The sequence below is a fragment of the Periophthalmus magnuspinnatus genome, chromosome 16 (genome assembly GCF_009829125.3).
Source record: "Periophthalmus magnuspinnatus isolate fPerMag1 chromosome 16, fPerMag1.2.pri, whole genome shotgun sequence".
Lineage (NCBI taxonomy): Eukaryota > Metazoa > Chordata > Actinopteri > Gobiiformes > Gobiidae > Periophthalmus > Periophthalmus magnuspinnatus.
The window spans coordinates 2877598-2949686 of NC_047141.1; the positions used below are offsets into that span (position 1 = coordinate 2877598).

General features: G+C 44.2%; 4 protein-coding genes across 4 annotated transcripts; 3 read left to right on the plus strand and 1 right to left on the minus strand.

Moving 5' to 3' along the window:
- Nucleotides 1-595: 595 nt before the first annotated feature.
- Nucleotides 596-4920, minus strand: rrp15 (ribosomal RNA processing 15 homolog). The gene is made up of 6 exons (XM_055228029.1): nucleotides 4873-4920; nucleotides 3924-4103; nucleotides 2858-3069; nucleotides 2236-2333; nucleotides 1837-2023; nucleotides 596-1283 (listed from the first exon to the last, which is right to left on the minus strand). The coding sequence occupies exons 1-6, from the start codon at nucleotides 4907-4909 to the stop codon at nucleotides 1116-1118; spliced, it is 882 nt and encodes a 293-aa protein (XP_055084004.1). The 5' UTR covers nucleotides 4910-4920; the 3' UTR covers nucleotides 596-1115.
- A 960-nt stretch (nucleotides 4921-5880) lies between these two features.
- LOC117383545 (uncharacterized) lies at nucleotides 5881-9084 on the plus strand. Its single transcript, XM_033980743.2, has 2 exons — nucleotides 5881-5947; nucleotides 7492-9084. Exons 1-2 carry the CDS (start codon nucleotides 5932-5934, stop codon nucleotides 8823-8825), a joined length of 1350 nt encoding a protein of 449 aa, XP_033836634.1. The 5' UTR covers nucleotides 5881-5931; the 3' UTR covers nucleotides 8826-9084.
- Nucleotides 9085-11312: 2228 nt separating this feature from the next.
- Nucleotides 11313-15409, plus strand: LOC129456925 (uncharacterized). The gene is made up of 2 exons (XM_055227981.1): nucleotides 11313-11375; nucleotides 12679-15409. The coding sequence occupies exons 1-2, from the start codon at nucleotides 11360-11362 to the stop codon at nucleotides 14169-14171; spliced, it is 1509 nt and encodes a 502-aa protein (XP_055083956.1). The 5' UTR covers nucleotides 11313-11359; the 3' UTR covers nucleotides 14172-15409.
- A 598-nt stretch (nucleotides 15410-16007) lies between these two features.
- On the plus strand, nucleotides 16008-25687 carry LOC117383546 (alpha-N-acetylgalactosaminidase-like). Its single transcript, XM_033980744.2, has 9 exons — nucleotides 16008-16101; nucleotides 18000-18177; nucleotides 18306-18446; nucleotides 19829-20040; nucleotides 20513-20607; nucleotides 22042-22203; nucleotides 22466-22663; nucleotides 24281-24421; nucleotides 24755-25687. Exons 2-9 carry the CDS (start codon nucleotides 18002-18004, stop codon nucleotides 24971-24973), a joined length of 1344 nt encoding a protein of 447 aa, XP_033836635.1. The 5' UTR covers nucleotides 16008-16101; nucleotides 18000-18001; the 3' UTR covers nucleotides 24974-25687.
- Nucleotides 25688-72089: the final 46402 nt, after the last annotated feature.

Below are 72089 nucleotides of genomic sequence, written 5' to 3' on the forward strand. Positions count from 1 at the left end.
TCATAAAGCTTGAAACACATTCATTTTAGGTCTGTATCACAATTGCAATGTGATGTTTGAGGTGATAGTGGCAGAAATAATTAAATTTGCTGTTAAAAGTACTGCTTATGATCAATTGGGCCAGTTCAGCAGGAGGCTTGAGGGCCAAGAAAAACTGGTCCAAGGGCCGCATTTGGCCCCCGGGCCTTAGTTTGGACACCCCTGATCTAGGGTTACCTTTACCGAGTCAGTGTTCGACCCTGATTGGCTCACTCCCAATTGGTTGACAAATAAATGACTGGAGCAGCTCTGTACCTGTCTGCTCCTCCGCCCATATGTTTTACTTTATTCCAATCTGTTCTGTGTGTCATTCAGCACAAGCTCCTGAGCAGCCTGTTCTTCTGTGTAAACAATAGCCCAACCAACTAAAATTACTATAGTGGTTACATTAACTAGGTCTAAACCAGGACCAAACCAGAGACAAGCGGGTGTCGGACCCTCCACCAGAAAAGTTACATAGTGCACCTTTAATAGATGATTAACACGTCATTCCCAAGGCGAGCCACACAGAAACACACGAGCCACAAGTGCATTTATAAAACTTTATAAACAGAGTGTTCCATAAACAAATCAAAATCACGTTCTGACAAGAGTCTTTAAAGTGTAAATTCCAGAGTGAAGTCCACATTCACTGGACTGTTCCACAGGGAGAGAGCGGCCCACGTTGACCCGCCTGTTCCACGGGGGAAGAGTGGCCCATATTCACCTGTTACGCAGGGAGAGAGCGGCCCACATTGTCCGTGTCCTGGTTTTGAATTTGATGAGGTCATAATTTCAGAAGGAGGAAGCGGCGGGATCCACAGACTGAGATTCAGAAACTCCTTCACATTTTTAATATTCTGGGTTTTGTTTCATGTGGGCCAGCCCAGATATTTTACACCATGAATTAAAAGAGAAAAGGCACATTCTGCTGTTGCCCATCCTCCAGCCCAATGTTACACTGGAGTTATTCTAGTCCCACTCTCTCTTGTCTCTGTCCAGTTTTCTCGCCTCTTCTTGGGTCCCCGTCACCTGTTTCCTCACCTCCATCTCTCCCTCACTTCCCCCTGCTCCCCCTCTCCTCCATCTCTCTCTCCTCAGTCTGAGTCGCTCTCCTCTTCTTGGGCTCCTCTCTCCTCCGTTTCTCCCTCTCTGTCACTCTCTTTGTCCCAGTCTTTCATTGAAGCTCCCATCATGAAGTCGTCTCTGAGCACGCTCCAGGACGGCGCCTCCTCCTCCTCCTCCTGCTTCACAGTCACTGTAGCCTGAGAACAGACATAATATAACATCATTTTAATCAGGCAACACTGACACCACGTGGACAAAAGGGAGAATTACACCTCAGTGAATAAGCAGCACAAATATGGAGATTGTGATTATTATTTGTGACTGAACTACGAACTGAAACAAATCCAACAATCTAAACTAGATATTTTGTTTTTTTGCAGAGGACATTCCAAAACTTCTCGTTCATTGCCATAGATTTTTTAATCTTTTTTTTGCATTATCTTCTATTTTAAACCACAAAAAAAACAAACAAAAAACACAAACACAAAAATAGACAGACTAACCAAAACAAACAGCACATGTAGAAAAAAAAGTTTATATTCAAATCCTCAAAGTAGCCACCCTTTGTTTTGTTATAATAATAATATTAATATTTTTTTATAAAAAAAAAATAAATAAATAAATAATAATAATAATATTACTACTACACCATGTTCTGGTGGTTCATTATTGCTGTATGTTGATATTCACAATAAAAAACTACGTTTATATTGAACCTAATCTTTCCTCTGACTCTGCGCCTCCTCTCACCTCCGGCTCCTTCTTGATGCTTCTCCTCGGCCCCTCCTCTGTCCTCCTCAAAACGTCGATGAAGTCTTTCTTTGACACAGATGACAGGATCTTGGCCTTTTTCCGCTCAGACCCGCCCACTTCTTTCACCTTCTCATCCATCGTTTTCTGATGTTTCTTTACAGCGTTAAACAGCTGCACCACCCCTCTGCAACAGAAACTGGAATTAGACAAGACTACAGCACAGGAAGTCGAACCCACAACCTCCAGTGAGAGAGGAGACAGGATAATCTCTCTGTCACAGAAAGAACATGTACACCCCACTCAGAGAGGAGGTTGTGGGTTAGACTCCTCATGTCTCAGTATAAGGAGGTTGTGGGTTAAACTCCTCATGTCTCAGAAGGTTGTGGGGATTTTTACCTGGTGGCGATCCTCTGCAGAGCCTTCTCAGCCTCGCGGTCCTTCACGACGTCGGGTTTGACACGACTCATCATCTCCCACGATCGCTTCTTTTCCAGCTGTTTCAGACACAAAAAAAGATCCGTGTTTGGCACATTTGACACTTTTTAAAGTTTCTTTTGGAAACAAAATTCACCTGCAGCTGAGTAATTGTGAGACAGAAGAAAAAGATCTCTCCATGAAAACAAAAAGTTACACAGTGCACCCATAAACTGTATATATAAATGGACCTAGTTAACATGCTATGCCCAGCTAGCTAGCATGTTAGCGTATGAACATGGGTGCGAAGTGGTTCCTTTGAACTCTGGCTCCAATTCACTATCTATTGCAGAACTGTGTCCCCTCTCTTTGTAACTGCTGCTGTCAGACTCGCCATTTTGGTCTTAAATGTTCGTATTAAACCACTCTACATGGTTCTGGGTTTTATGTAGCTATTTTTCACACCTAAATCAAGACATAAACATTAATAACAAACCAATCTGGTCCTTTCTTTCCCCGAGGTAGCTCCTGCTAGCGTTAGCAACACAGATTCTGTTTCAGCACAGACTCTATCACCCAAACCCGAGTCAGAGAAACACTGCACCTGTTTCCTCTTCTCCAGCTGCTCCTTGCGGTCCTTCTCTTTCACCTTCTGCAGATCTTTGTTCTTCTGGAGGATGGTGCTCTGGTTCTGGGTGGTGGGTTTGCTCAGGATTTTGGCCATAGCTTCAGCCCAGCCAGCATTAGCATTAGCCTCTTCATCCTCCTCAGGGTCGCCGGCCTCGTCCTCAGCCTCCTCTCCATCGCTGCCTCCATCTGCAACAAAGTATTATGATGAGTTTTATACTGGAGGAGCCACTTGCCTATTTTTGTTTATTCGAAGATCAGTTTGTTAATTTTGTTTATGAGAAATTAGTTCATCAGTTTATTTCTGGACTCATTGGCATTTTTCATATAAATATTGTCTTATGTGTTGCTCGTTGTGTTAGCTACTGTTTACATTAGCACCTTTTCCGTCTGGGACACACGTGGACGGGACACACGTGGACGGGACACACGTGGACGGGACACACGTGGACGGGACACACGTGGACGGGACACACGTGGACGGGACACACGTGGACGGGACACACGTGGACGGGACACACGTGCACTGGTTTAACGTTTTTCTGCGTAAACCCCATTTCCAAGGCACCAAAGTGATGATTTGAGTTCTGTTTAGTTTTACATTTGCTCAGTGCGTTGACAAATAGTCACTACATAAACTGTATCTCTTTCTGCACATGGGACAGATGGGCCATATTCACTAAAATTAATCTTGATATTTAGTTGGTTACCCCAAAATTTTACTTACTGCACCTGAAGATTTAAGATACATGTATGATAACAGCTGTTGTCTTCACATTTCTGTAGTTGTTTATCCAACATTTCATCCACAGATTGACAGATTAAGGGTCATTTATTTTTATTTTATTACTATTTACTTGGAGAGTCATCTCGACTAAATATACTGATTCATCGTTAAAGCTGCATAATGTGAATTTTTGGGCTCACCTACCGCCTTTTCTCTATGGAGACATTTTAGCTTTGCCTAGAATGTTCCACAATATAGTATTAATGTCTCTGCATTTATTCACATTTTGAATGACTTAAATATTGATAGGTCTTACCATCAGAGGCGTCTCCCTCCTCCGAGCCGCCGTCTCCCTCCTCCGAGCCGCCGTCTCCCTCCTCCGAGCCGCCGTCTCCCTCCTCCGAGCCGCCGTCTCCCTCCTCCGAGCCGCCGTCTCCCTCCTCCGAGCCGCCGTCTCCTTCCTCTTCAAACTCCTCATCGCTGTGGAGCTCTGTGTCTATAACAAACATGAGAATCACTTCAAACCAGCTCCACTGCCACAAAATCAACACAACATAAGAACCACAACAACTCATCAGATTCTGAGGATTCTATTATTACAACAATGTCATATAGCACATTTACATTTGTCTTTGATTAAGTCACTTTTCTGGTCGTGGGTTCATCACTTGCTTGTCTCTATGAAGATATTATTGTTTTGACTGGAATGTTAAACAGTATGGCATTAAAGCAGCAGACAGCACCAGGCCAAGGCACATGTCAGACCTTCACAGAAAGAATCACAGAAAACAAGAAAAAACACACGAGACGAGTTTAGTTTTTGTTAAGAAAATAAGTGATGAGATTGTAAAGTTATTGTGACACATTTCTTCCACAGTCACAGCCCAGTCCAGGCTGCTTCAGGCTCCACGGACACAACAGGGAATCTACATTTGGATTCGACCTGTTTAGATGGGGCTCTATTTCAGGGACAAACTACAGCGTTACAGTAACAACCACGTACGAGAATTAAAATTACATGAACGGGGCACTTTGAAATACAACACATGAAAACAGCCAATTATTTGAGTGAAAACATGGACAGAAAGAAACAAACCCAGACTGAAATAACGCTAATAAACATGCTAACTTTCTAACAAACACACGTTTACGTCCATCTGGCGTCAAGCACTGACTGGTCACGGGTGACGCCAGCTCCTCGCGGCCTGTCAAATGTGTGTGTCTTCTTTGTAAAAAAGAATAAACAAATAAATGACAAAACTCACCTGAGCCCCGCACGTGTGTTTCCACAACAGCTGCCATCGCGGACCAACTACGAACCCGCTCCGTGCAGGAACACAGGCCAGGACAAAGGTTCCGGGCCCGTCTGAATCTGTGACGAACCTCATTTTTGGAACATTTTACATTTTCCTTAACTACTGAATAGAAATTTTGAGGAAAAAACAAAAAAACAAAAAACAAGTATAGCTTTGCAACACATACAAAATAAAAACAACAATATTATGTATTAAGCACATTTCTTTTTGTTTATAAGACATTAAAACCTTGAAAATGAATATGATATATATATCTATCATATGAATATGATATATATATATATATAATATGAATATGATATATATATATATATATATATATATATATATGTATATATATATATATATATATATATATATATATATATATATATATATATATATATATATATATATGTGTGTGTGTGTATATCATATGAATATGATATATATATATATCTTCCATCAACATATGATGGAAGATATATATATAATTATGTAGCAAAAAAAGTTTAATATTTTTCATATTTTATATTCAAATCCTCAGAGTCTTTGTTTTGTGGAGCTCAAACTCTCATCCTTCTCTCAATGAGCTTCATGATGAAATGGTTTTCACAGCTGAGTCTCAGTGTCAAAAGTGCAAAGCAGGGATCAAATCAAAGGATGAAGGTTATTTAAAAAAAAATCTGAAATCTAAAACAGGTTTGGAGTTGTTTTCAGCTTATTTTTGTTTACTACATTCTCATTGTCACTCATAGTTCTGCTGCTTCAGTGAGAATCTACAAAGTAAATAATCCTGGAAATAAAGAAACAAATGAAAAAGTGTCCAAACGTTTGGCTGGTTGTGTAAATAAACATTATTATGTATATATTCGCCACAGTTAAAGTGTGCTGGGCTGTAAAATAATCATGTCAGACTGGTTTTACCACCTCCACGTGACTCGTTTCAAAGTCCCCTTCAGTTTCAGTTCTTTCACACTTTTCTCTGTAGCAATATGAGCTTCACACAACCTCAGACAGCAGGCGAGGATGGACAGACTGTTAGGTAACACGCTGACACTAATTCATGATTTTTAATTACATTTATTTATTTTTAAAAGCAGCAATATGTCACATTTAGTGTCAGGAAGTAGCTGAGTAAATGTACTGAACATACTTATTCTGAATACTTTAATGGACGTAGCTAACCTGTTAGCCGCCATGTTCCAAACAGAAAGTGACCATGGGCGCACTTCTACCTCCATCAACTGGCTCCAATTCACTTTCTATGCAAAAACTGTGTCCCCTCTCTGTAACTGCTGCAGTCAGACTCGTCATTTTGGTCTTAAAATGTTGCTAGCATTAGCAACAGGTTTGATTGACAGCATTGCTAAGTGGAAGAAGGAACCTTCAACACCCCTGCTCCGGATTGGCTCTTTAGTTGCTATGATACTCATCGCAATGCAGTTGTCTATCGCTATATCACAATTCACCTTTCGTAGTCTCGCTGTTTTGTAGATTTTTTGTGTGCAATTTTACACACTTTTTTACAGTGTATGAACGTGCGTTGTGTTCTGTGTCCTGATTGGCTGTCGGACTGTAGACCATTGTCCATCAGTCTCCTCCGTGCCGTGTCTCCTGTACAGTACAGAATGTGTTCAGACAAATTTACATAAATGTTGGATCGCAGTGTGACTCTGAAGTGCTGTATGTTTACAAGTTTTCTCCCTGACAAAACCCACAATGTCGATGAAACGTTCTGCACCGACAAAGACGCCTACGAAGGTTTGAACTTTGAGAGATTTTAAACAAGAGAGAAATGTGAGAAAATGTTAATGCCTGTGTGAGAAAAGTGTATAAAGTGTGTGGTGAGGGGTTTTACAGTCTTAAAAAATATAGAATAATTGTAAAACTTAGAGCTGACCACTTTGTGGATTTCGCCTATTGCAGATTATTTTTAGAAAGCAACCCCCGCGATAAACCAGGGACCACTGTAAATAAATATGGAACTTGGCTCCAAATTGGCCCCTATAACTGCCTTGATGAGCTTCATTTGGAGCTGAAGCTGTGGTGACGACACAAAGAACAAACATGAAGCTGCTTTTAAATCCTGTGTCATATTTTTACTCAATAATTTAAATGCAACTCAGAATAAACGTTTTCACAACACAGTCCTCTGACCGGACCATGTACCAGAATATGTTACAAAATACATTTAACTCATCACTGGTCACTTTTTTCAACTACCTGCTTGTCTAAACTTGTTTATCTCCATGGAGACAAGCAGGTGCTGCCATCAGACCAAGTTACCGGTCAGATCTGCGGTCAGAATGTGTTTTTCAAGGTATTTTTGAACTATAAAAACCTGTATTTGAATAAGTGACAGTTAGAGTTAGGTTAAATGCCATACTGTGCAACATTTTAGGTCAAATAATGTACCATTTTCCTTCTGTTCTTTAACTGTGCGGTGCAATATTGGAATTTCCCCACTGTGGGACTAATAAAGGCAGATCTTATCTTAAATAATAGACAAGAAGGTGGCAAACCTTCCACTGCAAGTTACACGGTGCTCCTTTAGATGTTTGTTTATAATTCTATGTCCTTCTGCAGAGCTTTTCCTTGGTGTGCCGATGAAGGTAATGGTGGCGAGCTACACGTTGAACTTGGCGGCAGACACGGCGGTCAAGATGGTGGACGATCAGTGGGTTCCTAAGGCTCACGGACTGTGCAGGGTGATTGGACTGGACGGGCTAACCACATTTCTTGGCTGTTTTGGACTTTTCTTAGCGTACCTGATCTGCACTTTTGGACTGACTGCTGGCGTTCGTACTTCACCCACACCCTCTCCCGGGACGTACTATTCTGTCAAGATGTCCGACACTATTTTGACGGGTTTTTGTGTATTTGCTGTAGGCGCCGCAGCCGGGACCTGTGCGTTCTTTCTTTTCCATATGTTGGTAACTCTGGGACATGAGGGTTTAATTTTAAGCGGCTTCTTCCTCGCAGCCATTTTACTCATGGAATACAATCACCAACGCTACAACGCACGCGTTAGCTCGCCACGGATGCTAGTTTTGTTTAGCCTTACTTTCACGACCATGCTCTTCGCTGTCCAAACTAGCTACAACTTTAGCAACGTCTCCACAATCTGCATCCTTCCTTCAGTCATTCTCCTCGGGTTTTCACTGGACAAAACCGCCTTCAAAAAACCAAGAGGCTCCATTATTTTAAGTATGATCTTAATCGTTCCTTTTACTGGCGTCGTGCTTGGCTTTGGCATTGACGAATATTACATCAAATATCCTTTAGCTAGCGAAACGGCTAACACATTGAATTCAGTTGTTTACAAAACGGTCTTGCTAACAGGCCTTGTCGGGACGGTCGCCGGTGCTTTGATAGCTTACTTTTGGATTGAACAGGAGGCTAACGGATTATCATTATGGATCTGTTGCCCAGCGGCGGCCATTTTGTACAATTTAGACATTGATTCAAAACATTTAAGCCTCCATAGCCTTTTGAATAACTCCCTTGGACCAGGAGGTGAACTTGGACTTATTACAAGTTTTGCAGCCCTTTCTGGTTTGTCTTTTGGACTCGTGCTCAAATACGCTCATATTATGTTACCGTTAGAACATATTTTTGTTATGCTTATCATCTTAGGCCTTTTATTTCACTACTGTTTAGTTCCATCTATGAACCTGTACATCCTGGCAGCTATGGCCTTATGCATAGGTGTACTTAGCACCATGGATCTAAACAACAGACTGGTTCCATTACAAGAAGCGGCCTGGGACTTTGCGATTTTGGCTAAGACGATGATGGGCGCGACCATTTTGGGACTGGCTGGACTCCTGACCTTGGCGCTGGGTGCTCCCGGGTTTTGGGGGATGCTCCTGGCATTCGTAGTGGTCATGTGGAAGGCATGCGTGGTCTCTAGGGAATAATGAAGTAATATTTTGTGTGGATAATTAAGACGACGGGCTTTTGATTTCTTTACAAATGTTGAAGTTTGAAGATTGAAGTTTGCAGCTTTGAGCCAAGTGCAAAAATGTGTGTTTCCAAATCAGGTTTGACCGGTCCAAGCTCCAAACCTCGACGTGACAGACGGCAGATTAGACTTTATCAGCAGCAAGAAGTGAGTCAGACGTTTCGAGGATCTTCTTGGACAAATGTGTAAATGTAGGTTCATCACTCCACACTTGCTTTTACTACACTGGAGCGATTCTGTGTGAAAAGTATAAAGTATACTAATATTTATTATACTTTTATATGTTTTATGCATCAATAATAAAACAGTATGTGTATGTACAGTATATGTGTTTGTTTTTTTGTTTAATGTATTTATTTATTTGACTGGGACAATGCATCTTAATGAACAGACATGATTCAGTATATGTGTGTATACTATGTGTATGTACTCTATATGTGTGTGTACAGTTTGTGTATGGGCACTTTGTAGCACTTGTACAATTGAAACCATTAACTTTAAAAATCCAGACTGATCTTTGTGTATTTTATACAGATTGATATGAGTCTGCTCCCTCGTCCTCGGGCGCGTCTCGAGCGCGGTGAAATGTGATCGTCCAATCAGATCCGTTTATTTTAGTGTCACGTGTGAAATGAAGGAGCTCATTGGTTACAAATAAAAATCAAATTTCTCTCTCCTCAGATGAACAGAGTTGAGTCTTCACTCACTGATTCTGCAAAAATCCTCCATGTTTTTCAGCCCTGTGGGATTTTTTTTTTCAGCCCTGTGGGATTTTTTTTTTCTTTTATTTTTCCTAATACATGCCTGTTCCTGATTGGCTAATTCACCTGTCAATCACATCCATGTGAAGTCAGGGAGATTCACTGGTGACTCACCAGACTCACATCTTCATAAAGTGTTGAAGTGTTGTGGATCCAGATGAACCCTGCGTCGCACTGCACAACATAAACAGACTAAAGTCATATTAAATTACAGGTGCTTAAAAACACCTTTAAAACCTGTGAGTGGCGCCGCAGATCCACTCTGACTTGACCTTGTCACCTTGTCTTCTCCGTGGAAACAAACAGGTGGCAAACCCTCCACTATAAAAGTTCCGTAGTTGAGCTTTAAGTGTATGCAGTTGTAACCACTATAGTATATTTATTGGTTGGGCTATTGTTTACACAGAAGAACAGGCTGCTCAGGAGCTTGTGCTGAATGACACACAGAACAGATTGGAATAAAGTAAAACATATTTGGCAAAAGTCAAAACATAAAGTGGCATACAATTTAATCGAATTACATTGAACAAAATTAACCATTTTAAAACAACAACAAAAAGAAGGGCAGTTCTTTGTCAAATATTTTGACTGTGTGAGAGTTCAGTTCATTCCTTTTTTTTTCTTTTTTTTTTTTTAAAGTTGTGTGACTTTGTAAGAGTTCAGTTTATTCCTTTTTTAGAATTCAGTTCAGTTCAACTATCGCAAGTTCAGTTTGTAATCACGCAAATCCATAATCCACAGATCGCGGAGCAAAAACAAAATAGATTAGTCCTACCAGCGCCATCAGCAGAGAAACCTCTGTTCAGTCCCATGAAAAAAACCTGACCTGAAAACAAGGTCAAAACAGGATCTCAGTTCAGTCACCGGTACCTTTCAACATTATATTCATAATAAAATTACAGTACAACAAAAATTAAAATATTTACGCTACACATTACAGCCACAATACCACCAGCAGTGAGCGATTAGATTAAAATATATATCGATTACATGGACAAAATGTATCAAAACGGGATAACAGTGCTGCCGAACTTAAGGTAACACACTAAAGTAACTTAGCACATGATGTTTCATTCATAACTTTAGTTCATAATTGACACAATTCAAAACAAACACAAAAATACTCGCATTATTAGCGGGGCTTCAACACGCGGATACGAGGAAATAAACCGCGAGTTAGTATACGCCAAACTCGGCACTAGCTTTGAATTTAGTGGATTTTAGTGATACATAGGATCGATTAAAAAAAAGAAAAAAAAAAAAAGGTTTAAAGCTGAGTAGTTTTCATCCAGTCCAAACGCCAGATGCACAGACACAGTGAGAGCGGAGTGGGAGGGGCGGAGGAGCAGGTGGGAGGGGCGGAGGAGCAGGTGGGAGGGGCAGAGGAGCAGGTGGGAGGGGCAGAGGAACAGGTGGGAGGGGCAGAGGAACAGGTGGGAGGGGCGGAGGAGCAGACAGGTGGGCGGGGCGGAGGAGCAGACAGGTACAGAGCTGCTCCAGTCATTTATTTGTCAACCAATTGGGAGTGAGCCAATCAGGGTCGAACACTGACTCGGTAAAGGTAACCCTAGATGGAAGGAGTTACACAGTGCCTCTCTTGGGTGGATCTGACGGTTGACCTGTTGTTGTGGGCGTGGCCTGTTTGAAGCGCATATCCCAGTGTCTCTGTCAGACTCTGAATCATACAAAACCGGCACTTTAACCAGAGGAGCTGCTTCTGCTGCAGAACATGCCACAAAAGATAAGTACGTCTATCTACTACTACCACTACTATTACTACTACTACTACTACTACTACTACTGGTGTATTTAAGGGTGTGTATTTAAGATGAAACTGGTTCTAAACCTGGACTAAAAAAGGACTAAACCTGAATCAGAACAGGACTAAACATGAGTCTACATCAGGACCACATCCTTAAGAACAGGACAGGACAGAAAGGGCGTAAAGAAAACTAAAACAAGAACAAGACTCCAACCTGCACCACAGAGAACCAAGGGTCTATTACACCATCGTACACCACCTTATAACAGCACTTGTGTCTGGGTTGGTTTTACACTGTCTTCGTTGTTGATTCTTGCTGTGGGTCAGTGTCTTCACGTGTTCAGTACAAACAGATTCAGATCTGAGGTGTGGAGGAGGCGCTGCAGGTTAAACCAGACATACTGGTTTGGTCACTCAGTCACAGGACGCCCCACACGCAAGAAAGGACACACACTCATGCACAGGAGTCTGGGTTCACACATGGAGCACGCCAGAAATGCAGATGTGGGTTCTTGTCAGATTTGGATGATAAACTGTTGTAAAAGCCTTTGTGAAGATGAGGCCAGTTTATTTGTATAACACAGAGTCGTTCAAAGTGCTTTACACAATAAGAAACACATTGACATCACAATACAACACATTTTAATCTTGAAAGTGAATTATTTGAGGTTCAACTTCACAGTCTCGCTGTTTCGTGCATTTTTTTGTGCAATTTTACATGCTTTTTTTTTTTTTTTACAGTGTATGAATGTACATTGTGTTCTGTGTCCTGATTGGCTAAGAGACTGTAGACCGTTGTCAATCAGTCTCCTCCGTACCGTGTTTCCTGTACACGGCGCAGTGGTCCCCCTTGTACTGAAAAAATCCGCAAAACAGCGAGACTGCGAAAGGTGAACCGCGATATAGCGAGCGACTACTGTACTTCATAACATCAGAGGCAGTATCCGTGACAGTATTTTAGTTTCACTGCGATTCGGGCTCAAGCCTCGGGGCCTAAACCCAGAAAGAAGCAGAGTGGAGCCGAGCGAGCCCAAGATAAAGATTACGCCGCTATTTTTGGGAGGAAAAATTATCTGGGAAAAAAAATCATCTCAAAAGCATTCAGGGATGGAGGGGTATCTTACACTGCAGTACTACAGACTGGCCACTAGTGCAAACTTTTGTCAGGTCTAAACTAGTAGCACCGTCTCTAGATATTTGAACAGCTCCGTGGCAGAGTTGTAAAGCAAATCCTGATCACAGCTCCGAACCAATTCCTGTTCATGATCTCTCATTTTCTCTTGCAGCGTACAACAGCCCCTTTTTGGAGGCCGCAGTGGGATTTGCATTGGGAGCAGTAGGGGGCAGTATTCTCGGCGCGACTGAAGACCCGGTCCACCGCTCCCTCTACGCCATGACTGCCCCCCAGAAAATGAAGCCTCTGATAGACGAAGCTCGCACCGTGGGTCCCCTGGGGCTCGGGAGTCTGATCGGAGCTACGGCGCTAACAACCGCCATGACATCGGTGGTCGCCGGGGTCATCCTCTCCGCCGCTGTTGCTTCAGTTTTCGTTGTTACGAGAAGTTGCAGCGGAGCGAGCCAAACGAACACTGCTGTGTTATGGGTAACCGCTGGACTCGCCGGGGTTTATGGGACTACGTCAAGCGGAGGGACTCTTGGAATTGCCATAGAGTTGATTGTGAAAAATTACGGCATGATGGGTCTACTTTGGGGGCTGAGCTTGTTTACTATAATAAAAATACCTTTCCATTTTATATTTAAAACGATGTTTCAGGCGGAAATGTGCTGCGGCCTGAACACGGTTTGGGAAAAAGAAAGGGAACGAATTGAAAAATCAGATTCTGAACAACGACAACGAGTGGCCGTGCAAATAGAGCAACAAATCTTGAGTCTGGAAAATGGAGACGAAACAGGAAGTCCAGAAAAACGCGAGCAGTGGGCGAGTGAGAAACGCCAGAGGGAAGAGCTAGAGAGGAAGAAGATGGCAACAGAAGAAGCTGAAATAGAGCAGCGTTCATTACAAGACTGGATCAACACCATAGTGATGAAACATATTGACTTTCTGGCGTTTTCCGGTATTCCAATGACTTTTGTAGCCATTATAACTTCCGTAATCGGCGTGTACGGATACGGTGGACATCAGATCGTCATACCGCTCCTGTTAGGGCTCGTGGCCATCATCGCATACTCTCTACTCAAAACCAGTGAGTTCAAATTCTGGATGCTGATTGGCTGCATGGGCATGATCGCTACGACTGTGGTGGCTTTGCTAACGATCCACGCGGAGCAGATGGTTGTTGGCGACGCCTTGAAGCTGCACAAAATTGGACAAAGTAAAAAAAAAACTGAAGTGGAAACACAAATGGACTTCCAGGCTTCCTTAGAGGCGTTGAATGCTGCGTATTTCGTGGCTAAAGTCTGTCAGCTTGGGTTGGGAGCTACAGTTGGGGGTCCACTGGTTCGACAAGGCGCAGGGGAGGCCAGGGTTATCGTTGGAGCGGCCATTTTGGGAGGGGTGCTGCTGCTCGTTGTAGAGGTGCTGGAGCCGGTGCTGGGGGAGGGGGGGAAGGCGGGGGCGATGCTGGGGGCTGTAGGGGCCACAGGGGCAGCTCTCGGGGCGGCCACGGCTCTGGCAGGTCGGTGGTCATCCTGGTTTGGGACGATAGCGACGTTAGCCGGGCTGGTGCTAGGAGCACTAGCTGTGGGAGAGTGGCATATAGTGAACATCGGGCTGCAGCTGCCAGTGGCCTATGTGTTTGCAATGACCAACCCATTTTAAAGTAGTTTCTATAGGTTTGGCAAATAAGCTCTAGAGTCATAATAACAACATTAAATTTGTAGTGAGGATGACCTGATTATTCTCAATTGCAGATTCACAAGCAAAGACCACGCCACAACTGGTATAAAGTAAAGATATTTATGATGATATGAACACATGTGGAGGGGGGTCTCAGGGCGGGGCTCTGGGTCTCAGGACAGGTCTTGGCTGAAAGATGAACAAGAAACACAGGGTATAAATAGGGCTTGTGGGCAATGGAGGAGCAGGAGGAGGTGGAGGAACAGGAGGGGGAGTCTTGGTCCTGCTCCTGGATCTCAGTCAGTCGTATTAACTCCATTTATTCATTCAGCTGTGTTGTTTAAAAATGTATTAGGCTCTGAAGTTAGCATTAGCGCCTCTGACCCGACCCACCCGCAGCTCTGCCCTCTGACCTAACCCTGACCTCTGACCTGTGACACACCTGCAGCTCTTTGACCTCTGATCTGACCCCTGACCCAATCACGGCTCTTTTACCTCTGATCTGACCCCTGACCCACCCACGGATCTCTGACCTCTGACCTGGAGGATGTTTCAGTGTGACTCTGTAAAAGCCTCACAAACTTTAGTGATCACTGCTTTGTCTTTCTTTGTCAGTTCTTAACTGTTGTGCACATTAAAGCTGCATTGTGTCATTTTTCTGTTGGAGGGTCCATCACCTGTTTCCATGGAAAGTTACTGTTTAGTTTGGAATGTCCCGTAGTTTGGCATTAAATGTATTTATCTCAATGGAGATAAGCAGATTTGTATGTATTTATTTTTGTTGCTATAAATAAGGGTGTAATGTAGACATTAAATGGCATACCGTGGAACATTTCAGGAAAAGAATAACATCTCCATGGAGACAAGGATGTGGCAGATTAACAACAAAAAGTTACATAGAGCATCTTTAAATGTATCATAAAAGTGTCTCTAACATCAAAACTGTGGTGTTTAAGGTGTGAACAAACTGTAACACAGAGTCTCATAAATAAACATGTGTTTTTTCATTCTTGGTGTTTTCTGCAGAGATCCTGCAGGGCGTAGGGTCATGTGACAGAAGAACTGACTCGTTAAAAATAACCCTGACCATCAGCGGTCAGATGTCTGGACTCGGCGTCTCTTTATGTTACTACTTTGTATATTTTAGATACAAACAGCTGGGCACTGGTGTATCCAGATCACCTCTAAAACAGTATTATTAATAAAAAACAGCACAACAGAAAATGTTTATATTTTTTCTATTTCATCTTCAAGTCCTCGGAGTCTCGTCCCTTTGTCCTTTTCCTTTGAGGAGCTCAAACTCTTGTCTTTCTCTCAGACTCTGAAACGGTTTTCACTTCAGCCTCAGGGTCAAGAAGCAACACAGTGCAAACAGGGTCAAAGGGTCAAGGATGTTTTTATTATTCATATTTAAAAAAATCTAAATCAGGTTTGGAATTATTTTGAGTTGATTTGTGCTTACTACAGTCACTTGTGTCACTCATAGTTCTGATGCTTCAGTGAGAACCTACAGAGTAAATAATCCTGGAAATAAAGAAACAGAAATGAGAATGTGTCCAGATTTCTGACTGCTCAAACATGTGCCTGGGCCTAAAGGAATATACAACTTTAAACGCTCTTCATAAAGTCAGTTGTTTGTCCACGTCTCACCTGAGGCACTTTAAGGATCATCTTTAAAAAGAGGGATTACTCCACCTGCACCACATGTCCTGCAGGTGGCGCTCCTCTCTGCACGTGTATGGAGCTCCACCTGCACCACATGACCTGAGTCACATGACCTGAGTCACATGATCAGCCCAAACCAGGAAGTGCCAGACCTGCTGCTGAACCAGGAAGACCAGGTAAGTCATGTGTTTGTGCAGTGGACAGAAGAGTGGACAGAAGAGCTGACTCTGCAGACGACAGGAAACAGGTGAGAGAGTTCAAATCAAAATACAACAAATACAATCACATGTGTGTTCACCAGAGCAGTGCACTTTTCAGACGAGCAGTGTACTATGACTACAGTACTACATTATATTAAAGTAACAGTACTTTTACCTGAGTAAAATACAGTGCATTGTAACTGGACTTGGTTTAGTCCTGGTTCAGTCCTGGTTTAGACCTGGTTTAGTCCTTGTTTAGTCCTGGTTTAGTTCTCGCTTAGTACTTGTTTAGTCCTTGTTTAGACCTGGTTTAGACCTGGATTAGTTGTGATTTAGTTTCGGTTCAGTCCTGCTTTAGTCCTGGTTTATTTCTGTAAACCAGAAATAAACCAGTCTAGTCCTTGTCTAGTCCTGGTTTAGTTCTGGTTTAGTCCTGGTTTAGTCCTTGTTTAGTCCTGGTTTAGTCCTGGTTTAGTCCTGGTTCAGTCCTGGTTCAGTCCTGGTTCAGTCCTGGTTCAGTCCTGGTTTAGTCCTGGTTTAGTCCTGGTTTAGTCCTGGTTTAGTTCTGGTTTAGTCCCTGTTTAGTCTCTGTTTAGTCCTGGTTTAGTCCCGGTTCAGTCCTGGTTCATGGGGTTGTTATCTCTACAGTCCTGCATGTTCCTGGCTGTTATTATGAGTTGCCTGTAGGTGGCGTCTTTTCCTCTCTGCTGTTGTTGCGGTGTCTCAGGGCAGTGTTCATGGGCCTGTTTGTCTCTGTTCCTTTTCATATTTTTGTTGAAATTCACCAAACATGAATAACACTGAATAATAACTGTGAGCTAAAGTGTTTGAATCTCACTCAGACCAGTCCATTCTGTTGTTGTGTTGTTGGGCAAGACGTTTGACCTTGGCCTTTTGTCTGACTGTGGTGTGACTGAAGTCATTAAAGTCCCATAATGCACTGCTCTCTGATGTGTTCTAATGTTTCCTCATCACAAACAGACCTGGAGGTGTATTTTGTTTCATTCACACATGTTTAAAACACAAAGCTGTGAACTATTAACTTGAAAACTACCACTTCATGACATCACAAGGTGGAACAGAGCATTTTGATCTTTGAAGATGTAGATAGACTAATAATAAAGTGTTACTCAAATGTGTGAATGAAACAAAACACAACTCCAGGTCTTTTTTTTTTTTTAGGAGGTTAAAGGTTTAATCTGCACAGGTGAGCAGTGTGTCTTTTTGTCTTTTTCTTTTTCTCCTCCTCCACCGTACAGTACAGTACGTACAGTCCTCAAAGTGTGTTTATCCACAGGTGAAAGAAAAGACCTCCGTGAACAGGAGAGTGTGTGTTTGTGTGCGTTCTTTGTTGTCATGGAGATAAGTTCTTTGATCAGCTGATGGACTCTGATGCTGTTTGGGGTGAATGATACTTGGTTGTCTCTCGCTATATCACACTTCACCTTTCACGGCCTTGATTTTTTTTTTTCCAGTGCAGTTTTACACGCTTTTTCACAGTATGTGAACGAGCACTGTGTTCTGCGTGCTGATTGGCTAAGAGACCTCCGTGCTGTGTCTCCTGTACAAATTTACATAAATGTTGGATCACAGTGTGACTCTGAAGTGCTGTATGTTTGCAAGTTTTCTCCCCGACAAAACCCACAATGTCGATGAAACGTTCTGCACTGATGAAGGCGCCTACGAAGGTTTGAAGAGAGAGAAATGTGAGAAAAGTGTATAAAGTGTGTGGTGAGGGGTTTTAGAGCCGCAAAACATATAGAATAATTGTTAAAAAAAAAAAGCTGAATACTTCACGGATTTCACCTATTGCAGGTTATTTTTAGAACCCCTGCGATAAACAAGGGACCACTGTAAACTAAACTAAATCTAGGGCCACTGGGGGGCGCTCTACAAAGCCACGAACATGTGTGAAAATGAACTAAAACTCTGCACTCTTCCACAGACATGATTGGGTCGACAGTGCCTGTGTCCCTCCTCTTCCTCCTCTCTCTCCTCTTCCTCCTTCCTCGGGTCCAGTCCAATGATAACGGTTTGGCGCGCACTCCTCCGATGGGCTGGATGGCATGGGAGCGATTTAGATGTGACACAGACTGTAAAGACGACCCCCAGAACTGCATCAGGTGAACACGGCTCCACCCACACTGAACACAGCTCCACCCACACTGAACACGGCTCCACCCACACTGTACATGACCATGACGATGTGACCGTGGCGCCGCTCTGACTGCCCTTCCCCTGGTGTCCACAGTGAGGCACTGTTCCGGGACATGGCAGACCGGCTGGCTGAGGATGGCTGGAGGGAGCTGGGGTATGAGTACGTGATCATCGACGACTGCTGGATGTCCAAAGCCCGGGACCCTGAGGGCCGACTGCAGCCGGACCCAGACAGGTACTGGCCTCCCTCTACGAACACTGTCTGAACTAAAGCTGCACTATGTCACTTTCCTGGTGGAGGGTCAGTCACCTGCTTGCCTCCACAGAGATGTTTTTGCTTTGCTTGGAATGTGCCACAGAATGGCATTATCCATCTCCATAGAGACGAGCAGGTGACAGTAGGACACCTACAATACAAACACCCACTGACAAATAAATACAAGATGCAAGCTTAATGCCACAATGTGGAACACAACATATCCATGGAGACAAACCAGCAAACGATCCTGCACCAGAAAGTTCCATACGGCACCTTTAATAAAACACACTGTATAAATGTCAAACTTTTTTTCAAAATTTTAGCTGTAGATTTGGTTCATAGAAAAGGCTTTATATTACAGTGATCTCTCGCTATATCGCAGTTCACTTTTCGCGATCTTGCTGTTTTGCAGTTTTTCCAGTGCATTTCTACATGCCTTTTTACAGCATCTGATGGTGCATTGTGTTGTGTGTCCTGATTGGCTGTTGGACTGTAGACCATTGTCCATCAGTCACTGTTTATATAAATGGACATAGCTAACCTGTTAGCCGCCATGTTCCAAACAGGAACTGATCATGGGCGCACTTTGGCTCCATCAACTCTGGCTCCAATTCACTTCCTGAGTGAAAAACCATGTCCTCTCTCTCTGTATCTGCTGCTGTCAGACTCATCATTTTGGTCTTAAATGTTTGTATTAACCCGCTCTACATGATCCTGGGGTTTTTATTTCACTATTGTGTCTGTAAAACAAGATATGAACATTAATAACAGACAAATCAGGCGCCTTCTTTCCCTGATGTCACTCCTGCTAGCGTTAGCAACAGGTTTGACTGACAGTGTTGCTAAGCGCTCGCTCCCTGCTAAACCAGCCGTACCTTCAACAGCCTCGCTCCAGATTGGCTCTTTGGTTGCTATGATACTCGCAGTCGGAATACTGAATATGGAACTCGGCTCCAAATTGGCCGCTATAACTGCTATCCTCAATGAGCTTCATTTGGAGATGAAGCTGTGGTGACATCACACTCACTCAGTCACTTCTTTACACAGTCTATGGTTCCTCTTTTGGGCCAGTCTTTGTTTAGAGCAGCATACACAGGATTCAGTATTTTTTAACCTGATTTTGTCCCAGTTTAGACCTGACTTGGTCCTAAAGAAGTGGACTGAGTAAGAGTGACCTCAGCACAGCGTTCAGCTCCAAATGAAGCTCAACGAGGCTAGCGGTTATAGTGGCTAATCTGGAGCAAAGTTATATATTACCATCAGTATCATAGCAACCAAAGCGCCTCAGGTGTCTTCTAAGAGGTATCTACAGTGAAGACCTTGAGCCCCATGGTCCTAAAGCCTAACCTCTTGTGCAGGTTTCCATCGGGGATCCGTCGTCTGGCTGACTACGTCCACAGCCGCGGCCTGAAGCTGGGCATTTACGCAGACATGGGCCGGTACACGTGTATGGGCTTCCCCGGGACCACACTGGACAGGATCAGAACCGACGCTCAGACCTTCGCAGACTGGGGCGTGGACTACCTCAAGTTCGACGGTTGCAACTCAAACGCTCTGGAGCAGCTGCTGGGTACCACAGTTTATATAGACGACTTTAGCATTAGCACCACAGTGTCAAAGGCATAGACTGTTTATATAAATGCACATAGCTAACCTGCTAGCTTAGACTGTTTATATAAATGGACAAAGCTAACCTGCTAGCATAGACTGTTTATATAAATGGACAAAGCTAACCTGCTAGCATAGACTGTTTATATAAATGGACAAATCTAACCTGCTAGCATAGACTGTTTATATAAATGGACCTGCTAACCTGCTAGCCGCCACTATTGTATTTCAATATTGTGTCTGTAAATCAAAATATGAACATTAATAACAGACCAATCAGGCGCCTTCTTTCCGTGATGTCGCTCCTGCTAGTGTTAGCAACAGGTTTGATTGACAGTGTTGCTAAGCGCCTGATCAGGATTGGCTCTTTGGTTGCTCTGATACAGATTCTAATGACCACACACCCACATTCTGACCATGCCTCGTGTGTCCAGGTTACCCTCTGATGTCCAAGGCCCTGAACGCCACAGGACGTCCCATGGTGTTCTCCTGCAGCTGGCCCGTGTACGTGGGCTCGCTGCCTCCGGAGGTCAGTCTGAGGCACTGCATGGCTAAAGCTCTGGACATGTGTGCTTTCCCTGCACACAGGGACCCCACACTACACTGACAGGGACCTCACACTGACAGGGACCCCACACTACACTGACAGGAACCTCACACTACACTGACAGGGACCCCACACTACACTGACAGGAACCTCACACTACACTGACAGGGACCCCACACTACACTGACAGGGACCCCACACTACACTGACAGGGACCCCACACTACACTGACAGGAACCTCACACTGACAGGGACCCCACACTACACTGACAGGGACCCCACACTACACTGACAGGAACCTCACACTACACTGACAGGGACCCCACACTACACTGACAGGAACCTCACACTACACTGACAGGGACCCCACACTACACTGACAGGGACCCCACACTACACTGACAGGGACCTCACACTACACTGACAGGGACCCCACACTATACTGACAGGAACCTCACACTACACTGACAGGAACCTCACACTACACTGACAGGGACCCCACACTACACTGACAGGGACCCCACACTACACTGACAGGGACCCCACACTACACTGACAGGGACCTCACACTACACTGACAGGGACCTCACACTACACTGACAGGGACCTCACACTGACAGGGACCCCACACTACACTGACAGGGACCCCACACTACACTGACAGGGACCTCACACTACTCTGACAGGGAGCTCACACTGACAGGGACCCCACACTACACTGACAGGGACCCCACACTACACTGACAGGGACCCCACACTACACTGACAGGGACCTCACACTACACTGACAGGGACCTCACACTACACTGACAGGGACCTCACACTGACCGGGACCCCACACTACACTGACAGGGACCCCACACTACACTGACAGGGACCTCACACTACTCTGACAGGGAGCTCACACTGACAGGGACCCCACACTACACTGACAGGGACCTCACACTGACAGGGACCCCACACTACACTGACAGGGACCTCACACTGACAGGGACCCCACACTACACTGACAGGGACCTCACACTGACAGGGACCCCACACTACACTGACAGGGACCTCACACTGACAGGGACCCCACACTACACTGACAGGGACCTCACACTGACAGGGACCTCACACTACACTGACAGGGACCTCACACTGACAGGGACCCCACACTACACTGACAGGGACCTCACACTGACAGGGACCCCACACTACACTGACAGGGACCTCACACTGACAGGGACCCCACACTACACTGACAGGGACCTCACACTGACAGGGACCTCACACTACACTGACAGGGACCTCACACTGACAGGGACCCCACACTACACTGACAGGGACCTCACACTGACAGGGACCTCACACTACACTGACAGGTTCTTGTGCAGATGTGTCTGTAGCGCCCCCTCTGCTTGTATGTTGGCTCAGGTGAACTACACTCTTCTGGGGGAGATCTGTCACCTGTGGAGGAACTACTACGACATACAGGACTCATGGGACAGTCTGCAGTTCATCCTGGACTGGTTCTTTACCCATCAGGACTTCATCCAGCCCGCAGCCGGCCCGGGACGCTGGAATGACCCCGATATGGTGAGGCTACTTTAGTTCAGTATAGTTTTTATTATAAATACAATCATTTTATTTAAAACAGCACAATAAGACCCCATGACATACAGGGACATCTGACACACAGGGAGGGCATCTGACACACAGGGAGGGCATCTGACACACTGGGAGGGCATCTGACGCACAGGGTTAATGTTTTTATTTGTAGAGTTGTGGTACTTTTAAACCTTTGTGATTTGGATTCAGTTGTGATTGATGTTGGTGTCCTGATGTACGCCCCCTTCAGCTCATTATCGGTAACTTCGGCCTGAGCCTGGACCAGTCCCGGGCCCAGATGGCGCTGTGGTCCATCATGGCTGCTCCTCTCATCATGTCCACAGACCTGAGGCAGCTGGATAACGCCGCTCGAGCCGTCCTCCAGAACAAGGTCGCCATCAACATCAACCAGGACCCTCTGGGCGTACAGGGACGGCGCCTCCTCCAGGTCAGGACGGGCACTGCAGGATTAGGAAAGAGGGATGTTAAAGTTGAGATTGAGGATATTGTTTCTATATGAAAACTGCCCAAAATATGTGATTAAAAATAGAGAAAAGAATGTGGGCGTGTGTCACATAAAGAGTTAATATAACAGTGACAATTCTGCACGTTTGTGGTTAAACTCGGACTGAGCATGAACATTTGCAAATTTGGAGTTTGTTCCATATTTGGAATTCTGACAGTATCATAGCAACCAAAGAGCCAATCAGGAGAGAGACTGTTGAAGGTAACGCCCCTTCCCACTCGCACCTCTGGTTTAGCAGGAAACGAGCGCTTAGCAACACTGTCAATCAAACCTGTTGCTAACTCTTTGTCTCTCTGTGTGTCTCTCTCTCTGTGTCTCTCTCTTTGTCTCTCCTGTCTCTCTCTCTTTAACTCTCTCTCTCTGTCTTTGTTTCTCTTTCTCTCTGTCCCTCTTTCTTTCTTTCTCTCTGTCTCTCTCTGTCTCTCTCTCCTCTCTCTCTTTGTCTCTCTCTCTCTCTGTCACTCTCTCTCCTTCTCTCTCTGTCTCTCTCTCTCCTTGTCTCTCTCTTTATCTCTGTCTCTCTCTTTGTCTCTCTCTCCTTCTCTATCTCTGTCTCTCTCTCCTCTCTCTATCTCTGTCTCTCTCTCCTTGTCTCTCTCTTTGTCTCTCTGTCTCTCTCGTTAACTCTCTCTCTCCTTCTCTCTCTCTCTGACTCACTCTCTGTCTCTCTCTCTCTGTGTCTCTCTCTCTGTCTCTTTCTCTTTAACTCTGTCTCTCTCTGTCTCACTCTTTCTGTCTCACTCTCTTTAACTCTGTCTCTCTCTCTCTCTTTGTCTCTCTCTCCTTCTCTCTCCTCTCTCTGTCTCTCTTTTTCTGTCTCTCTCTTTCTCTGTCTCTCTCTTTGTCTCTCTCTGTCTATCTCTCTCTTTAACTCTCTCTCTTTAATTCTCTTTCTGTCTCTGTGTGTGTGTCTCGCTCTCTTTAACTCTCTCTCTCTCTTTGTTTCTCTCTTTATCTCTCGCTGTCTCTCTCTCCTTCTCTCTATGTGTCTCTCTCTGTCTCTCTCTCTCTCTCTCTCTCTCTCTAGCAGGAGCGACCTCGGGGAAAGAAGGCGTCTGATTTGTCTGTTATTAATGTTCATATCTTGATTTACAGACACAATAGTGAAATAAAAAAACAGGATCATGTAGAGCGGGTTAATATGAACATTTAAGACCAAAATGAGTCTGACAGCAGCAGGGACAGAGAGAGTGGACATAGTTTCTCAATGTAGTCCACTGACCAGGAAGTGCACCCATGATCACTTCCTGTTTGTGACGCACCGCATATAAACAGTCTGTGGTCCGCTCCAACCACAGCTGCTCATTTGTATCACATGTTAAATGCAGAAGACTTGACTCCAAAACGTGTCCTTCGGAACAAAATATATAAATTATTTTCCCAGTGATAAATGCGATTTTGTTTCTTCGATTGTTGATCAGACTCCGCACGTTGCTTTATTCTGAATGTGAATTGAGTCTTTTCCACAGGTGTGAGTTCTAAACGATGCACACGTCTGCCCATAAGTGTTTAACTAGTTCTATTTTTAAACTTTCTCAGGAGAAGAGTAAAATCGAGGTGTACTGGCGCCCCCTGGTGGACTCGTGCAGCGCTGTGGTGTTCCTGAGCAGGAGGTCGGACATGCCGTACATCTATCACACGTCTCTAAGCAAACTCGGCTTCGACAAAGGCTCCTACCAGGTCTGAAATGATCCAAATGATTCTAGTGAAGGTGTGTGAGTTTAAAAACACAGTGGAGCACTTCCTGTATTGCCACATGATGACATCACAAGGTGGAACAGAGTGTTTTCAGTTTGAGAGAACGATTAAAGAGTCCACTCCATCCCTGAGGTGCAGTGCAATGCACAGTGCAGGTTTTTTTGTGTTTTTCAATGTTATAAAAACTTCCAAGATAAAAAAATAAAAATAAATAATTGAACTGTAGTCTGTCTTTGGGCTAAAAAGTTCCGCAGTGGGGCTTTACTTCAGTCTGGCCTGTGTAAAAAGATGAAAACGTTGTGTGTTGTGTCTCAGGTCTATGACGTGTTCGGCGGCTCCAGACTGAAGCCTCTCAACTCCACAGAGCCGATCCGCGTCTCCATTAACCCGTCTGGAGTGGTCATGTGGTACATCGCTCCGGCCAATAGGAACCCAGGACCCTGGGACCGGGACTGGGTCCAGAACCAGGTCCAGAAACAGGTACAGAACCGGATCCAGAACTGGGACAGGTCTGGACTTCACACCCTGTTATGAAGAAACATCTGAATTTAACTTTAAGTTTCAATCAAATAGTAAAAGGCTGTGTGCAGTGCAATGTGAACCAGCAGAGGGCGCTACAGAGACACTACAGTCAGACCAGCCAGGTCTGATCTGTCCTGGTTGAGTCCTGGTTTGGTCCCATTCTAGTCCCAGTTTAGCCCTGGTCTAGTCCAGAATTAGTTCTAAATTTGATCCCAGTTTAGTCCCCAAAGAAAGACTAAACCGGGACTAAACCGGGACTAAACCGGGACTAAACCGGGACTAAACCAGGACTAAACTGGGATTAAACCGGGACTAAACCGGGACTAAACCGGGACTAAACCGGGACTAAACCGGGACTAAACCAGGACTAAACATGGACTCGGCCTGGGCTCAGCCTGGGCTCAGCCTGGACTATTCCTGGACTAGACCAGGACTAGACCTGGATTATGCCAAGACTCACACTCGTCTCTGTTGTGAGTCCAGTCCCCACACAAAGGGAAATGTTTTATTATTTCATTTTATCAGTAAAACTCATGTCTGTTCAAGATTTCTTTTTTACTTTTATAGGCTGCTATTTTTGATTTTGAAATAAAAATCCAGGAACATGTTTTAAATGTTTAAATGTTTAAATATTTTTAATGTAAAGGTAAATGAGTTCATGGAGCAGTTGTGATGATTCAGCTGTGGCTGCTTTTAAATGTTTTTAAATAAAATAAACTTAGACTTGTCGAGTCTTTAATATTCTGGAAATACGAGGGAGTATAAGGGTCACTTAAATAAAAAAACAAAACATACGAGAATAAAGTCGTAGCATTTAGACAAAAAGTCGTAATATTACGAGAATAAAGTTGTATTTTTATGAGCATAGGCTGCTGTGTGTGAATGAGTGACCAGTGCGTTGTGCGTTATGAAGAATTTGGAGCATTTTGTCCAGATAAACTTTCAACTGGGGTTTACGCATGATGAAATACTGTGTCTTTTAGCCCAGCATCACCACACTATCATCAGTATAAGTACTTTGAAGGGACACTGCAAGTATTTGAGTTTAGTCAGAGGAACCAGACAGATTTGGAAGAAAATGCTTTATCTGAACCAAATGCTCCCAATTCTTCATAACACACTGGTCACTCATTCACGCACAGCAGCCTATATTCTCATAAAAATGCAACTTTATTTTCATAATATTACGACTTTATTCTCATAAAATTCTGCTGTTATCCACCCTCATTTGAAAAAACCTTCACTAGACCCTGAAAATCTGGCAAATTATCGGCCCATCTCCAATCTACCTTTTTTGTGTAAAGTTATTGAAAAAGTTGTCGCTGCCCAACTCCACAGTTATCTCCTTGCTCACAATTTGTATGAGAAGTTTCAGTCTGGTTTCCGGTCAGCACACAGTACAGAGACAGCCCTGGTCCGAGTCATGAATGATCTACTTATGACTATGGACCAGGGCTCACCATCTCTCCTCATTCTGCTTGACTTGTCAGCCGCCTTTGATACTGTGGACCACAATATTCTGCTCAATCCACTCCAGACTATAATCGGACTGTCAGATATCCCCCTTGGCTGGTTTCAGTCATATCTCTCTGAGAGAACAGAGTATGTGGCCTTAGAGCAGGCCAAATCACTCCCCCACACCGTCACCTGTGGAGTGCCACAAGGGTCGATTCTTGGCCCAACACTCTTTATATTTATTGATGATCTGACCGAGTGGGAGCATGTAAATTGTAAAGTTTCATTTCACTGTTACGCAGACGATACTCAGCTTTACATGAAAATGGACACCACATCCCCCTCAGCCCTTCCATCTCCTCTACACGCTTGCCTGGAGGAGATAAAGGCATGGATGGTAGACAACTTTATCCAGTTAAACAGCAGCAAAACTGAGGCCATACTCATCGGAACTCCCCACCAGATCCAGTCAACCTCCATTTCAAGTATTCTTGTCTTTGACCACAACATTCCCCTGTCCTCCTCTGTCACAAACTTAGGAGTCAAATTTGACTCACATTTATCATTTGAAAACCACATACGCCACCTTTCCAAAGTCTCCTTCCTTCACCTCAAAAACATCGTCAAACTCCGCCCCTCCCTCTCCCAGTCAGATGCTGAAAAGCTGATCCATGCCTTTGTCTCCTCTAGGCTTGACTATTGTAATGCCCTCCTCGTCGGGATCCCCGGCAGGAGCCTGCAGAAGCTCCAGCACATCCAGAATTGTGCTGCCAGGATCCTGACGAGGAGGCGCAAATATGACCACATACCCCCTGTTCTCCACTCACTTCATTGGCTGCCTATCCAGTCTAGGATACACTACAAAATCTGCCTCCTCACCTACCAGTGCATCCATGGAACTACCCCTGCCTATCTCACAGAGCTCCTCACCCCACATACGACCTCACGCAATCTCCGCTCATCCACCACTCACTGCCTCCACCAGCCCAGGACCAGACTCTCCACTATGGGAGACAGGGCCTTTCAGGCTGCTGCCCCTCGATTGTGAAATGCCCTCCCAGAGTCTCTGAGGGCACCACAAAGTGTCGAGGCCTTTAAAAAAAGGCCTTAAGACATTCTTGTTTAAAAAGTCTTATCAAGTTTTATGACTTTTTAACTTGTTTTTTACTGCTATTAATTATTTTAATGTCTGCAAATGTAAATGAAATTGTAATGTCTTTTTATGTTTATTACTTTCTCTGATTTATAATGTTTTTATATGTTTCTTCTGTGTCTGGAGCACTCTGAGATTTCTCTGAAATGTAAAGTGCAATACAAATTTATTACCATTATTATTATTATTAAATTACGACTTTAATGTCAAAATGGTACGACTTTATTCTCGTAGCGCCGCATCATTTATTTTATTTAAGTGACCCTTATACTCCGTCGTATGGAAACATGATGCAGTTGGACTTTTTAAAATCATAAATAATGATGTTCTTCTGGTTTATGTTTGTTTTTAGTGAAATAAACGTCTGAACTGTGGAACTGTCTCATTTGACTCTGTTTTTATTAGTTTGACTGCAGCTCGGCCTGGTGGCTGTTCCAGGCTTTCTCCACTAAGGGGCGCTGTAAGATAAACAATCTGCGTGTGACCGTGGCACAATGGTTAGTCTCCTCTCAGTGAGGAGGTTGTGGGGTAGAATCGTTCAGTAAATGAAATAATTATGAAACAAACGTTGTTCCAGCAGAAACAGGAACCACCAGGTAGTGTCCTGTCTGAGCATTCAGGACGTCACGCACTGGGGCTTTAATGTGAATACTGGAGGGGCAGAGGGGCAGGAGCAGTGGGGCAGAAGCTGAGGGGCAGGAGTAGAGGGGCAGGAGGAGAGCAGAGGGGCAGGGGGCAGGAGGGCAGGAGCAGAGGCAGGAGGGAGGAAGGGAGAAGAGAAGCAGGGGCAGAGGGGCAGGAGCAAGGGGGGAGGAGGAGAGGGGCAGGAGGGCAAAGGAGCAAGAGCAGGGGCAGAGTAACAGGGGGCAGGAGGAGAGGGGCAGAGGCAGGAGGGAGGAGGGGAGGAGAGGGGCAGAGGAGCAGGGAGCTGCATGGCAGGAGCAGAGGCAGAAGGGCAGGAGCAGGGGGCAGGAGGAGAGGGGCAGGAGTGGGGGACAGGAGGAGAGGGGCAGGGGGGCAAGAGGAGAGGACAGGACGACATCTGCCCCACAGATGTGGCTCGTACATAACCAGATTTTTACTGTTTTAAAAACACGAAAAAACAGGAGTTCATTACAAACAGTTTGGTCCAGAACATCCTCATCTCTCACCAGGATGAGTTTATAAGAGGAACATCCTCATCACTCACCAGGATGAGTTTATAAGAGAAACATCCTCATCACTCACCAGGATGAGTTTATAAGAGAAACATCCTCATCACTCACCAGGATGAGTTTATAAGAGGAACATCCTTAGACTTAGACTTTACTTTATTGTTCCCTTTCTACATACACAGAGGACGTCTGATATATACACAGATAAACACCAAACATCACACTCATAAACATACATTACAAAAACAGACCTTATCCTCATCACTCACCAGGATGAGTTTATAAGAGGAACATCCTCATCTCTCACCAGGATGAGTTTATAAGAGGAACATCCTCATCTCTCACCAGGATGAGTTTATAAGAGGAACATCCTCATCACTCACCAGGATGAGTTTATAAGAGAAACATCCTCATCACTCACCAGGATGAGTTTATAAGAGAAACATCCTCATCACTCACCAGGATGAGTTTATAAGAGGAACATCCTTAGACTTAGACTTTACTTTATTGTTCCCTTTCTACATACACAGAGGACGTCTGATATATACACAGATAAACACCAAACATCACACTCATAAACATACATTACAAAAACAGACCTTATCCTCATCACTCACCAGGATGAGTTTATAAGAGGAACATCCTCATCACTCACCAGGATGAGTTTATAAGAGGAACATCCTCATCACTCACCAGGATGAGTTTATAAGAGGAACATCCTCATCACTCACCAGGATGAGTTTATAAGAGGAACATCCTCATCACTCACCAGGATGAGTTTATAAGAGCTTTTCACAGGTCTCAGAGAAAAGTCATTTTGATAATTCTAAAAACAGAGGCAGAGACGGTCAGCCCTGTTTCTTGCCTGAAGCACTGCACACTGCATTCTTGTTATTGTAGAAAGAAACAAGTTGTAAAACATCAGATTTAGTTAAAGCCACAGTGTGGAACTTTTATCCCCAAAAGATTAATATTTCATTTTTTTATTGTAGTAAAAAATATGTGTCATCACTGTGAGCTGCTCGCCTCTCCACAAACCTGACTCTCATGTGGAGCAGGGCCTCCTCCTGCTTGCTGCCATGGAAATGTTGTTCCTTTGGCTGTAATATTCCACAGTGTGGCATAAAACTTCTATCTCCATGAAGAATGTTCCGGAGTTTGGCTTTAACTTTTTGTAGAATCAAAATAAAATAAAATAAATATGTTTTTGAATCATTGTGGAAATAATGAACAAGTTCCACCTCTGCTGTGTTGCCCTCTCCTCCTCCTCCTCCAGTCCTCCTCTCCTCCTCCTCCTCCTCTCCTCCTCCTCCAGTCCTCCTCTCCTCCTCCTCTCCTCCTCCTCTCCTCCTCCTCTCCTCCTCCCCTCTGCCTCCTCCATCTTGTCCTGGTTATAGTTGTGCAAATCTCAGACTCGTCTAAACATGTTCTTTTTATTTCTTCTTGTTCTTTTACACGCTCTTTGTTTTTATCAAGTTCATCTGCTCCAAACCCGGGCGGCCATGTTGGATCTGATTTACTCCTGTGATGGGAAAGTGCTCCAGGACCACACACTGTATATACACTCACCTAAAGGATTATTAAGAACACCTGTTCAGTTTCTCCTTAATGCAATTATCTAATCAACCAATCACATGGCAGTTGCTTCAATGCATTTAGGGGTGTGGTCCTGGTCAAGACAATCTCCTGAACTCCAAACTGAATGTCAGAATGGGAAAGAAAGGTGATTTAAGCAATTTTGAGCGTGGCATGGTTGTTGGTGCCAGACGGGCCGGTCTGAGTATTTCACAATCTGCTCAGCTACTGGGATTTTCACGCACAACCATTTCTAGGGTTTACAAAGAATGGTGTGAAAAGGGAAAAACATCCAGCATGCGGCAGTCCTGTGGGCGAAAATGCCTTGAAGAGCAACGTTGACTGAAATAACCACTCGTTACAACCGAGGAATGCAGCAAAACATTTGTGAAGCCACAACACGCACAACCTTGAGGCGGATGGGCTACAACAGCAGAAGACCCCACCGGGTACCACTCATCTCCACTACAAATAGGAAAAAGAGGCTACAATTTGCACGAGCTCACCAAAATTGGACAGTTGAAGACTGGAAAAATGTTGCCTGGTCTGATGAGTCTCGATTTCTGTTGAGACATTCAAATGGTAGAGTCAGAATTTGGCATAAACAGAATGAGAACATGGATCCATCATGCCTTGTTACCACTGTGCAGGCTGGTGGTGGTGGTGTAATGGTGTGGGGGATGTTTTCTTGGCACACTTTAGGTCCCTTAGTGCCAATTGGGCATCGTTTAAATGCCACGGGCTACCTGAACATTGTTTCTGACCATGTCCATCCCTTCATGACCACCATGTACCCATCCTCTGATGCTACTTCCAGCAGGATAATGCACCATGTCATAAAGCTCCAATCATTTCAAATTGGTTTCTTGAACATGACAATGAGTTCACTGTACTACAATGGCCCCCACAGTCACCAGATCTCAACCCGATAGAGCATCTTTGGGATGTGGTGGAACGGGAGCTTCGTGCCCTGGATGTGCATCCCACAAATCTCCATCAACTGCAAGATGCTCCTATCAATATGGGCCAACATTTCTAAAGAATGAATCAGCACCTTGTTGAATCAACGCCACATAGAATTAAGGTAGTTCTGAAGGTGAAAGGGGGTCAAACAACATATTAGTATGGTGTTCCTAATAATCCTTCAGGTGAGTGTATAAATGCACATATCTAACCTGGTAGCGCCGCGTTCCTGTTTTGGAACTGCTGCTGTCAGACTCATTTTGGTCTTAAATGTTCATATTAACCCGCTCTACATAATCCTGGGGTTTTTATTTCTCTATTGCATCTGTAAATCAAGATATGAACATTAATAACAGACAAATCAGGCACCTTCTTTCCCAGGGGTCAGCAACACTGGCAGTGTTGCTCAGTGCCGACTCACTGCTACACCAGTAGTGCGTGTGGAAAGGGGCGTTACTTTCTACAGCCTCGCTGCTGATTGGCTCTTTGGTGGCTATGACACTTGGGGTCAGAACTCTGCTCCAATCCGGACCCTGGACCGGACCCTGGACTGGGCTCCGGACCAGGCCCTGGACTGGGCTCTTTTCTGGGCTATGCAGCTGGACTACGGGTTTATTCCCAGCTCATGTGAGAAAGAGCAGAGGATTCCCAGGCTGCTGCTCTATTCATGGAAAAACGTAGGACTGAGAATAATATGGATCAGACCAACACTTTAAAGGAACTAAATAAAAGTATTTACATTAAAGCTACAGTATGTAACTTTCTGGAGGTGGCCTGTCATCCTCATGGCTCCATAGAAACAGAAAGTTAAAACCACACTTTGGAACATTCTCCATTGAGATAGGTTTAATGCCACACTTTGGAACATTCTCCATTGAGATAGGTTTAATGCCACACTTTGGAACATTCTCCATTGAGATAGATTTAATACCACATTGTGGAAGATTATAGCCAATGGAACCATGGAAACAAGCAGGACATAAGAATCAGGTGTGTGGAGGTGCAAGCCCACTCAGAGTGAGGAGGCTTGTATTTTAGTACAAAAAAAACAAAACAAAACAAAAAAACCCTTTTATTTTACTCTTACTGGCTTTTGCAATTTTTTTTTTTTTTTGCTTTCGCCATCTAATTATGAAGCATTTTTATTGGCTGTGAACCAGGAAGTACTCTGTTAGCATCATGCAGATTAAAATATCTCTCTTTAATATTGCATTAGCTCTTTATATTTTGCACATTGGCTCATGCTACAGGTGTAAAAGGTCAGAGGTCAGAGGTCAGGCTCCTCTCTCCTGGCTCCTGGATGTGTGCCTGAGGATTATTATTATTTTTTTTTTTTTTTCTTGTCAGTTCTTGGTGTCTTGGACATTGTGGGAGCCAGAGCCAGATGAACGGAACATCAGCTCTGGCTCTGTGTTTGGTCAGTCCAAACGGCTCTCCTCTCTCTGTTTGATCAGTCCAAACGGCTCTCGTCTCTGTGTTTGGTCAGTCCAAACGGCTCTCCTCTCTCTGTTTTGGTCCAAACGGGTCAGCGATGGCTCTGGGGACGGTTTGTTTCGTAACACTGAGGTTGCAAAACATTCAGCTCTGACGCAGCAGAACCACAGAGGGACGGACTCACAGATGGTGTGAAGCAGATGTTCAGGGAAGATATTCTAAATGTTGGAGGTTCAGTCCCAGCTCCAGTCAGTGCTTGAGCAAGACACTTGTCACTTTGACTATGTAAGAATGTGACTGCAGACCACAGACTGTATAAAGAGGAGGCTTAGTGAGGTTCACTATGTCCATGTACATACAGCCTGTGGTGTGGACTGCAGCCCTGGAGTGACCTGGAGTGATGAGAGGGAATGAACTCCAGACACAAATGAAATATAACTTTTATTTAACGTTTCTAATAGTGATCTATCCTTAATGACAAAAACATTGGACACAACTTCAAAAGTTATTTATTCATATTTTGATGTTGGTTCAAGATGTTTATCTAATCAGAACACAGAATGATCCTCACATAACTCTCTCTTTTGCTTTGCCAGGTTCAAAGTTGAAATCCAGTACTTTTAAACCTAAAATACCTCTGTCTGATCTGAAACCTAAACCCCAGCACCTGCAGCTCAGGGAGGCCTGTCCATAAACTGAGAGACACACCTGTGTCTCTATCTGGGGGTCAAGGCTCTGGACACAGGACAGGGCTCTGGACACAGGGTCATGGTTCTGGACACACAGGGTCAAGACTTTGGACACACAGGTCAAGGCTCTAGACACAGGTCAAGGCTCTAGACACAGGTCAAGGCTCTCTACAAACAGGTCAGGGCTTTGGACACAGGTCAAGGCTCTGGACACACAGGGTCCAGGCTCTGGATAGAGGTCAGGGCTCTGGACACAGGTCAAGGCTTTGGACACACAGGTCAAGACTCTGGAAACAGGGTCAAGGCTCTGGACACAGGTCAAAATTCTGAATTCCTCCTCCTCCTCCACCTACTCTACCTCCTCCACCTCCTACTCCTGACCTCTTCTGACCCCTCTGACTAGACTGAACTCATTTTTCATTGCAGCATTCCTGCTCCATGTTGATTTTTCCTACCAGCGTTCCTCTCTGTGTTGCTTTTTCCTCATAGTGTTCCTCTCCGTGTTTTTTCTTGCAGTGTTCTTCTCCATGTTGTTTTTTTCTCATAGTGTTCCTCCCCGTGTTGGTCTTTCCTCACAGCGTTCTTCTCCATGTTGGTTTTTCCTAGCAGTGTTCCTCTCTGTGTTGGTTTTGCCTCGCAGCATTTTTCTTCATTTAGATTTTTCCTTGCAGCGTGACTTTCCATGTTAGTCTTTCCTCGCCGTGTTCCTCTCCGTTCTTGATTTTTCTATGCAGCGTTCCTCTCCATGTTTTTTTCCTCAAAGCATTCACCTCTGTGTAGGTTTTTCCTCACAGCGTTTTTCTTCATTTTGATTATTCCTTGCAGCATTACTTTCCATGTTATTCTTTCTGTGTTAGTCTTTCCTTGCAGTGTTCCTCTCCATTTTTTATTTTTCTATGCAGCGTTCCTCGTCGTGTTGATTTTTCCTCGCAGCATTCCTCTCTGTTGGTTTTGCACATGCCCCTGTGTCTTCAACTCTTTTGGTCTTTATAGAGGTTTTGGTTTCCTGTGTTTCTGTCATTGCGTCTGAAGCAGGTGTGATGTACCAGCTCACAGTTCCTTTAGGATAGTGTAAACTTACGATCGTGACGTTGCTGTTCCTCCTCATGGGCCTCGGAAACAACAGGACTATGATTTTACAAAATATTGTGGCAACTCAGCTAATGGCCAGAGTCCGTTTGTTTACCGGTGCAAATGTAATAAACCAACAGACAGTCTTCTTGTATGTTTCGGTTTTATTTTACAGATAATTTCGGCGATGGAGTCTTCTGTAAGCATAGTGTAGTGAGGTCATCGAGGAGACCACCAAACCTCAGAACGTTCAAAACATGATGTGAGCCAATCTCGTCACAGGAAGTGGAGACTGTGTTTGAGTAAACAATATTTGTGTTGCCAGATTTGGACTGAAAGAGTTTAAAGTGTTTCCAGCATCTCCTGTAGTCCACAGTGTCTCCTGTAGTCTACTGTGTGTATGCTCTATTTATGTATTTACAGCTAAGACAACCCACTGTCTCCTCCTGGGGCCTATATATTCCTGAGTGTCAGGACCGACTATCATCATCTTCTTGAAACAAACCTCTCAGCTCAAGATGAAGTTGATTGTGTGGATTATCATTTGGGTTTTAGCTCTTTTTTGCAAACCTTTTTACGAACCGACACACCAGATACCCACACGGGATATATTAATCAATGCAATTGATTTCAAGATGTTGAATAATAACGTTGTATGTGTAAGTTATTTTAACTGCAATATAAAACTTGTCATGACCAATTCCTGTTATCCCTTTCTTGTGCTTCACTGTGTTATACCAACAGCCACCGGACTCAACATTTTACACTCCCACAGATGTGAAGGTAAGAGTCAAAACTAGTTAATATGAAGAGAATCACACACAGAATAGAAATATTAAATACCAAATGCACTCAACGACCCAAAAGCAATCTAATACAGGAAATGCACACTACTAAATATGTTCTGCTCTTCCAGCTTTACAGCCAACTTTGTATACTTTTGTCTTCTAGCCTGAATGTCTAACTGCTGCACTGCAATGCTCCTTTATGGAATTTTGCAACATTGTCCAGGCTGAATGTCCAGGTCAAACTGAAGAAACTACGGACATTCTTCAAAGTACTCGTGAAACATTTGACCTGATAAACAGAACATTGGCAGTGGACAATGTAAGTACTTGATTATTTTGTCAAATAAGGTAGCAAAAACAGAATCCATTGTAACTCTGTATTCCATTACAGGTTGAAAATGGTACAAATAATTGTTCTCGTGAGCAATGGCCAAAAACTCCTTATAATGAATTTCTTATGAATATTCAGACGCTGCTTGAGATGTTGAGTTCACTACAAATCTGAAGTAGCTTGACAAAATTTGCAGATTGTTCTGTTTTGCTGTATGTATTTGTAAGTTTAAGCTCTAAAACTGATTATTGTATGTATATATATTTTATTTTTTTAATTGTGCGCATATTTCATATTAATGTTGGGGTAAGTAAAAAAAAAAGTCAATGCTGAATTTTTGCATGGTATAGTGAGATTATTGACCTTAAAACCAAATATACATGAGCTGTGTAATCATTTCATCATAGAAATGTCCCCCATTAGAGAGTGTCATGCCCCCCACTTTCCCTTCTAATAGCAAGTAATGCAATTATACACAAAAAAGTTTAGTTCAGAGGTATTTTTAAGTATAGAATTATCCGATTCTCACAGATTTAACATTATTTTAGAGGAAAATGTTGCTGTTGTAATTGAAGTTTACAACCCAGCTCGTCTAGGGTCAGGGAAGGAACAAAAAACATATGGATAACGAGTGACATAAAGTAGTAATTTAATGTACAGGGTTGTAAAAGGCAGAATAACAAAAGTGACAAAAATATTTATGTAAATGTATAAAAGAAAATAACCTAAACTAAGAAACCAAAAGTCTAACAAATATCAAGTTTTGTGTCTCAGAAAATGGGTCACCTATTGAAAATGAGTGACTAAACTAAGGGTCACAGCAAGAAAACAAAACCACAAGTGTCCCACAACAAACACGAGACACATAAACCTACAAGCAGAATAGAAAGACAAAAAAAGGGGACACTAAAACAAAACTAAACTTGTGTCTGAACATGAGAATTTAACTAACAGAAAGTTACAAAATCAACAATGAATGGAGAAGGGTCCCAGAGTGCACCCTGTCCTCATCCCCTCGTCCAGCAGGAATCACTGTCCCAGAGCACCCCCTGTCCTTAGACCGTCCTCCTCGGCTAGGAAAAACTAAAAAATACCCAGTGGGAAAAAAAGAAACCTCGAGGAGAACCACAGTGTCTGTTGTAGTCCACAGTGTCTCCGGTAGTCCGCACTGTATTTCAGAGTAAAAGCTGTTCAAAGGCCCTTTATGACGAGAGAACAATCAAAGCTAGTTACATCCCCTGGACCGGCTTTACCAGGGCCCCACCCTGGAGCCATGCGTGGGTGGGTGCCTTTCCTCATGGAACATGGTGAGGCACAGCCCGAAGGAGCGACGTGGGGCCACGCTCCTGTTGACTCACCACCTGCAGAAGGATCTGTACGGGGCCAGTGCAGAGATCTGGGCGGCAGTCGAAGGCGTGGGCCTCGGCGACCAACAGGTGACTCCATTGTTTTCCTTGGGGACTTCAACGCCCACCTGGGTAACGACAGTGACACCTGGAGGGGCATGATTGAGAAGAACGGCCTCCCAGATCTGAACCTGAGTGGTGTTTTGTTATTGGACTTCTGGGCTAGGCACAATTTGCCACAGTTGAGCATAAGGGTGTCCATCAGTGCACATGGCAACAGGACACCCTGGGTCAGAGGTCGATGATCGACTTTGTTGTCATGTCATGTCTGACCTCCGGCCGCGTGTCTCGGACACTTGGGTGAAGAGAGAGGCAGAGCTGTCAACCGATCACCACCTGGTGGTGAATTGGAGAAAGCTGGACAGACCTGGCAGGCCCAAGCATATTGTGAGGGTCTGTTGGGAACGTCTGGTGGAGCTCTCTGTCAGGGAGGGTCTTCAACTCACACCTCCGGGAGAGCTTCTCCCAGATCACAGGAGAGGCTGGGGACATGGATTCCGAGTGGGCCATGTTCTCAGCCTTTATTGTCGATACAGCTGTTTGTAGCTGTGGCCGTAAGGTCTGCGATGCTTGTCGCGGATGGTGGTGGACACCGGCACTAAGGGATGCCATCAGGCAGAAGGAGTCCTATCAAGCTGTGTTGGCTTGTGGGACTCCTGAGGCAGCTAACGAGTACTGACAGGCCAAGCGTGCCGAGGCTTGTGTGGTCACAGAGGTAAAAACTAAGGGTTGGGAGGAGTTTGGGGAGGCCATGGAGAAGGACTATTGGATGGCCTCAAAGAGATTCTGGCAAATGTCTGACGCCTCAGGACACTGTTTACAGTGCGGGTGGAGAGCTACTGACCTTGACTGAGGATGTTGTTGGATGGTGGAAGGAATACTTTGAGGATCTCCTCAATCCTGCTGTCATATATTCTGAGAAGGAAGCCTGGGGACCTGAAGACGGACTTGTCCATCACCCTGGCTGAAGTCATTGAGGTGGTTGGCAAGTTCCTTGGTGGCAAGGCTCCAAGAGTGGATGAGATTCGTGCCGAGTACCTCAAGTCTCTGTAGGTTGTGAAGCTGTCTTGGCTGACATGTCTCTGCAAGGGGGATTGGAGGGTGTGTTCCAACTTCCGGTAAGGTCTATTCCCTCTCCATTGGGTCCTCGAGGGTTCATGGGAGTTTGCCCAACCAGTCCACATGTGTTTTGTGGACCTGAAGATGGCATTCGACTCCACCAGGGCTGCCCTTTGTTACCGGTTCTGTTCATTGTATTTATGGACAGAATTTCCAGGCGCAGCAAGGGGTGGGAGGGGTGATGCAGTCGCTGTATTGGTCTGTTGTGGTGAACAAGGAGCTGAGCCGAAAGGCTGGTCGATCTACGTTCCTACCCTCGCCTATGGTCATGAACTTTGGGTAATGACTGAAAGGACAAGATTGCGGATGCAATCGGCTGAAATGGGTTTTCTCCACAGGGTGGCTGGGCACTCCCTTAGGGATAGGGTGAGGAGCTCTGTCACATGGAGGAGCTCGGAATAGAGATGCTGCTCCTCCACATTGAGAGGAGTCAGCTGGGGTGGCTCGGGAATATGTTCAGGATGCCTCCTGAATGCCTCCCTGGGGAGGTGTTCATGTCTCACCGGGAGGAGGCCCTGGGAAAGACCAAGGACACGCTAGAGGGACTATGTCTCTCGGCTGTCCTGGGAACACCTTGGGGTCCCAACGGAGGAGCTGTAGGACATGTCTGGGGTGAGGGAAGTCGGGGTGCTTAGACTGCTGCCCCCGCGAACTAACCTGGATAAGTGGAAGAAAATGGATGGATTTTTTTGTTCTAGATTCATTCAAGTTAATTTTACATAAGTACAGTAATCCCTCTGCCCCTCCTCTCAGTAACTGTCCTTCTTTCTCTCTCTCTCTCCCTCTGTCTCTCTCTCCCTCTCTCTGTCTCTCTCTCCCTCGCTCTGTCTCTCTCTCACCCTCTCTCTCTCTCCTCTCTCTTTCTCTCTCTCTTCCTCTCTCTCTGTCTCTCTCCTCTCTCTGTCTGTCTCTCTCTTTCTCTCTCTTTCTAGTATCATGTGTTTTGTTTTATCAGGTGAATGAGTTGACAGAGTTTCTTTTCTGGGCAGTTTCTCCACCTCCTCTCTTCTCTTATCAGCTCTCTCAGGTGGTGGGACTGTGGGAGTAACAGTAGACTTAAGCCCTATGCTCCTCTCCTCCTCTCCGTCTCTCTCTGCCTCTCCTCTTTCTCCTCTCCTCCCCTCCTCCTCCTGTGGGATAATAGTAGACCTGAGCCCTGTTTGCTCTGGCGAGTTTTACAGAATCTGATGAGGCTGAATCAGGGAAATTGAAGACACATTTTTTTCATTCCAGTTCAAATATTCTTCCATTTCATGAGACCAGTTCACTCCAGGTCTCAGCAGCTCTCTCGCTCTTCTCTCTCTCTCTCTCTCTCTCTCTCTCTCTCTCTCTCTCTCTCTCTCTCTCTCTCTCTTTCTCTCTCTTCACTCCAGTTCTCAGCAGGTAGACAAGGGCCTTTTCTTCAGCAGGTGGATCAGGGCTTTTTCTGTGCTGTAAATATCCGGGGGGCAGCAGTCTAAACAGGGACTCCCAGACTTTCCTCACCCCACATGTCCTCCAGCTCCTTCGTTGGGACCCCAAGGTATTCCCAGACCAGCCAAGAGACATAGTCCCTCCAGCATGTCCTGGGTCTTCCCCGGTGCCTCCTCCTGGTGGGACATGCCCAGAGTTGTTCAGGGGGCATTCTGAACAGATGCCCGAGCCACCTCAGCGGCTCCTCTCCACGTGGAGGAGCAGTGGTGGAGGAAACTCATTTCAGTCCGGGATCTTGTCCTTTCGGCATTACCCAAATGGGTGAGTGCAGGAATGTAGATTGACAAGTAAATCAAGAGCTTCACCTTTCAACTCAGCTCCTTCTTCACCACAACACCATCACTGCGAACGCTGCACCTATCAATCTCACAGTCCATCCTTCCCTCACTTGTGCACAAGACCCCGAGATACTTAAACTCCTTCACTTCCAACAAGGACTCTCTACCCACCCGGACAGGATAAGCCATGTTTTTCTGTCCGAGAACCATGGCATCAGATTTGGAGGAGCTGATTTTCATTCCAGCCGTTTACACTCGGCTGCAAACCGCCCCAGTGTCTCCTGCAAGTTCTGGCTCGATGAAGTCATCAGGACATCATCCGCAAACAGCAGAGATGAGATCCTCTGGTTCCCAAACTGGACTCCCTCCCACCCCTGGCTGCCCCTATACATTTTGTCCATAAATACAATGAACAGAACCAGTCACAAAGAGCTTAAGTTTCCACCCCCGGAGCCTTGCAACTGAGGAGCTTGCCAACTACCTCAGTGACTTCAGCCAGGGTGAGTCCCCAGTCTCTGCTTCCTCCTGACCTGATGGTGGGATTGAGGAGATCCTCAAAGTATTCCTTCCACTGTCTGACAACATCCCCAATCAAGGTCAGCAGCCCTCCACGGTTCACCAGTGTTGGTGAACCGCTGCTTCCAGCTCCTGAGGCGACAGATAGATTGCCAGAATCTCTTTGAGGCCATCTAATAGTCCTTCTCCATGGTCTCTTTGAACTCCTCCCAACCTCGAGCTTTTGCCTCTGCGACTGTACAAGGCGTGGCACGCTTGACCCACCCGTAGTTGTCAGCTGCCTCAGGAGTCCCACAAGCCAACAGACCTCGATAGGACTCCTTCTTCAACCTGACAGCATCCCTTACTGCCGGTGTCCACCACAGTATTCTTGGGCCTGCCAGGTCTGTCCAGCTTCCCCCTCTGCCAGCGGATCCAATACACCACCAGGTGGTGATTGGTTGACAGCTCTGCCCCTCTCTTCACCCGAGTGTCCAAGAGACGTGGCCAGAGGTCAGATGACATGATGACAAAGTCAATGATCGACCTCCTGCCCAAGGTGTCCTCGTGCCACGTGCACTGATGGACAACTCCATTATGGTGTTTGTTATGGACAAACTGTGGCTAGCACATAAGTCCAATGACAAAACACCACTTAGGTTCAGATTAGGGAGGCCGTTCTTCCCGGTCATACCCTTCCAGGTGTCACTGTCACTGCCCACATGGGCATTGAAGACCCCCAGTAGAACAACGCTCCCAGGGACTCCAAGACGGCTGGGTACTGCACTGCACTGCAGAGTAAGAGATCTGTCCCCGACCTGAAGGAGCAGGGACACGACCCTCTCGTTCACCGAGGTGAAGTCCAACACGTGGTGGATGAGCTGTGGGGCAATAAGCCCATACTTGCATGTTCTCTCTGTGTCTGTGTGGAATTTGCATGTTGACCCTGTGTCTGTGTGGAGACAAATTTCCCTTCAGGGACAATCAAATATCTGAGCTTAAAGTACAGTGAACATCTACAGAATAATGATCTGGTTTCAGACTAAACTTTAATGTAAAACACAATGTAAGACACTGGTTTGTATAAATGAACACAATTTATAATTTTATTCAGGTTTTGAGTAATCCAGAAAGTTTCATGTCATGACGGTGTGAGAGTTCAGTGTTGCAACGCAAAGTACAAAAGTAAAAAAACACAAAAGTACAAGAGCAGTAGAACAATTAAAAACAAAAACATTTGACAAATGACAGATACACCAGGATACACACCTCACAGCCTCTCTGAGGTCTGCAGTATGAAGAGGAAGGAGGGCAAAGACAGGCCCCTGAGGTCTGCAGTGTGGAGGATGAAGAGGAAGTGTGTGAGGACAGACCCCTGGAAAGAGGCTCCTGGGGATGGGCCCCTGAGGTCTGCAGTGTAGAGGGTGAACTGCAGTTTTTAGCCTAATTTGAACTGCCTCACTCTTCAATGTGACATGGCCATTCAAAATACTGTTTTTGAATTGTTAATTGCCATAGCAACAGGCTTCATTTTTCATCACTCTGAAACTCACGGATAACCCGAGAGCATTGAGGAACTTGGCACAACTTCAGGGGGCACAAAATCCTCCTTTTCATAGCATCCCCCCACCCCACCCCTTCCTCCTAGCCACCTCAGGCTCTTCTCCCTGACCACGCCCCATTTAACCCAAAGCCGCGCCCCACTCCCCTTAAAGCCCCTCCCTCCTGCTGCTGTTCAAACATCAATGATTACATTCATCATATTCACAAAGCCCATTCAGGCCCGTGCGCCGTGTCCTCATTGGCTCTTGGGTTTGATGCCAACTGCCCTCCCTGCCACTCCTCTCCCCTCTCCTTTCTCTCCCTGTCTCCCCCTCTCTCCCTTCTTCCCCTCCTCTCTTCCCTCTCTCTTCTCTCCTTTCTCTCCCTCTCTCCCTTCCTCCCCTCCTCTCTCCCCTCTCCTTTCTCTTCCTCTCTCCACTCTTTCCCTCCCACCACCTCTCTCCTTCCCCTTTTTGCTTATCCTCTTCCCTCTCTTTTCTACCTCTCTCCCCTCCTCCTCTCCCCTCTCTTCTTCCCTGTCCTCACCCCGTCTCTCTCACTCCCTTTCTTCCTCCTCTTCTCTCTCCTCTTCTTTCTCTCCCCTCCGCCCCCTCCTGCTCTCCTCCTCCTATTCTCTATCTCCTCCTCTTCTCTCTCCTCCTCTTCTCTCCCCCTCGCCCCCTCCTCTCCTCCTGTGGCCTACGTGCCGTTTGCAGCATCCCGTCTGTCTGTGCCCGCTCCAGCTTGCAGCCCCCCCGCTCTGGAAGGTAACACCACAGAACCAGCGCCAGACACCCAGGGAGGGCATCTGACACCCAGGGAGGGCATCTGACACCCAGGAAGGGCATCTGACACACAGGGAGGGCATCTGACACACAGGGAGGGCAAAAGGACATTTTTGGAAGCATGTCTCTGTGGGCACTGCTCTCCCTCCTCCTCTTCCTCCTCTTCCTCCTCCTCCTCTTCCTCCTACTCTTCATCCTCCTCTTCTTCCTCCTGCTCTTCCTCCTCCTCTTCTTCTCCTCCTCCTTTTCTTCCTCCTCTTCTTCCTTTTGTTCCTCCTCCTCCTTTTCTTCTTCCTCCTCCTCCTTTTCTTCATCCTCCTCCTCGTCCTCTTCTTCCTCCTCCTCCTCCTCTTCTTCCTCCACAGACAGAACATGCAAGCTCCACATAAGCACAGGGAGAACATGCAAAGTGACTCTGCAGGTTTCTGAACTTTCTTTCTCAAACTTTCTGAAGCATTTCTGAGCTTGTGAATCTGTTGAAACTTAATCTGCTTAAAAACTCATCTCTTTCTTTGGTTTTGTTTGAATAACTTTTCAAGACTGACTTTTTCGAATCACAGCTTTACATGAACCCTGTGACAGCTGCAGGGGGCGCTCTGACTCAAATGAACACAGCTCTATACAGGTCCAGTCACTCCCGGCTCTGGGCAGTGAAAAAGAAACTTGTATCCTCAGTCCCAGTGGAGCGGCGCCTCTCCACAGACCTGATCTGTACCAGCCTGGTGGACTCAGCTGCTTGTCGTCATGGAGATAAGGTCAGTGCCATATTAGGTCGAGTCTCGGCCCCAGTTTGGTCCAGGGTTCCTCCTCACTGATCTTTTGCATCAGAGCATCCTCGTCATTCACCCCAGTGACTTTATAAGAGCTTTTCACAACTTTCAGAAACCATCAACTAGCATGCTAACGTGCACTTCCTGATTATCAGCAAATAAAACGCTTCATAATTTGATGCAGATTTATTTTGACCTCAAGAGCTGCTGCTACGACAGATGTGGACTGAGCAGGACACATTCTGACTTCACTGAAACAAGCGACAGAGTGAGCGATGTCACCGCAGCGTCCGGCTCCAGTGAAGCTCATCGAGGCTAGCTGTTTTAGCGGCGGATTTGGAGCTGAGATTCATATTTAGAATTCAGACCACGAGTATCATGGCAACCAAAGAGCCAATCAGGAGCGAGGCTGTTGAAGGTAACGCCCCTTTCTGCCCACATCACTGGTTTAGCAGGGAGATGGCGCTTAGCAACGCTGTCAATCAAACATGTTGCTAATGCTAGAGGGTGTGACCTCTGGGAAAGAAGGCGCCTGATTTGTCTGTTATTAATATTCATATCTTGATTTACAGATATAATAGTGAAATTAAAAAACCCTAGATCGTGTAAAGCGGGTTAATACGAACAACCTATAATCAGACTAAGCAGCTGTTTAGGGCCCCGAGGCCACTAGAGGGTCCCCAAGAGCCCATACATTTATATTGAAAATAATATATTATATCAAGTTTTATTGGACACAGGGCTTATGTGTTTGCACCAGCCTTAATGTCCCTCTAAAACAATTACATTTGTTTTATATCTATAGTAGCAAAATATCTGCTGCTGCTACATTTGTTTTTGAGTCGTGCAGAGGTGAGGGCAGCTATGTGTTTATACCGGTGCAAGGACCCGACATAATGTAAATATAAGCCCACTGTCGCCAACTGGAACACATTAAAATCCACCAGAAATGAAGAAAAAATATCTATAATTTGACATATAATAATTTGATCCCCTTATATGTTCGAGTTCTATTCTTGTGACTGTGGTAGTTGTGACATTCTGGATGTTTTTAGTTTGCTGTTGGTCATATAAACACAAATACAACTGGTCAAGGTGATGAGAGCAGAGTCAAAATGTTGAATTGGCAATAGATGAGCCAGGAGGCATCCACAGTTGAGGGCCCCAGAGACAAATTCAGCTTAGAGCCCCCTGAAAGCTAGGGCCAGCCACAGAAAGTGAACTGGAGCCAGAGTAGATGGAGTCAGAAGTGCACCCATGATCACTTCCTGTTTAGAACGTGGCGCTAGCAGGTTAGCTATGTCCATTTATATAAACAGTGTATGGCTCAAATCCATGTGGTCCCGTCGCTTTAAGAGCTCGTCCGTCTCATCTAAACTTTCCTCTTGTTATAATGTGATCATGTAACAGGTGCAGCTCAGCCCTGATCTGACTCTAACATGATTACGTCTGCCTCACCTTCACTGCGACGCGACGTGATCAGATTATACTCACATCAGATCTGTTTTCTCTGAAGGTACTGCCCCCGCCGCCACACGCCGCCAGCCCCACAGCACCACCCCCACTGCACCCCTCTGCTGTGTCACACGGACCCGGCTCGGTCAGTCGTACATCAGTTTGTCTCCAGAGGACGGCTCATTATGGAAACACTGATAAAACCGTGTGTTGTTTTGAGGAGCACACTGGACCTCGACACTGGAGAAGGTGAAGAGGAGGAGGCTGGTAGTTTGGCTGCTGCGGTAGAAAAAGGTGAGGGGGAGAAGTAGCTGAAACTGGAGGAGGAAGGAGGGAAGAAAGTGCATTTATAACCATCTTAGCAAGAAAAGAAATGGTTTGAGAGGAGAGTTAATCCGTCTTTTAACAAGAATGTGACCTCAGACATCATCTATCTCCTGTTTATAAGGTAAACAATAGGGCTAGCCAGTATGCTAATAGCCAGTATGCTAATAGGTGTGAGAGCCGCCATTAGAAGCCTGATTGATTATGCTAACTGTGACTCAGGCACATTGTAGCTCATTAGCCCTAGATAACAAACAGTAACTGTAAACAATCAGGTTTGTTAGCTTCAGTGTCGTTAGCTCCTCCTTCAGACAGTGTCCAGAAGCCATGGGACGATATTGATATTTAGCGTGACAATTCTCATGGCCAAAATAATTGCTATTAGTGATTATTTCATGACAATTCTTAAAGTTGCTTGACCGTTTAAAATGTTGTGGTTGTGAATAATTATGTTAATCTCATGAATAAGTTCCATGTTTAAAGACCTGTTATAGTCCTGTACTTTGTCATGAGTGAAAACAGCTACGATCTAGAGGAGAATATTCTGGATGAGCAGGGCCGTCAACTGAAATTTGGGGGCCAGGAGCAAGAAGTCTCACATGGGCCCCCCTTTAATACAAATTAAAAGGAAGAGAGTCCAATTCTGGGCCCCCTAAACCCTGGGACAACGGACCCCTTTGTCCCCCTGTCGACTCCCCTGTGGAGAAGTAGTTTTTTTTCCTGCACATTCTGGGGGTACAATGGCTCCCTCCAAGTGGCTCCTTCAACAAGGCTCCCTCCAAACAGCTCCTCCTGCTTGACTCTATGAAGATTCTATAGCTTTGCCTGGAATACAATATGACATTAAACTTTTTCATATACAAGTATTGATATTCTCAGTGAACTTCGGCTCACCTCTCCACAGATCCTACCTGTAGCTTGCCATAACACCCAAAACGTTACACAATGGACCTTTAAAGTTTTCACTGGCTGCAGTGAAGGTCAGAAAAAAAATCCGCACTCATTGTAAGGCAATTTTTTGGAGATTTTTGTGGTGGGAGCTGTATATTTCCCACAATCCCCTGCTGCGTGTTGGGCCGGGCTCAGAGCAGAGACAGTAAATCTAAGGCCACGCTGCATTAGACTCTGAATGTATGCGCCCAGTTCAAAGGCTCCTTGTGTCCTCAGCGCTCTCTGCTCTGATCTATGGAGACACATACAGGCTAGCCCCAGAGATGCTAACTTTATAACGTGTACGGGAAGCCGGAGTGGTCAGATTACCTGTCCGTGCTTGTGTTTTATGACCTAACCTCCAGAGGGTTATATAAGAACAGATACGCTCCATGGACTCTGTGTCTGTCGGCTTCATTTTGCTGCAGTGGCTTTGATTGGGATGAGTTTTAAGCTTTAAGTGTCTGAGGACAGGGGGCGCTCTGGGACAGTGGTTCTGCAGGAGGAGGTTCCAAGGATGGGGGCGCTCTGAGACAGTGCAGGAGGACGGTCTGAGGACAGGGGGCGCTCTTGGACAGTGCAGGAGGAGGATTTAAAGACAGGGGGCACTCTGGGACAGTGGTTCATGCAGGAGGAGGGTCTGAGGACAGGGGGCGCTCTAGGACACGTCTCCATTTGTTTGTCTGTTTCTGTTTCATTGTTGATTTTCTAACTTTCTGTTGGTTAAATCAATTCTCATGTTCAGCCCAAAGAGGCGACTGCTGTTGTAATTTTGGGCTTTACAAAAATGCATTTAATTGAATTGAAACAGGAAGTGCGCCCATGCTCACTTCCTGTTTGGAACACGGCTTCATCGACTGTGGCTCCATTTCACTTTCTGTGTAAAAATTGTTGGTATTAACCCACTCTACATGATCCTGCGGTTTGTATTTCACTATTGTATCTGTAAATCAAGATATGAACATTAATAACAGACAAATCACTCCATACGTTGCAATTTCTCCTTTCTCCAAAAACAAATAGGTCAGATAGTGTCTTTAATCAGCCCTATTGTGCTTGTGTCTCTATAGTTCTCATCTCTGCGGATAATTTTATTATAATTTCCACATTTTAAACCATAATATTCATCTAAAACGACTTCATAAAAGAAAGAAGTCTGGTGAATTCCGTGTTGGCGCCCCCTATAGATAGTGCACCAGTGGAGGTTAAACGGGCATAGATCGACAAAATGGCGTCTTGAAAATAAAAGATTAAAGATTACTCCAACATGAATCACTTTAAATACAACTTCAGAGGCTCAATGAGAAGAAAACCAATTAAAACATGATCTGAAACGTCCAGTTTGCCTTAGCCTGCCTTCACACAGCAGATCTATGTGAGTCCAGCTTAAACAAACACTTCACCTGACTAAAGGAGATATGGGAGAACCAGTGGCAAACAGCAAAAGGACCCACATTTTGAACAGTCTTCTGATAAGATGATTGTTTGTAATTGAAACCTGTGGTGGATGTATGTAAGGTGGAGGGTGGTCCCACCGCAGAGCCTGTCCATGCGCGGACCATGTGTGAGAGGAGACCCCGGCACTTCAAAGCCCAGAGAGAGTGAGCTCATATGAGGCCATTTTCACGTCCGCTCCCCCTGAGAAGCAGCTGTGGAGCATAACACATGGAAGTACACCCGCTGCCCGTCCGGATTTACCATAACACGCTCACATTGGCACCAAAACAAACCCAACATCTGCAGCGGACTTCCTCAGAGCAGATGTACAGCGACAACAAATAAAAAACATAAAACATGTTGTCCAAAGACGGCTCTAAATCTTGTGGAGATCTCTGGGAAAAACTGTCAGCACCAGAAGGCTCTGCACATTAGCAGCCCTGTAAACGAAGCGGGCTAAATGCTAACATGTGTCGGCTAATGTGCATGCTAAATTGCTAACAGCCGCGCGGGGATATGATTGTTGCTGGTTTCGCTCGGACACATGTGGACCGTCATTAGTTTTACATTTGCCAAATGATCAGATGTCAAAGGCGCCGGACCCGCCCTGGTGCCGGGAACCCGAAAGAATGTTTATGTAAACTGAGGACGCCCAGGTACGAGGAGCAAGAGGAGAACACTTTTATACCACTGTAAACTCTGAAGAGGCCAGGGTATGAGGAGCAAGAGGAGAACACTGTGAAACCATTATACGATGTGATGTGCAGTAGTTTCATTAGTGGAATGCAGCTGATTGTGTTGTGATAGTGCTCTGAAGGAGGAGTGACTGAACACAGAGAGCAAAGGGAGGGGAGAAAAATGAAAAGTGAAACTAATGAAACGTGTTAATACATAGTTTTGGGCCAATATCATTTTCAAAACAATAAAAGGAAACATGGAAATCTAAATATGTATTAATTGTTACATTTAATACCCCATAGAAGTAATACTCCCTCTTAACCTGTTCCCATTTGTCTCGTACTTGATTGGTTGTTAGATGCCCTGTGAGCCTCTGTGTGAATGTGTCAGTGATTTGGTTAAAGTTAAGGCACACTAAATTCAGGGTGTAAGTAATAGCTACAGCTGCGGTGGACTGACAGAAGCGAGACCGCCAATCTGCGCCATCGCCCTCTCCGAGCATTGCCCTCTCCGAGCGCCGTCACTTCCTCACTCACCACGTTCAGTCTGCGCCATCGCCCTCCCTCAGCATCGCCCTCTATGATCATCCCCCTCTACGATCATCACCCTCCCCCAGCATCACGCTCTACGAGCATCTCCCTCTACAAACATCACCCTCTACAGCATCGCCCTCTATGATCATCGCTGTCTACAATCATCGCCCACAATCATCACCCTCCCCCAGCTTTGCCCTCTACGATCATCGCCCTCTACGAGCATGACCCTCTACAAGCATTGCCCTTATGGGGTCATTATGGGGTCATCATGAGGTCATTATGGGGTCATTATGGGGTCATCATGAGGTCATTATGGGGTCAACATGGGGTCATCATGGGGTCCTTACTTCATGATGACCTCACCCCATGATGCACCTTGCATACTACTTACTGAGGCTTATTTAAAGGTCAGTCTGCATGTTCCTTCATGTTGTCCAGTAGGTGGAGGCTTAAACATATAATTTTGTCCGTGTGTCTTGTTGAAAATCTCCTCGTTCCTGTTGGATGTTTGGATGGAGTCGGCCATTTGTTCAGGTTTGATGCTTTTTTCCATTGCCGTGTTAATCCAGAAACTTAATCATGCTGATAAATTCTTATTATGTAAACCACACACAAGGTGTTGTTGTTCCAGCCTTAGATCTTTCTCACATATTTGTTTGATGAAAAGAACAGCTTGACTCCAGTGTCTTTCTATTTTTGGGCATAAATGCAAAATAAGAATCACATCTACCTCCTCCTCCCCACAGACAGGGCTGAGCTCTTTTAAAAACAGGCAGTGCTGTTCTGAAAAGTCAAATTCACATCTTCCAAACTAATGGCGCAGCACTAGTGTGAGCAGGAATCAATCTGTTGACCATCAGGTTTGTGGGCGGGCGCTCTCACCACTGAGCCACAGCCGGCCTCACCTCCTCTTATTGTACCAAACTTCTGTCTGAGGCTCATGGGATAGTCTCATTTAAAGTAGTGCCGTGATACTCAATGTCAATACTATTTTTAGTATCGATTAGTGTCTGATTCGATACTTTACCCCAGTTTAAACCTGATCCCAGGGTCTGTTCTGATGCAGTCTCAGGGACAGTGAGCTCATCTGGGAACCAAGAGACTCTTTGGTGCTCTGAGGGGAGGGGCTACAGACATAGTCCACTGTGATTGGCCAGAGTGTCGCCTTCTTGATCAAACTGTTTGATTGGATGCTCTGCTGTAATGACCTCTCGTTATGTAAAACAGTTGTAGAGACAGACTTTGAGGCTCCAGGGACCAGTCCAGAGCCGTGCGGCCTTCACTCAACCAAAACAGCACAATTAGGTTATGTTAAGGTTATTTAAAGAAGAAATGGCCACCTGCGCCACACCAGCGACCACACGAGAACATTTAAAGTTTAAAGACGAGTGATTCTCTAAAACTGACTTTTTGTATCTTTGTCTCATGTTCTCACGCTGCTCCTCATCAAAAACATGTGTGCAGAGGTTTTAAAAGTCCTCCATGCATGTCTGAGTAAACTAGAGATCTCTCCTTACAGTTAGCAGTACGAGTCTGTACGAGGCTCCACCCACAAGCCTACGTCACCAACGACAATTCTCCATACATATACAAAAACATGAAAAATACTGTACGCAGATGATGTGACGTGACAAACCTGATGTGATGTGCAGTAGTTTCATTTGCGGGATGTGGCTGGGTGTGTGGTGATAGTGCTCTGAAGGGGGAGGGACTTAGCACAGAGAGAAAAGGGAGGGGAGACTCAGAGCTTCAAAAACGAAAGTGAAACTTATAAAACATGGTAATATGTTGTTTTGAGGGAATATAACATATAACAGAACTACTCAACTAAAGGACAGAGGGAGGCTTATCCAGGGGTTTGGGGTCATCCAGCCGAGGGAGGTGAGGGTCCCGGTACCTGGCTGCTGCATTTTGAACTAGCCGAAAGTTTTTTTTATGGAGTTTTTAGGGCATGCAGCTCCTAAAGAGTTACAGTAATCTAGCCTTGATGTAACAAACGCATGGATACGTTTTTCAGCGTCATTTTTAGACAAGATTTTTCTGATTTTGTTGATAGTACGCAGGTGGATGAAGGCTGTTCTACGGGCTTGGTTTATATGCCATTAATACCCCATAGAATTAAATACCCCTGTCAAACTCCACGCAGACACGGGGAGAACATGCAGACTCGATGTGTGCACACGGGGGTTTGCGGTGGTGCAGACACATGTGACATCTCTTAGTCCTAATGCCGTTAATGAACAAGTGAATCAAATCAGAGCTCTGAACATCAAACAGGCCAGAGCTCACAGCCCCGAGGCCCTGGGGCTTTGGTCTGGACCCAAACCCATCTGGAACTCATCGAGAGGAGGAGGAGGAGGAGAAGGTGGAGGAGGAGGAGGAGGAGGGTCCTGCCTGAGAATACCACAGGCAGAACACAGGCAGAAATCATCGCTGAAAAAATGGCTCCTGACAGAATAAAATGAAATCCAAACGGGAATATGTTTGTTATTAAAGCAGAACTAAGTCACTTTCAGAGATAGAGCGCCCCCTGCAGCTCCCACGTGAGAATACACAATTTATAATCACATACAAAACATAAAACATTACCAAATACAAAAAAGAGCCACAGTTTTGCAGGAGAACTCTCTTCGGGTCGTGTCGGCCATATTGCAAGGCTGGTGTTTCTGCACAGAGACAGCAGAGGGCGACAAAGGGACGCTTCAAACAGCCCGGAAACACGTATGAAACACCACATGGACTTACAGAGATGTTTAACGAGGTAAAATGTTCCTTAGTGTAGATTTAAAGTTCATGGAGTGTATGACGACAGTAAAGTGTGATAAAGGATCAGAATTACCAGTGTTACAGAGGCAGCCACTCTTCCATCCCTTCCTCCTCCATCACTCCTCCTTCGCTCCTCCGTTGCTCCTTCATCACTCCTCCATTGCTCCTCCATCGCTCTTCCATCACTTCCTTTTTCATCGCTCCCTCCTCCATCACTCCTCCATTGCTCCCTCCTCCATATCTCCTTCATCCTACTTTCCACCTGCCTGCCCCCACCTCCCTGCCCCTACCGTCCTGCGCTCCACCTGCCTGCGCTCCACCTGGGCAGACGGGGCGGGGGAGTTGACACTTCACGGTCCATATGAAGGAGTTTGACTAATCCAGAATGAGAATGTGCTTTTTATACAGAGGAATATCAGCCCCCTCTGCATCCTCTGACCCTCCTTTCTCCTCCTGTTTGCCTCTGTCTGCTCCTGTCTGCCCTTGTCTGCTCCTGTTTGCCTCTGTCTGCTCCTGTCTGCTCCTGTCTGCTCCTGTCTGCCTCTGTCTACTCCTGTCTGCTCCTGTCTGCTCCTGTCTGCTCCTGTCTGCCTCTGTCTGCTCCTGTCTGCTCCTGTCTGCTCCTGTCTGCCTCTGTCTGCTCCTGTCTGCTCCTGTCTGCTCCTGTCTGCTCCTGTCTGCCTCTGTCTGCTCCTGTCTGCTCCTGTCTGCTCCTGTCTGCTCCTGTCTGCACATGTTGCATTGGCTTGGCCTCGTTCTTTCAGACGGACAAAGGCTCTTTCTCCACAGGAGCCGGATTGTCCTCCAGATTCAAACATCCACACAGAGGGAGACATACACACACAGAGGGAGACACACACACAGAGGGAGATATACACACACAGAGGGAGACACACACACAGAGGGAGACATACACACACAGAGGGAGACATACACACACAGAGGGAGACATACACACACAGAGGGAGATATACACACCCACACAGAGGGTGACATTCACACACAGAGGGAGACATACACACACAGAGGGAGACATACACACACAGAGGGAGACATACACACACAGAGGAAGACATACACACTCAGAGGGAGATATACACACAAAGATGGAGACATACACACACAGGAGAGCCGCAGACGTGGACCCAATGGAGCAAATTTTCAGAGCATTTGACCCAGATCCACAGGGTCAGGAGCAGTTAACCTACAGCTCAGGTTATGGTTTTTAATGTTTTCATGTTCTCACTGCTGCTCGGACACATGTGGATCTGTTTTTTTCAAAATGTGCCAGAAAAAAAATGTATTTGGAAAACATTTAAAAGTTGCACTGTGTAACTTTCCTTGTAGAGTCTGTTTGTCTCCATGGAGATCGAAAAACTGAATCTGGCAACTTATCTATGGAGAATCTGAGAGTAGAGTCCACTCAAGCAATGTAAGTGTGTATTTTAATAATTGTAAAATATATATGGGCATAATGCCATATGAGGGAACATTTCAGGCACATCTCCATGACGAAAAGCAGGTGGTGGACCCTGCACCAGAAAATGGTGCTCCTTTAAAAGTCATCCATTTCTGTGTTAAACTGCAGAATACCACACTTTAAAGCAGTCTGCATCACTGCCAATCCCTCAGTCTAGAGAAGTATCTTTTGCCCAGGGACACGGTGAGAGTATGCACAGGCCCGGGCGAGGATTGAACCCCCAACCTTCAGGACGAGCGCTGCACACTGGAGCAGAGGATGGTGAAAGGCAGGACAGGAGAAACAGTGAACCATCAGCTTCAGCAGCTTTTGATGACTTTTTTTTCTCATTCAAAAGACATAAAACTGTTTTAAACCCATTTAACCCATTTAACCCGAGAGCAGCAGTCTGAGCAGGACTCCCAGAATTCCCTCACTTCCAGCTCCTCTGGTGGGACCCCATGACTATCCCAGGCCAGCTGACAGACATGTCCTGGGTCTTCCCTGGGACGTCCTCTCGAGGGACGTGAAGAGGGAGACGTCCAGTACACATCCGGAACAGATGCAGGAGTCAAGGACCGGAAGAGTGAACACGAACCAATCACAACCATGAAGGCAACTGTGATTTTATAGAAATACATTGATCTACAAACACTCCTCTAAAACACACTCTACAAACACACTCTACAAACACACTCTACAAACACACTCTATAAACACACTCTATACAAACACACTCTATACAAACACACTCTACAAACACTCCTCTAAAACACACTCTATACAAACACACTCTACAAACACACTCTACAAACACACTCTACAAACACACTCTATAAACACACTCTATAAACACACTCTATACAAACACACTCTACAAACACACTCTACAAACACACTCTATAAACACACTCTATACAAACACACTCTACAAACACACTCTACAAACGCACTCTATACAAACACACTCTATACAAACACACTCTACAAACACTCCTCTAAAACACACTCTATACAAACACACTCTACAAACACACTCTACAAACACACTCTACAAACACACTCTATGCAAACACACTCTACAAACACACTCTACAAACACACTCTATAAACACACTCTATAAACACACTCTATACAAACACACTCTACAAACACACTCTACAAACACACTCTATAAACACACTCTATACAAACACACTCTACAAACACACTCTACAAACGCACTCTATACAAACACACTCTATACAAACACACTCTACAAACACTCCTCTAAAACACACTCTATACAAACACACTCTACAAACACACTCTACAAACACACTCTACAAACATACTCTATACAAACACACTCTACAAACACACTCTACAAACACACTCTATACAAACACACTCTACAAACACACTCTATACAAACACACTCTACAAACACACTCTACAAACACACTCTACAAACATACTCTACAAACACACTCTATACAAACACACTCTACAAACACACTCCACAAACACACTCTATAAACACACTCTACAAACACACTCTACAAACACACTCTATACAAACACACTCTACAAACACACTCTACAAACACACTCTATAAACACACTCTACAAACACACTCTATACAAACACACTCTACAAACACACTCTACAAACACACTCTACAAAGACACTCTATACAAACACTCCTCTAAAACACACTCTACAAACACACTCTATACAAACACACTCTATACAAACACACTCTACAAACACTCCTCTAAAACACACTCTACAAACACACTCTACAAACACTCCTCTAAAACACACTCTATACAAACACACTCTACAAACACACTCTATACAAACACACTCTACAAACACACTCTACAAACACACTCTATACAAACACACTCTACAAACACTCCTCTAAAACACACTCTACAAACACACTCTACAAACACACTCTACACAAACACACTCTACAAACACACTCTATACAAACACACTCTACAAACACACTCTACAAACACACTCTATACAAACACACTCTATACAAACACACTCTACACAAACACACTCTACAAACACACTCTATACAAACACTCTACAAACACACTCTACAAACACACTCTACAAACACACTCTATACAAACACACTCTACAAACACGCTCTACACAAACACACTCTACAAACACAGTCTATACAAACACACTCTACAAACACTCCTCTAAAACACACTCTACAAACACACTCTACACAAACACACTCTACAAACACACTCTATACAAACACACTCTACAAACACACTCTACAAACACACTCTATACAAACACACTCTACACAAACACACTCTACAAACACACTCTATACAAACACTCTACAAACACACTCTACAAACACACTCTACAAACACACTCTATACAAACACACTCTACAAACACACTCTACACAAACACACTCTACAAACACAGTCTATACAAACACACTCTACAAACACTCCTCTAAAACACACTCTACAAACACACTCTACACAAACACACTCTACAAACACACTCTATACAAACACACTCTACAAACACACTCTACAAACACACTCTATACAAACACACTCTATACAAACACACTCTATAAACACACTCTATAAACACACTCTACAAACACACTCTACACAAACACACTCTATACAAACACACTCTATAAACACACTCTATAAACACACTCTACAAACACACTCTACACAAACACACTCTACAAACACAGTCTATACAAACACACTCTATACAAACACACTCTATACAAACACTCTACAAAGACTCTATACAAACACACTCTACAAACACACTCTGTACAAACACACTCTACAAACACACTCTACAAACACACTCTATACAAACACACTCTACAAACACTCCTCTAAAACACACTCTACAAACACACTCTACAAACACACTCTACACAAACACACTCTACAAACACACTCTATACAAACACACTCTACAAACACACTCTATACAAACACACTCTACACAAACACACTCTACAAACACACTCTATACAAACACACTCTACAAACACACTCTACAAACACACTCTATACAAACACACTCTACAAACACACTCTATACAAACACACTCTACAAACACACTCTACACAAACACACTCTACAAACACAGTCTATACAAACACACTCTACAAACACTCCTCTAAAACACACTCTACAAACACACTCTATACAAACACACTCTATACAAACACACTCTACAAACACACTCTACAAACACACTCTACAAAGACACTCTATACAAACACTCCTCTAAAACACACTCTACAAACACACTCTATACAAACACACTCTATACAAACACACTCTACAAACACTCCTCTAAAACACACTCTACAAACACACTCTACAAACACTCCTCTAAAACACACTCTATACAAACACACTCTACAAACACACTCTACAAACACACTCTATACAAACACACTCTACAAACACACTCTACAAACACACTCTACAAACACTCCTCTAAAACACACTCTACAAACACACTCTACAAACACACTCTATACAAACACACTCTACAAACACACTCTACAAACACACTCTATACAAACACACTCTACAAACACACTCTATACAAACACACTCTACAAACACACTCTACACAAACACACTCTACAAACACAGTCTATACAAACACACTCTACAAACACTCCTCTAAAACACACTCTACAAACACACTCTACAAACACACTCTACACAAACACACTCTACAAACACACTCTATACAAACACACTCTACAAACACACTCTACAAACACACTCTATACAAACACACTCTACAAACTCCTCTAAAACACACTCTACAAGCACACTCTATACAAACACACTCTATACAAACACACTCTACAAACACACTCTATAAACACACTCTACAAACACACTCTACACAAACACACTCTACAAACACAGTCTATACAAACACACTCTATACAAACACACTCTATACAAACACTCTACAAAGACTCTATACAAACACACTCTATACAAACACACTCTTAAAACACACTCTACAAACACACTCTATACAAACACACTCTACAAACACTCCTCTAAAACACACTCTACAAACACACTCTACAAACACACTCTACACAAACACACTCTACAACACACTCTATACAAACACACTCTACAAACACACTCTACAAACACACTCTATACAAACACACTCTACACAAACACACTCTGCAAACACACTCTATACAAACACACTCTACAAACACACTCTATACAAACACACTCTACAAACACACTCTACACAAACACACTCTACAAACACACTCTATACAAACACACTCTATACAAACACACTCTATACAAACACTCTACAAAGACTCTATACAAACACACTCTACAAACACACTCTATACAAACACACTGTACAAACACACTCTGCAAACACACTCTATACAAACACACTCTACAAACACACTCTGCAAACACACTCTATACAAACACATTGTATAAACACACTCTACAAACACACTCTATACAAACACACTCTACAAACACACTCTACAAACATACTCTACAAACACACTCTACAAACACACTCTATACAAACACACTCTATACAAACACACTCTATACAAACACACTCTACAAACACACTCTGCAAACACACTCTATACAAACACACTCTACAAACACACTCTATACAAACACACTCTACAAACACACTCTACAAACATACTCTCTACAAACACACTATCAACAAACACTCTACAAACACACTCTTTACAAACACACTGTTTACAAACATGCTATCTACAAAAACTTATTTTAATTTGAGCATGTTTCAGTTTGAGTGTGTTTCAGTGCTCTGTTTCATCTGGTCTGTGTCTGCACTCTTTTCTACACTCTACATCTGCTGAAACATCTGTGCAGCTCTTCAGTCCTGAGCATTTTTCAGTTTGAGTATGTTTCAGTCCTGAGCTTATTTTGGTTTGAGCGTGTTTCACTTTGAGCATGTTTCAGTTTGAGAATGTCTCAGTTTGAGCATGTTTGAGTGAGTGTTCTGTTTCATCTGGTCTGTGTCTGTGCTCTTTCCCACACTCCACATCTGCTCAAACATGTGTCCTGCTTCAGTCCTGAGCATGTTTCAGCTCGGACCCTGAGGTTTAATGCAGAGAATCATTTCATGTTTAATGAAAACGAGCTGCACATGTGACTCTGAATTTGAATGGTTTGATTTTCAAACTGAATCATTCGTCTGTTTGTTGGCTCATTAAAGGATTTGTGTTAAAGCTGCACTTTGTAACTTTTCCCAAACTTGTAAAATCCAACCTCCGAGGACGACTGGAGCTCTTTAAAACAGCACTTTCATATCTCCATGGAGACAGAAAGTTAAACCCAAACACTGGAACATTCTCCATGGAGACAGTTACGCATTAGCTCTGTGAATGTCAGGGTCATATTTTTCAAGGTAGTGCAATAAAACAAACTATATGTATATATATATATATATTTATATATTTATATATTTATATATTTTTTTAAATTTGTTTTAATTGTTGAATTGCATAATTTTTTTTAGGCTGAAATCCTGAAACTGTCACATGGTCACATTTTTATACAACACTTTGGGTCAGTAGATCTGACCACTGAACCAATAAAATGTATGTTGAGAACAGGATTTGAAGCACCAACCTTCCAGTTAGTGGGCAAACATTCTACCAACTGTCGCCCTGTGTGGTGTGGTACTTCACTAACACATTCTATAGTAAAAATACAATGCGCTGGACCCCTAAGTATGATCAGATAGTCAACTCCTCAGTGTGGTGGTCAGATCCTCAGTGTGATGGTCAGATCTTCAGTGTGATGGTCAGATCTTCAGCGTGATGGTCAGATCTTTAGCGTGGTGGTCAGATGTTCAGCGTAGTGGTCAGATCTTAAGCGTGATGTTCAGATCTTCAGCGTGATGTTCAGATCTTCAGCATGGTGGTCAGATGTTCAGCGTGATGTTCAGATCTTCAGCGTGATGTTCAGATCTTCAGCGTGGTGGTCAGATCTTCAGCGTGGTGGTCAGATCTTCAGCGTGGTGGTCAGATGTTCAGCATGGTGACCAGATCTACAAGGTGGTGGTCATATCTGCAGAGCATGCAAGAACTGAAGAACAAGAGGGAACAAGCAGATCATACAAGAACTGAAGAACAAGGAGAACCAAGTAGAACATGCAAGAATTGAAAAATGAGGGAAACCATGCAGAACATGCAAGAGCAGAAGAACGACTTCAATATTGCTGCTTCTGTCTGTTTAAATGTCTCACATTCCTCTAATCTCTGATCTGTTCTAATGTTTTTTCATCACAAACAGACCTGGAGTTGTGTTTTGTTTCATTCACACATGTTTAACACACAAGCCCTGCATATGTAGGCTGAGTTTTTCTCTCAAACGGAAAACACTCTGTTCCACCTTGTGATGTCATGTGGTAATACAGGAAGTGCTCCACTGTGTTTTTAAACTCCACGCGCCTTCACTAGAATCATTTGGATCATGTCAGCTCCTGGAGTTGCCCACCTCTACTGAACTAAAGGTAAAAGGAGCTGTTCACTTGAAAACTACCACTTGATGACATCACAAGGTGGAACAGAGCATTTTAAGGTTTGGAGATGTTACAGACTAATAATAAAGTGTTATTCAAACATGTGTGAATGAAACAAAACACAACTCCAGGTCTGTTTTTGAGGAGGAAACAGCATTAGAACATGGATTAAAGCTCACAGGGGTCAGTTTTGTGTCATATAGGGCCTTTAAAGTGCCACTCTGAATAATCCCCTTGTTACATAAGAGCTGTGTAGGTTCATTCATAAATCAGCGTGAGAAGCGTCTGTGTTTACATGCTGTTGGATTAAAGAAGATTATGGCACAGAATCGGCCTTTGCTCAGGTACAACGTGTGACAGGAGGAAACAAATGGTGGTCTACAGAGGGTAAAGGTCAAAAATACAGAAAGAACTGAGGTCAAGGGTAAAAAATAATCATGGAAATACATCTTTAAAATGAGTGTTAAAGAGGAGGTATTTTACTTCTATGGGGTATTAAAGAGGAGGTATTTTACTTCTGTGGGGTATTAAAGAGGGGGTATTTACATCTATGGGGTATTAAAGAGGGGGTATTTACATCTTTTATAGATTTATCTGTGAGGTTATATTTGCAGAGTTGCTGTTATATCCAATATTTTGAGCATGTTTCCACTTTGAATATTTTGTTTTGAATTGATAATCGCTATGGTAACAGTCCTAATTATTCATCATTCTGAAACCCATGAATTCATGGTATTGAACTTATCCAGTGTTTTTATCAAGAAGACTGCAGTAAAATGATTAACGGAGTGTAAAATTGAGATGCTTAATGCAAAATACTACTATTACTATTACTATTACTACTACTACCATTCACTGAACTACTGCTGAGAAAGTCACAAGACAGTATCCCAGAATAGAGGTTCTCACGCTGATGAGCAGACAGACAGAGATAATGGGTTGAATTGATTATAGTTTAACCCGTTTATCAGAATCAGGTTAAACTCTTTGAAGACCTCTGGCCGGGCTCGTCCTGGCCTGTGATTGACAGCTGTCAGTACAGTGGAACATGTGGAAGCAATACTTTGTTATATAATGGCCCTACATTGGTCCACTTGTCTGGTCTCAGTTTCTACGAGGTTTACTTTAATGTTCATAAAACTGTGTCCTTATCTATTGTTGATCGTATATAAGGGGTTATGGACAGGGCTTCCAGATTTCCACACAACAACAAGCGACAAAGACTTTGAAAAAAAGACCAAAACAAAAGACCTGGGCCCCGCAAAAAGAGTAGAAGTATCAGGTTAAATACTGCGTGTCACGAGGACCAATGAAATCTGCATTTCATTAGCATATTTCCACATAGTCTGTATATATAAATGGACATAAATGGACATAGCTAACCTGCTAGCCATCACGTTCCAAATAGGATGTGATCATGGACGTACTTCCTGCTTCATCGGCTCCAATTCACTTTCTATTGAAAACTGTCACTCCTCTCTCTGACAACATTTAAACATTTTACAAACATGAGGGAAATTTCACCAGAGAACACATCTGTGTTTACTAAAGTATGTCTTTGTGTGTCAGTGCTAATGCTAATGCTAACTTCTACTAAAAAGTTATATGTAATATAACAGGGGGCTCTGGGACAATGGTCTCTGCAGGAGGGGGTTTAAGGACAAGGGGGCGCTCTGGGACAGTGGTTTCGGCAGGAGGAGGGCCTGAGGACAGGGGGCGCTCTGAGACACCTCTCCATTTGTTTGTCTGTTTCTGTTTCATTGTTGAAGATCTAACTTTCTGTTCATTAAATCAGGCTAGACAGTCTTTTTTATTGGTGAATATGTTCTGCCAATAATCTAAGTCACTTCATCACGTCTGACACTTTGGCAAGGGACGGCCTTGAATATCTATGATTTGAGGAAGTCCCTTAAGAGAATCTTGTCTGAAATGAAGAAGCTACTGGGAAAGGCGAAAACATATTCACTCTTAATGGTTGTCAAGTTGACAGATGTAAATCTTTTGCTAAAAGTCTGTAGAGCGACAGAAACTTAAGGCAAGGTGAGTATATTTGTAAAGCACAATTCATACATAGAGTAATGCAAGAATAAAAAAGTCATTACAATACAATACAATACAAACAAATCCAAACATAAATCAGGGGATCCTACTCCAGTGGTTGGTGCATTGTTCTCTCACACCACCAGTCCACAGCCTCCTCATACTGTCGCTCTGCTCAACTCAAACTGTGGCTGAAAACAAACCCGTCATGTGGCCATTGATAATAAATGTTTTTAACTTTTTCTTATATTGTATGAATCTTCTATTTCTTTATCCTGTTGTTACCAGTCTAGGGACTAGGGATGTAAATTGATCTGGTAGCTATAATACGACATATTTACATTGATTTTATACAGATGCTCATTAAGTGTCAAATAATAAAAACAACAAAAAATAAATAAAATAAAAACAAGCATTTGGAAGTCTCAAGTTTGAACCAACTTACTATACAGTGTTACACTATACAGTGTTCCATAGCTATATCACGGTTCAGTATTCGTGGTCTCACGGTCTCGTGGATTTTTTTTGGTGCAGTTTTGTTTGCTTTTTAGCTAGCAGGTGTGCGCCGGCATAATTAAGTTGGCTCTAGTTTGTGGCTGATGTCTTTCTACTTGTTCCGGATAATGATGTTGCTTTGTCGCTGGAGCACAGTCTCTGATTGGTTGACACTGCACATCGAATGGTAAAAAGTTCAGCTTTTTCAAATTTTGGATGTGCAAACAGAGTCTCACACCTGAACTTCAAGATTCGCCGCATCAGTGCCAGATTTACGCTGCTCTGATGTTTGAAGATGCACCACAGAAACGCAGCGCGGCCAAAATGCGCGTCCACTAGAGTTTTGGCATGTAAACAGAAAGAAGGAGAAAAATAACATAAGGATGACAGCAGCAATACATTTTTAAAAAGGATGCAAAAAGAGTTGTAACTGCAACAAGACCATAATGCGGCTGGAGTCTGCTTCAGCTTTGTGGATCAGGAAAAAGATGAGACATTACAGGAGAGCAGAGCCAGAATGAAGAGGCGCGGTCAGAGAAAGAGGCGCGGTCAGAGGAAGAGGCGCGGTCAGAGGAAGAGGCGTGGTCAGAGGAATTGTGAAATATGCGTGAGTCACGGTTAATCATTTCTGATGTGTCCAACCTCGTAGATTGATCAATGAAATTAAATTAAACTTACAGTATTTCTAAAAGCTGTCATTTTTATTTACATTACAGGATAGTATTTGGTTTCGTTCTATAACACTGGGCTTATTAATTTAAATCTACGGTTTGAAGAAACAAGAGAGAAATATGAGAAAATGTTAATACCTGTGAGAAAAGTGTATAAAGTGTGTGGTGAGGGGTTTACAGCTGCAAAACATATAGAATAATTGTAAAAAATAAAGTTGTCTACTTTGCAAGTTTTCTACTTTATTGCAGGTTATTTTTGGAATGTAACCCCCGCGATAAACGAGGGACCACTGTACACCAGTTTTAATGAGGTTGCCTGATAACGACACACAGTGTTTAATCAGAATCAGAATCAGAATCAGAAGACTTTTATTGCCATAGTCTGTGAACACAGTTCACAAACTAGGAACTTGCTTCGGTGAAAAAGTGCTTCATAAACACACTGAATAAATACAAATACAAATAAGGGCATGCACAAAGTTAAAAAGATATGCTTAAAAAATCTAATGAAATACTTAAAGGGAGAAAATATGTACAACAGCAGCATCAGAACAACAGTGCAAAGTGGCTTATTAAAGTGACCGGTGTTATAAAGTGTCCAGTTTAGTGCAGATATTATAAAGTGTTCATGAGATAAACAGCAGAGGGAAGAAACTGTTCTTATGGCGAGAGGTTCTGGTCCCAATGGACCGTAGCCTCCTGCCAGAGGGAAGTGGCTCAAATAGTCCATGTCCAGGGTGAGAAGTGTCAGCTGCTATACGGCCTGCGCACCCCCGAGTCCTGGAGACGTACAGGTCCTGTAGAGATGGAAGGCTGCAGCCAATCACCTTCTCAGCAGAGGCACAATGCGCTGCAGTCAACACACAAACATATTCATAGTTTACTGAACAGTATCCTGTCTCCAGTTCAAGTCAAAACTAACATGGCGGAAGACTGAGAAACAGCTCGTGTACTTTCAGAGTCAGAGTATACTGTTGTAAATTACTTGGAGGAAGTTGGCGTTCATTTGCAGTCATGAGCACAGGCTGTTCATGATGAGGTCCAGTATTGATCTCAGAGCACGTCCTGTACGTGTTGATTTATGTTGTTTATGGTGATTTCAGATTGAGCTTGAGATTCAGATTCTGCCTGTAATATTTCAGTGGCTCAGTTGGTAGAGTTCCGAAGGTTAGGTTAGGGTTTGGGTTAGGGTAGTGTCGATTGAACATTTATGTCTTCTGTACTGTACAGGAGACACGGCTCGGAGGAGACTGATGGACAATGGTCTACAGTCCAACAGCCAATCAGGACGCAGAACACAATGCATGTTCATTCACTGTAAAAAATACAAAAAAAAACAAAAAAACATGCAAAATTGCACTAAAACAATCTGCAAAAGAGTGAGGCTGGGTGAACTGCAATATAGCACGGGACTGTATAGCAAAATATGATAATACAAAATGATCATATATTATCGAGTTATAGGTGAAAAAGTGGGCCATAACAGTTAACCATTTATATACTGATATTATATTAAATCTTTTGAGGAGGCCTGGGGGAAGACCCAGAACACTTGGGGTCCCACCGGAGGAGCTGGAGGAAGTGCCTGAGGTGAGGGAAGTCTGGGAGTCCCTGCTGAGACTTCTGCCCCCGCGACCCGGCTCCGGATAAGAGGAAGAACATGGATTTATCTTATTCCATAATTAATACAGAGCATTCTACTGTGATTTTCTGTTATTAACACACACTGAAAAGTTATTAATTTTATTAATTTTTCAGTGGCTCAGTTGGTAGAGTGCTGATCCGAAGGTTGGCGGTTCGAATCCTGCTCTTGACAAAGATGTCATTGGTAGAGCGGTCAGGTCCACTGAGCCACACATGTTTCACCAACCTACAAAGATGTCTCAATAAAATAAAATAAAATACTCACCTTGCCTTAAGTTTTCGTCGCTCTACAGACTTTTAGCAGAAGATCTTTCGACTTGACAACCATTAAGAGTGAATATGTTTTCACCTTTCCCAGTAGCTTCTTCATTCTCTTAAGGGACTTCCTCAAATCATAGATATTCAAGGCCGTCCCTTGGCAAAGTGATATTCACCATACATTCACATACATATTCACCAATAAAAAGGTTGTCTAGCAACCTTCGAGAGCTTTAAAAATCACTGCTCCTGCGTCTTCTCCTCCGGGAAGACACAGGAGTCCTTGTGTCTGTATGGAGGCCTGTCTTAGCTCCCTCTGCTCCTTCGCCTCCTGACCTGCTCCTCTAAGCTCTGGTTGCGTTGTCTCATCTCCTTTAGTTGCTTCTGAAGTTGCTTTCTGAGGTTGACTTGCTCGTTATAGTAGGCCTTGCGGTCAGCTCTCCACTGACCAAGCCTCTCCTCATAAGCTCTCTTCAGCTCCTGCAGTTGATCAATAGTTTGGTTCTTTTGGACAATTTCCTCCAGTAAATCTTGCCTCTGCTCTCTCACCTCCTCCAGCTCTTTCTTGCAGTTGGAAAGGTCGACATTGATCCAGTCCATGGCTATTTCAGCCTCTTTCATGGACTCCACTAACCCTTTCTTCACTCACATCTTGGAGGTTTTGCTAAAGCTGTACAACTTCCCAGTGCATGTCCTGACAGGTATTGCGCCTGCATTTTTGCATCTCCTCCTGCAAAACGTCATTCTTTCTTTGGAGCTTGTCCCTGGTTCGATCGCATATTTTCTTCAGTGCATCCTTTAGGCTACTGACCTCCTGTGTCTCTGCCTCCAGTTTCAGCTTCAGTTGCCCGTTCAAATGCCTGGTTTGCTCCAGCTCTGCTCTGCACACGCTCAGCTCTGCTTTCAAGTTCTTGTTTCCCCTTTCCCCACCGCAACCACAAAAGTTTTAAATGACATTTTCTCAGCCCTTGATGATAAGCAAGATTGTGTATCTCTATTTATTGATTTAACTAAAAATTCTGTGGATCATGGAGTCGCCTTGAAGCATCTGAAGCAGATTGGATTTGACAATGCTACATGTAGTTGGTTCCAAAATGATCTTTCAAACAGAACCCAGGCAGTAGTAGCCGATGGTTTTAAATCAGATTTTTTTAACTTTAAGTAAAGGAGTTCCCCAAGGCTCAATTTTGGGCCCCCTACTTTTTACTATTTTTATTAATTCTATTGGTCACAATTTAAAAGAAAGCCACATACATTTACATGCAGATGATGCTGTTTTGTATGCAAGTGCTCCCTCTGCTTTTCAGGCACTTTTAAAACTGAAACAAGATTTTAATGAAATCCAAAAGTCCCACATAAATCTTAAGCTGTTTTTGAATGCAAGTAAAACTAAGTATATGACTTTTTCAAAAAAAAAAAAACATTTCAGTAACATGCAAGCTACAAATCTATTTACTGTAAATGGTCGACCCTTAAAAACATCTTGGATTTTGGCTTGATGAAAACTTATCCTTTAAAAACATATCTCTGAATTATGTAACAGTTTAAAATCAAAATTATAATTTTATTACAGAAACAAAATATTGTATCCCAATGAGTTACAGAAACGAAATAGTGCAAGCAGCCTTCCTCTCTGTACTGGATTATGTGGATGTGGTGCAGACTTCAGCCTCTGCTTTGAGACCATTGGATCCTCTATTTCACTCTGCCCTTCGTTTTATTACAAGTGATGGATTTGTAACTCATCACTGTTTCTCTATGAAAAAGTGTGTTGTCCATCACTGTTTGTTAGAAGAGCACACACTGTATGAAGTTTATCTATAAGGGATTACTTCAAAAACTGCCAGAATACTTCACCTGCGTGTTAATCATTGATACTGCAACATTTACCAGATCACATGACTGTATAAGGCTAAGGACGAGCCGCACCAGAAACAGATGGGAAAGAGGCTTTTAGCTGTTTTGCTTCACAAAAATGGAAAACACTCCAAGGAAAAGCAAAACTGGACACGTAGATGAAACAGTTGCAATTTAATAATCTGATAATAAAGTTTTATACACACACCTGCACTTGTTTTTGATGTTTTATATGGACTTATTTGATACAATTTGTTTTTTTCAGTTTGTATTGTATTTTAAGCAGAACGTCCATGAAAAAGAGAGCCCAAGTGCTCTCACTGGGTCCCCCTGTATAAATAAAGATACATTTAGTTTAATTTAAATTTAAAGGCTAAATTCAAAAATGTTAAACCTGATGATTTCTATTAATGACAAGACTAATTCACTTCTCATATTACAACAAAAAATGTAAACTTTTATTCAGTTGCCCCCATTTGAATGAAATTTTATTGGCCTATGAAATGTGATGTCAACGGAAACACAGCAAAAATTTTAAATAAAACTGGAGGCAGGTCAGAATTTGCTCTGTGCACAACTGGAGAGAGATCAGACAGTGGACAGGGAGCTCCAGGTGGGTTAGGGGTCAGGGGTCAGAGGTTAGGTTTAGGGTCAGGCAGTGGACAAGGAGCTGCGGGTCACTGACAACATGTTAAACACTTTACATGCAAAAACTCTAGTGGACGCGCGTCTTGGCCGCGCTGCGTTTCTGTGGTGCATCTTCAAGCATCAGAGCGGCACGAATCTGGCATTGATGCGGCGCATCTTGAACGTTCAGGTGTCACACTCTGTTTGCGTCTAAAAGGTGAAAAGGCTGAACTTTATGGCATTCGACCAATCAGAGACTGTGCTCCAGCGACACAGCTCAGGCAACAACCCAACAACAGAACATGGACTTTCATTCACAAAAAGTCCTCTGTAGTAACATTAAAGTATGAACCCAGCCCCACCCCCTCCTCCTTCCCCTTCCTCCCCCACCCTCTCTTCCTCCTTCTCCTCCTCCTCCCCTTCTCCCCTCCCCTCCTCCCCTCTCTCTCTCTCCTCCTCCCTCCACTCCCCCCTCCTCCTCTTTCTTCCTCTCCCCTCTCTCTCTCTCTCTCTCTCTCCCCTCTCCCTCTCCTCCCCCTCTCCCCTCTCCCCTCTCCCCTCTCCCTCTCCTCCCCTCTCTGATTGGCAGAACAGTCCAGTGGAGGTGCAGGATGAGGAGACATCTTGATGTGAGTGGTTTTGAAGTCCTTAAAGCTGCTGGTGAATGGAGCTGAGGAGCTTAAAGTCGAGCTAATCTTGGGATCAAAGCGGCTTTACCTCTGGGCCCCTCCTCGATCAGACGGATTTCACTCACTTTACTTTTCTTTATGGCGTGAAGGCCCGTTTTCACTTATACCATAAACAAATGAATAGGCTGGATTCATGTGACACCGGAAAACACCTTGAATTTAAGAATAAACTGGACGACTGGTTAGAATTCAGTATTAGAATTTCCATTTTAGCTGTGAAATGCAGAGGCTTTGACCTGGTTTCTGGTTCAAATCTCTGCACTGAGCCTATCCACATCAAACTAAAACTGGTACAAAGTTCATCGTCTCCTCTGTCAGTGTGTTTGCTGGTTGTTTTAGTGCTACACAATCCTTTCAAACTAAAATGAGCCACTCCTCGACAAAGTGGACCCTGCTCCTGTTCTTCCATAGAGTAGAAAACAGGGAGTTCAGGTCTCCAGGTTCTCCGTGATCTTTCCTGGAAGCAGGGGAGGTGACGGCATTCCTTGGAGCAAATGATTTCTGTTCAAGTGGAATTATCCTCCCCAAACGGCAGCTCTACAGAAGGTGAGTCAGATACAGGAAAACCAGGGAAAACCAGGGCTGTGTGTTATCCCCCTGACCACCTGGAAGCTCCTGAACGTAATCACTAAAATGTAAAATTTCAATCTTGACTTAGAAGAACCCGTCAAGGCTCTGGGTGTGGAAAAAGTCCTCGTAAAGTTTAACCCCAAAGCTGTTCTGTGACAAATGTTCAGAAACTGGTATTCTCAAGATACAACGTTTTGTATAAGCAGCTCAAAATAAGTCCACTGTGTCTAATTATAATGGATTTTATTGTCCCAAACTCAGGAAGTGCACGTTTAGCATGTTAGTTATTGTCGGCATTACCTCAACAGCAAACTCTGGCCTCTGAAAACCTCTTATAAACTCATCATGGTGAGTAATTATGATGCTCTGAATGCACTGAGGAACAACTTTGGACCGAACTGTTTAAAATGAATAGTATTTTTTATTTTTTTTTACATTTTAAAACAGTAAAAATCAGATAAATGCTGTAAAAAAAAAAAATGTGTCGCTTTCCCCATTTAAAAGATGTAATGTTGTGATTTGAATTGCTTAATCGCTATGGCAACAGACGGGGTTGGAGAGCACAGGTGAGGCCAGGTGAGGGGGGAGGGGGGACAGGTTTCACATCTGCCCTCTACAGGTGAAAAAAAAAAATCAAATAAAGTTTCAGATGGAAGCTTTAAAAAAGGTTTCCCTCCACATGCTGGTATGGCACCATACCAGCATGTGGAGGGAGACCTTTTTTGGCTCCGTTTGGCGCTCTGGCTGTGACGCTGCAATCCTGCGGTCATAGTGAAAGTGGTGAGTCAGGCTCTGATCTGTGTCCAGACGGGAGGGTCAGGGAAGGAAGCGGTCAGTGCGGTCGAAAGCCCAAACAAACAGCAGTGGAGATAAACCTGAGTCACTTTAAAGACGAGGCCTGTCTCTGACCCAAACAGTGTTTTCCACATTCCACTGAAAATATTATTTGTGGAAGAAACGCACCAGGCCTGCTCCATGATGATGTCACGGGCTCCATGATGATGTCACCAGCTCCGTGATGATGTCACGGGCTCCGTGATGATGTCACGGGCTCCATGATGATGTCACGGGCTCCATGATGACGTCACCGGCTCCATGATGATGTCACGGGCTCCATGATGATGTCACCGGCTCCATGATGATGTCACGGGCTCCATGATGATGTCACGCGCTCCGTGATGATGTCACGGGCTCCATGATGATGTCACGGGCTCCATGATGATGTCACCAGCCTCACTCACGCTAAAAGCAGCTGCTGTGTGGTGTGCTGCTCACGGCTTTAGAAAATACTCTGTGAAATCTGAAACTGCACAAAAAGGAATGTTTCTCCAGTGGTAGAACGTGACAGAGAAAAAACTAGTAAAGTACTTACTATCTGTACTTTACTTAAGTACATTTTACACTGTGTACTTTTTACTTTTACTTCAGTACATTTGAGAGCAGTATCTGTACTGTCTACTAAGCCAGGACTAAACCAGGACTAAACCAGGACTGAACCAGGACTGAACCAGGGCTAAACCAGGACTAAACCAGGACTGAACCAGGACTGAACCAGGACTAAACCAGGACTAAACCAGGACTGAACCAGGACTGAACCAGGACTGAACCAGGGCTGAACCAGGACTAAACCAGGACTGAACCAGGACTGAACCAGGGCTAAACCAGGACTAAACCAGGACTAAACCAGGACTGAACCAGGACTGAACCAGGGCTAAACCAGGACTGAACCAGGACTGAACCAGGACTGAACCAGGACTGAACCAGGACTGAACCAGGACTAAACCAGGACTGAACCAGGACTGAACCAGGGCTAAACCAGGACTAAACCAGGACTAAACCAGGACTGAACCAGGACTGAACCAGGGCTAAACCAGGACTAAACCAGGACTGAACCAGGACTGAACCAGGGCTAAACCAGGACTAAACCAGGACTAAACCAGGACTGAACCAGGACTGAACCAGGGCTAAACCAGGACTAAACCAGGACTGAACCAGGACTGAACCAGGACTGAACCAGGGCTAAACCAGGACTAAACCAGGACTAAACCAGGACTGAACCAGGACTAAATCAGGACTAAACCAGGACAGAACCAGGTCTAACCCAGGACTAAACCAGGACTAAACCAGGACTGAACCAGGACTAAACCAGGACTGAACCAGGACTAAACCAGGGCTAAACCAGGACTAAACCAGGACTAAACCAGGACTGAACCAGGACTGAACCAGGACTGAACCAGGGCTAAACCAGGACTAAACCAGGACTAAACCAGGACTAAACCAGGACTAAACCAGGACTGAACCAGGACTAAACCAGGGCTAAACCAGGACTAAACCAGGACTAAACCAGGACTGAACCAGGACTAAATCAGGACTAAACCAGGACAGAACCAGGTCTAACCCAGGACTGAACCAGGACTAAACCAGGACTGAACCAGGACTGAACCAGGGCTAAACCAGGACTAAACCAGGACTAAACCAGGACTGAACCAGGACTAAATCAGGACTAAACCAGGACAGAACCAGGTCTAACCCAGGACTAAACCAGGACTAAACCAGGACTGAACCAGGACTAAACCAGGACTGAACCAGGACTAAACCAGGGCTAAACCAGGACTAAACCAGGACTAAACCAGGACTGAACCAGGACTGAACCAGGGCTAAACCAGGACTAAACCAGGACTAAACCAGGACTAAACCAGGACTGAACCAGGACTAAATCAGGACTAAACCAGGACAGAACCAGGTCTAACCCAGGACTAAACCAGGACTAAACCAGGACTAAACCAGGACTAAACCAGGACTGAACCAAGACTAAACCAGGACTAAACCAGGACTAAACCAGGACTGAACCAGGGCTAAACCAGGTCTAACCCAGGACTAAACCAGGACTAAACTAGGTCTAAACCAGGACTAAACCTGGACTAAACCAGTGTTTGAATTTTGTGCAGATAAAACCTAGAACCTTCTTCCTGAAGATGTGAGACAGGCCTCTACTTTGACTGTTTAACTCCAGATTCTGTTTTGTTTAGTTGCTGTGACTGAAAGGGTTTTATTTCACCTCTTCTTTTTTAATGTTGCTTTTATGATGTTTATTTATTTGTTTGTTTGTTTTTTTGTGATTTTGTTGTGGCCTTTTCGAGCAGAAGTCTTGTTGAGTCTGGTGTTCACCTGTCTGTGCTCGTCCTTGATGCCAAACGCGCCGATATTCCTGATTCCCTCGTTGAGGAAAATCAAATTAACCAGATCTAATCTCAGCTCTGCGTCGTCTGGTTTGACCTTTGACCTTGTTGGCGTGCGTCTCTTTTAAATCAGATCTCACCTCCATCTCTCCCTGTGAGGAGGTGGAGCCGGCACTGAGCTCGCCTGGAGTCTGACATGTTTGATGGATCGATGCAGAACAGGAGGAAGATGAGGAAAGAAGTAGGAGGAGAGGAGGAGACGAGGAGGAGGATGAGGAGAGGAGAATGAGGAGAGGAGGAGGACAAGGGCAGAAGGAGGACGAGGAGAGCAAGAGATGAGGAGGAGGATGAGGAGAGAAGAAGACAAGGAGTAAAGGAGACGAGTAGGAGGACAAGAAGAGGAAGAGACGAGGAGGAGGACGTGGAGAAAAGAAGGAC

What these genes read in the sequence shown, in the direction of transcription:
- rrp15 (XM_055228029.1), bottom strand. Translation starts at nt 4,909, where the DNA reads ATGGCAGCTGTTGTGGAAACACACGTGCGGGGCTCAG. An exon ending in AGCTGGAGAAGAGGAAACAG is followed by an intron (nt 2,334 to 2,857) that starts GTGCAGTGTTTC and finishes TGTCTGAAACAG; the next exon opens with CTGGAAAAGAAGCGATCGTG. An exon ending in CTGCAGAGGATCGCCACCAG is followed by an intron (nt 2,024 to 2,235) that starts GTAAAAATCCCC and finishes TTTCTGTTGCAG; the next exon opens with AGGGGTGGTGCAGCTGTTTA.
- LOC117383546 (XM_033980744.2), top strand. Translation starts at nt 18,002, where the DNA reads ATGATTGGGTCGACAGTGCCTGTGTCCCTCCTCTTCCTCCTCTCTCTC. An exon ending in GCTGGAATGACCCCGATATG is followed by an intron (nt 22,204 to 22,465) that starts GTGAGGCTACTT and finishes CGCCCCCTTCAG; the next exon opens with CTCATTATCGGTAACTTCGG. An exon ending in TCGACAAAGGCTCCTACCAG is followed by an intron (nt 24,422 to 24,754) that starts GTCTGAAATGAT and finishes GTTGTGTCTCAG; the next exon opens with GTCTATGACGTGTTCGGCGG.